This window comes from Punica granatum, chromosome 3, assembly GCF_007655135.1.
Source record: "Punica granatum isolate Tunisia-2019 chromosome 3, ASM765513v2, whole genome shotgun sequence".
Classification (NCBI taxonomy): Eukaryota; Viridiplantae; Streptophyta; class Magnoliopsida; order Myrtales; family Lythraceae; genus Punica; species Punica granatum.
In genome coordinates, this window is record NC_045129.1 from 31,133,640 (window position 1) to 31,204,865 (window position 71,226).

Consider the following 71,226-nt stretch of genomic DNA (forward strand, 5'->3'; position numbering starts at 1 on the left):
TTAGATTCATGCCCGTGGCATGGGCTGAAAAATTAATTTCGTGCCCGCAACACATATTAATGGAAACAACTGATCAATTGTTTTCCCACATAAACGAGCTATAGCTAGGAAATGGCAATCATCGAATCAAATTGTGTCTCATCCCACATGACCAATCAACCAAACTTATCAAATGTGGGGCCCCCACATTACCCTTTTGATCTGCAACACCAACTACAAATGCCAGGCAACTCCCCACCCTGCTCTCTGCAATCCTAGTTATTATCATAATATGAAGAGAATGTCTCTCCATTCCTATCTTCCTCTCCTCAAATCATCATTTCTTCTTCTAGTTGTTGTCATTCTGTTCCCATGCGTAGCGGCACAGGGTCCTCCTTCTCCAGGGTACTACCCCAGCTCCAAGTTCCATGCCATAGGATTCAACGAAGGGTTCAAGAACCGGTGGGGACCGCAGCACCAGACCGTTGACCAGGGCTCCTTGACCATCTGGCTTGATAGAACCTCAGGTCCTGCTTAACATAATGTGTACTTGCCAAGTAGGTTTTATGAATGGTGATCATTGTTTGTTAGTGCCTCAAATTCCGCTAATCGTTAGCTTTGCCTTTTAAAATCAAGCAGGCAGCGGGTTCAAGTCCTTGAAACCTTATCGGTCTGGATACTTCAGCACCACCATGAAACTTCAACGTGGCTATACTGCTGGAGTGAACACAAACTTCTATGTACTGACTGACATCTTGCTTTCTTTCTACTAGCTCCTACAATCGGTGGCGACTCGTATCGTACCGAGCTTCTCCGGGTCGTATTGGAAAAGAACATCTAAATAATTAAGCAGGCCCTGACTTGTCATCCGTTACTCAGTTTCATTATCATATCAAGTATATTGAAAACCCTAATTAACGTAACTACAACGAGCTTGCGACTCATTATGTAAAATGTGGAACACATTTATGATACGTACTATATATAAACATATCCTTTCATTGGCAGTTTCTTCTTTTATTCTAGATAATAGTATCATTATGTAAACCAGCAAAATTTTAATAAGCTAATTATGCAAAATCTAATTGATGGCTGTAATAATCTTTCCACTCTGCAGCTCTCGAACAATGAGGATTACCCGGGGAACCATGACGAGGTCGACATAGAATTCCTAGGAACGACCCCGGATAAGCCTTACACTGTGCAGACGAATGTGTACATTAGGGGAAGTGGTGATGGAACTATCATCGGACGGGAGATGAAATTCCACCTCTGGTTCGACCCGACCCAGGACTTTCACAACTATGCCATTCTCTGGGCCCCGGATGAGATCGTGTCAGTTGCTCTCTCCCCCTGACTTAGAAACATAAAATCGATCCAATAATCTGACGACCCAGTTTGTATTTAATCCTTGACATTGACGTTAATCTAGGCATTAATTTTCTTAATAACAGATTCTTGGTAGATGATGTGCCAATTCGGAGGTACCCGAGAAAGAGCAACAAGACGTTCCCCTCAAGGCCAATGTGGGTCTACGGATCAATATGGGACGCGTCGGATTGGGCCACAGAAAATGGAAAATACAAAGCCGATTACCAGTACCAACCTTTCATCGGCAGATACAAGAACTTCAAGCTAAAAGGGTGCAGTCCGGATGACTCTTCATGCAAAGCGCCTTCTGTGGCTCCACAAAGATCGGGTGGATTGACCGCACAGCAAAATGCAGCCATGGAATGGGTACAGAGCAGCTACCTGGTCTATGACTATTGCCAGGATCCGAGTAGAGACCATACACAGATTCCCGAATGTTAGAGAGGTCATTCGAGTGTCAGACCCGCACATGGGACCAGAAAACAACAGCGCTGGACCCGCATCTTTAAATTTAATTTGATCTCTCTAATATTTTCTTACATTTAATCACTACTTAATTATTATTTTTAAGGTATGGTGGATAGGGGTCTTTGTGACGAGAAAGTGCAAAAATTTGCTAGTTGAATGCGTCCAAAGTCCCTTTGCCATGTAGTAGAATGAAGCAAATGCTCTTTTCCAGAACGATGAAGTCCCCTCACGGGAAGTGAAGAGAATCGAAGAATATATATATTTATAGATAAGAAGGGAAAAGAGGAAACAGACATAAAGGTTACTTGTGAATCTTTTATTGTCTTTATTTGATGTCAGATTGTCAAATGTGCCCCCCCACCCGTGAGCCAATTCAGAGGATCATACTGTTATTTGCCCCCACCGAAAAGAAAAAACGAGAGGTTTGGGGCAATGTTATATCCATTTATACTCCTTCTTGATTTAAAATTGAGAAGTCCTAAATTCGATTCTCACAATTAGGAACTCTCGTGTCCTTATATTACACGCTCTTTTTTGTCTAATTGAAAAGTGCAACCGAGCTCTAATACATGAGATTGAGATCCCATGAATTTGCACTCCATATAATTCACTGCAGCTAAACTTAAGATCATAATCGAGCATTTGTATTTAATTAAAATTGATTTTTGTTTTTACTTTTCATTCTTGTCTGCATTGAGCTTTATCTAATCCTATTACATAAAAGTACCACCATTAGATATTAAGAAAGTCCAATCTAATCCTCGCGAGTGGGATTGTCGTGATCGCTTATTTCTCCTTCCTCTCTCCTTTAGTAAGTTAATGGGTCTCATTTGTAAACAAAAAAATGTCACAATTCCTTTTTTTTTTACAAAGTTCATGACCTTGTACAATAAAATAAAAATCTTAATAACTAATAAAGAGGTATGGGTAACCCTATAACCAATATCGAACATGAAATCTCTTAGTTAACAAGCGTTCATGCACTACATCTTTTTTTTTCACAAATCTATTTTATGTATAGGAATTTGATTAATAAGTCTATAAAGTATGCTTCAATATCTTGTAACACCGTGGGAAAAAGGATGTAGTGTAGTGACACACATCCTTGCATGGTTAACTAGAGGTTTCAGGTCAAATTCTTATAATAAAACTATTTATACCCTTTTATATTAAATTTAATATTTTCTTATATTAGACATATAGACCTCGCCTTTTTAATTGGAAAATCTTCTCATACCCTTATGCAAAATAATCGGACTTACTTTTGTTAACCGGAAAAAGAAAATCATTGGATTTGGTTGAAAATTACATCATACATATTTACATATACATATATATATATATATATATATTTTGGTGTGTGAAAGTCACTTCATCATAAAAATATATATATACACTTGGACATCATTCATATGTAAAAAAGAGAGGTCAAGACAATCGGACCGAGTAATGATTTTTCTTCTACCTGGCATCTAACTTTGGATCCTTAAAGGCACCGCGTTTGCATTGATTTTTGGATTCAAGTTCTTTAGTCACTTGTACCTATATTTGTATACATATTGTAGGTATATCAATATAGAAGACAGCCAAATCTCGCCCATTTGTGTTACGTATGTACGTTATGCATGTCTTTTTTTTCTTGTTTTATGGCGCCAATAAATGTGCAATCATTTGGTCATATATGTTATATGTACACACATGGATGATCCTTCGAGACCAAAAGAAGTACACACACATATATATATATATATTGTTATTTATTATAAATAAGGCAGGGGTCTCAAGCTGTTGATGACCAAAGGGCTCCGACATGTTTGATATATATCAACAGTGGCCGTCGTTATTATGAAAGGGGAAAGGAAGGTACGTCGACCGGGGGATGTTGCATGGCAGATTGATATTGGATGATCTAAAAGGTAGTTTTCTCAATCATCGAAAGCATACGCATAAATTTTCACCCAAAAAAGCATGCACATAAATATATAAAAGGACGATAAGCCAATAGTGAAATGGTGATAAGAAATTAGTGCATTATTATGTGATGTAACGTTCTTGTCATGATCCCTCACCCCCACCAATCGCATAGACGAGAGAGCATCTTACAACAGAATTTTTTGTCGTTTTCGATTACGAAAAAACTTGTAATTTTAGTAAGAAATATGAAAAAAAATATAAATAAATGGAAACGAAATGTCCTAACAACAAGAAAGACGAGTGCCATTACACATTCATATTTGGTATCTTTGAGAGAATCTTACAATAGACATTTTTGTCATTTTCGATAACGAAAAGATTTATAAATTTAGTAAGAAATACGAATATATATATATATATAAATAAATGGACATGATGTCCGTTTGGTTTTAGGATCGGTTTTTAAAATTTTAAGTCTAACTTTAACTCTACTCACTATACAACAAAAATTAACAATACAATTATTACTTTTTTCTTTTTCTTTAATTTTTTTAATCATTCAATTCAATTTTTAATACTAAATTCTCTCGATTATTCATTATTTTTTTACATTTTTTCTCATAATTCAACAACACAATCATTACAACCCAATTAAAATCAAAATTCAACTATACTTAACTCTAAAACCAAACACACAAAATATCCTAGTAACAAAAAAGACGAGTGCAATTACACATTTAGATTCGATATCTTTTAAATCAAGTTCCTTTTTTTCAGTAATTAAAATCAAGTTCCTTTTTTCCCCACACGAAAGACCAAAAGTCCTTTTTCTCCGCCAAGAAAAGAAAGAAGCAATATGTTACACCCAATGAGCATGACAAAGCTAGAATTAGTAAAACTACGAGTAAATGATCTTCCACGTACATGAAAACAAATATATGGGACAATATTTATATATATATATATATATATATGGGAGGGCAGGGGCTCATCGGATGATTATCTGTGCGCGAAATTATATAAAATGCGAGGCTTCCCTTAGGTCGGTTCCTGTAACCTGGTGTAACCTGACAAAGAAGCACCATAAACATTGAGTCGGGGGCGAGTTCCGACTGTCTTGCACTACCTAGAGCTGTTATACGTTGCATATATGCTTTGAATGAATCGCACAACAACGATATTGGATACTTCCAGAGCCATTCCTAGAGCAAGATCCTCTCAAGTCCCGCATCTGACTAGTGACAAGCATGTACGCATGGTGCTTCGGCATATTGTGTGTAGGAGGGCGCTTGTTACATTTTTCGACTAGGACGGCCAACCGATCAAGCAATCAATCCGACCGTCGGCCGGATCCATGGGCTTTTATATGGAGCCCGTATTAATGGGCCTCCGGTGCTGGCTGGCAGCCGTGGTGGACTGCAGGAGGAGATGAGTTCTCGGCCCATGCCAAAATGGACCATCTATATGTCAAATTGCAATTATATATTTATAGACACATTTCTTCGATTCAATTGGAAGCCAACTGAATCTTGTAATATGGCCGAAAAACTGAATTTTGTATACGAGTCCAAGCCCAAGCCTACCATTTTTTGCTGCTTCGAAGAGATCATATGAAGCATTGATATATATATCTCATCGGTCCAAGGGTCTTCTAGGAGCTTCGATGTTGCCATCAAGGTATCGTGCCATCCTACTTAACAATCATTATTAGATCATTGAAATGAGAGAGAAATCGAGAAAGAGGATGTTATCGAAGGGTTATTAAACTAGAGGTACAATTTTGATGGCACTTTTAAATTTTTCTTGAGTATAATTTTTTTGATATGCATCATAATACCATGAAACACAATGAGTTCCAACTATTTTAATTCGAGCGGAGTTAGTCCACTAAAAATTAAAGCTCACCCAACGTGGATAAGATGGAGTACAATTTAGATGAATCCTTAGTAGAGAAAATATGTGAAGAGATACTAGAAATCGCAGTACTAGATAGTGACGATAACAGTTGCATCAAAATATAAGATTTGAGTAAGGGAGATTTTAATATGACCGTGTGTCGGGATACACGGTCTTTCCGTGGTCGGATGTGTAATGCACATGAGACCTACACACATTTAACGTGTGGGATGCCGCGTCCCAATAACACACCGTCATAATAGCCCGACCGAGTTTGATTTAAGTAAATGTAAGTATTAAGAAAATCTAAAGAAGATGGGGGCTTGGGAATACTCAACAACGGGCAATTGTCGATGGAGAGTGTGAGGGCATGACCACAGTAACTCTAACGGCGGACGCATCCTGTTGTCCACTACATTGGCCAAGACTTAAGAGAGGTTGACGATTATTCATTTGATATCCTGAAATCTTGTGAACCATGAATAATTCAGGTTCAAATCAAATTGACCAATAACAGAGTGAAATTATTTTAATCGTTTTTTTTTATTGTTACTTACAAGACTTGAAATCGACACTTTTAATTAAAAAAAATAATTGTCGAGTTATTACTTATTTGAATCAATTCATTTGGTAAATATCCGTATTTAATTGAAGCTGTCTGACAACCCTTCCCTTCTTCCAACTATTGTCAGACCTTCTGGGGTCATTCAACTATGTGTTGTCAGTCCGCTGACACCATCCCTCTCTCTCTGTCTCTCTCTTTTTCTACAAAAAAAAAAATGAAACTTTTCATAAGCAAAAGAGCAGCTTTTGTTTTCAGGGACACCCTGATAGGCCTGAACTAACTTTTCCCATTGAGAAACTTCAAATTGATTATTTTTTATTAGAATAAACAGGCTGTTTGGTTCGATGCAATTAAGTCGGATTTGATATTACTGATAATCTAGATTGCTTCGAGATATATTGTCACCAATTAAATTACTGGTAATTCAACATTGCCATATTTGGTATTTCAATTAACATTACTGACACATCTTATCTTATCCGTATTTCATTTTATAATAATCATCAAATAAAATAGACTTTCAAAATACCCTCCATTCATTTCGTCTTTCTCATCAAATCCCTAAGTTGCACTGCATTTGGCTCCTCTATGGCCAACAACGACATATCTCCAGATTTTCTACTACTCTCCACCATTACTTGCACCTTCCTTTTCTATTTCTTTTTTTTTATTATTCAATGCAGAGACTCCTACTCAAAGTAGCACAGCTTAGATTAAAATCTCGAGTGCTTCGAATCGAAGAAGAGCTGCCCAACTGAAGAATTCCTTCTTCGATTCAAAGCACAGAGGCTTTGATCGAAGCCTTGCTGCTTTGATTGGAAGCTTAGAGGATTCGATCGGAAGCTTAGAGGCTTCAATTGAAGCTCTCATGCTTCGTTCTGAATATTGCTTTTAGGGTTCTCCGATCAAGAATGAAAGTGAGACTAATGGCCGCAGCGCTGGCTGCACTGCTGGTGGTCGGGCTAGCGACAGTGACGGTGGCTGGCAACGGGCCTAGGGGTAGTAACAGTGATGACGATGGTAGGTAGGGGGCGTGGAAGAGGAAGATAATAATGCTGAAAGAGGTAATTTTGGACATTAAAAAATTAGAGATTGCCACTAAGGTGGTAATGCACATAGACATCTTCCTCAGTGGGAATCTTCATTGCCATATTAGTGGGGATATGACAATTCACATTACCGGTAATATGGTGCAATCAAATATGTCAATGTAGTGAGCCCAGACAATTTAAACGAAGATTACTGGTAACGTGGATAGATTGTCTTGTAACAAACGCGTCTTTAGCATGAGATGGTTGTGAAAGAAAGTGCTAAGGGTAGTTATTTGATTAATTTCTTGAAATATAGGTCCAAATATGTAAAGGGCATGTTATTAAACAACAAAAAGGAAAAGGGAGACCAACCCAAGGGGGTCTTTTCAATAGAACGAAAGTACAATTTCTGTATTAAAAGGATAAGCTACTTGTCCTCGATTTTAAATCAAAAAATCGATTTCATTTTTCATCAGCAAATTTTTTCCCTATCATTTTCTCATTCGCCTGAAAACCAGACTCATGAGATGCACCGGATGTCACAACCCACAAGCTGTGCATAATGAATGCACATCATTTTTTTTTTCTGGTACGTGAATGCACATTATATTGGCTATAATATTTTAATGCACATACGTACTACCAATAACCGGAGCCAAAATCCGAGAACTTAGGTATTTCCCCGAGATAGTATTTTCCCGATCTAAACAAGAGCATATGCCATGCCCTAATTGTCACTGCCCAAGCCAAGCCAAAGACCACCCTTGATATTAAAGGAATTCCACTTCTGTTTCCTAAAGTCGTCCATATTTGTCAGTAAATTTAATAATATTCACCAAGCCAACGAAAAATAAAAAATAAAAAAAATAAAGTAAAGGAGAGGAGAGGTTAGATTTATTCATTAGGGTCACATTCTGTACATTGGGAGATGGAATTGGAGCCATACCTCCACATTTGCTTCAAAAATCGAATTTCCTCTGACATTACATGTTACATACAATAATAAATGAACCATGAATCCCCTTCTGTACAATGCAGAAAATTCATTCTTTTACGGACCCCAAAAAATTCCCCATCTTTCACTCGGGACATTAACATACCATCATATGCTTCCCGTCGTCTCCGCCACCTCTCCCTTATCCCGACCCCATCAATGCCAGAAACCTAATCCAACAATTATCGGACACTCCGGACATATCATCTAGAGCGCATACATTGTAAGATGTCTAGTTTCAGATCAATTTTGACACTCGACGACTTCGTCTCGATTGCATTGTCTTCCCGTTCCACCGTGCTGAACCGACCTTGTTAGAAGAACAAGGGCCAATGATTTTCCAAACCAAAAGAAGTGGCATGTGAGAGCGGTCCACGTTATATAAAATAAATCCAGCTGTCCGGCATTATCCTTCCATGCAAGCGCATCCACGTTAGGAAAAGGCCAATACCCCCCCGACCATCTGAGCTGGCACGCTCAATCCCCCTCCCTTACGTGTCACTCGCCCATTGGCTGGGAACCTTAGCCGTTCTCGGCGACCTGTCGAGCTTCCGGGAGAGCGCATCCAGCACCTGCCACGTGGCGTCACCGTACTGGACCCGATCGTTGAAGAGCAGGGCCCGCCTGACGTCCGGGTCCCACAGGTTCCTCTGTATGACCGTGAGGTTGGTCGCGGTCACGTGCTCGAGTATGGCGTCGAGCTTCCCCGCGTCCCTCTCCGCCACCGTAAGGGATATCTCCGGCCACGGCACGGCTTCCGGGAAGGGCAGCTGGATGCCGTCGGCGATGATCACCGGGACGCAGCCCAGCGCCACGGACTCGACCAGCCGCGGGCTCCACGGTGCCCACCCAAGCGGACAGAGGCAGAATACTGACCGTAAAATTTCCAACTGGTAGCCGGCGAACCGGTGCCTCTTGAGGTAGAATCTCCTGTCCCCATTGAACTTATGCCATATCAACGATCGCACTGCCCTGTAAAGAACAAGACGAGATTGACCGTAAATTAAACGAACACCGAAGCATACTAAAAGCACCTCCTGATCAAGGTCAACCCGATGTTCAAATGGGATTAATCGGTCTCAAATGTACACCATCTTGCCTGATTAAGTCGATTATTAATTTTCCAAAATCCAATGATTAGGGAGTTGATTAATTACTTGCTGTAGAAACGGCCGCTGATGTTCTTGGGATGGACCTCCATCTTCCCGCGGAAGAACACCCAGATGTCTCTAGGGCCGTCCATCGGAGCCTTCCCGAGGGTCCGCCGGACGCCCTCCGGCGGAATGTACGGCGGGATGACCACATTCTCCACCTCCTGACATGGGTGCTTGTAATTAACTCCGAATGTCTGCAACACGACCGAGTTCTTAAAAAACTCCGGTATCCCATCCGCAATGGCTCTGTCCTCCATGGCGTGGAAACAAGCGCCGTAATCGTGAGAGGCGACGAAGACGTGGTCGGAGCCCTGGCTGCGGTTCCAGAAAGGGTACTCCGATGAGATGAGGTCGATTGCGGAGGAAATGAGCGACCTTGCGTGGCCGATCGCAGGGAAGCCATTGACAGTGCTGAAGTTGCAGGAGACGTAGACAGGCACGAAGAAGAAGTCGGCCTCGTAGGGGTCGAACGTCCTCACGTCGCTGCTGAGCAGGGCCCGGTGGATGGCCACCTCGGCCCCGAACAGGTGGGTGCTGCACCGCTCGTTCGAGAGCCAATCGGAATTGTACCTCGGGGGCAGCTCGTAGACGAACACCTTCAAATCGGCCAACAGCCCTGCAAATGTTCCAAACACAACCAATTCAATCAATCAAAGTTCAAAGTTTCCTCCAAACTTCGAAACTTTAACTAATGTGGGTAGGCAAATGGATTTGGAAAGCTACCATCTTTGCTGGCAGAGGTGGAGTTGATGGACTCAATGAGAGCTCGGGAGGCGTGGGAGGATCCGGCGCTCGAGACGAGCCGGTGGCCTCGATGACCGTGGGGGCTGTGGCTGATGAGGTAAGAGCTAAGGAAGTAGAGGGAGAGGGAGACCCAGAGGAGCCATTTGTAATTCCTGAAGCAGAGGTTCTTGTCTTGGTGGTGTCTCTGGTGCTGCTTGGGATGATGATGCAGGAGCTTCATCCTGACATAGAAGCCCCTCCTAGCCCCTGCCGCGGGTCTCCTAAGCTGCTGCTGCTGCGTCTGCTGTATCTGCTCCATTTCATAACTGCGATTTAATCAATGGAGCGTGGGAGTAGGAAGAAGGTGGTGGGAGAGGGCTTTCGAGGTTCGATGAGAAGGAGCTTTCGGGTAATATTTTGGGAAGATGTGGAAGAAGAAGAAGAAGAAGAAGAAGAAGTAGAGATGAAGGGATTGATGATGGGGAATAATGTCTGTGGTGTATTGGTGTAGTTAATTGGTTGGCTCCTTCTCGTTTAGGGATAAAGAACCAAACCAAGCAGAAATATTTTGCGAAGACTCAAAGATCATTTCTTGCTCTTGGATTTGTTGCTGGTTTTGTCTGCTCCCATCACATCAGGAGGAGAATTTAATTATAAAAGGGTAAAACTGCAATTTTGGATTAAATATTTGCATTCTCAGGGAGCGAAGTGAAGGGAGACAGAGTAAATGTCAGAGAAAAAGAGAGAGAGTGGGGGGTCGTATTGTATTGTAGGCAGAACGTCACATGGTAAAGGAGCAGAAGGGACCGCACCTCATCGGTTTCGAATTTCCATGTTTTTTTTTTTAATCTCTTTTCTTAATTATTAATTATTATGTAATTTCATTTAATTAATTTGGAAAATTCCTTGAATTTAACGATCGACTAGGTAGATGTGCTTTGGCAAAATTATATTCATTTCATTTCACTCATGCCCCCCTCAGGCTTCTCTACTAATGAGGTCGTAGGTCACAAGCCATTAGCATAACCGGGAGGGGAAAATAAAAATAAAAAGAGGTGGTAGGTCACATGCCATTCTCATAACCTCATCTTCATGTCCCTTCTTACAATAACAAATTCGCGATCCCTACTGTGTATTCCTTTGGATAAACATTCGAGCATCTATCACTCTGTTTGGCTTTCACATCCTTCATCTAACACGATTGTAGTATTGCACTTCTTTTTTTGTAAAGAATATACAGATTTCAACAATGGTCCTAATGAGTTTGAGGGTATTGGATATCTTTAATAATTTTTTCATATTCGTTCTAGGGAAAGTTTCTCGCTTCCTCTTCGAAACGGTTTCTCTTGATCCTTCTTATCAGTTTGGGGATGAATTAGCATTTGGGTGAAGACCAGTGTAAGTGTAAACTATTCAAAGTAGGGGTGTGCACGGGTATCGGGTATACCCGGAATCGGTTGGAACCTACCCTAACAGGTAGGGTCCGGGTAGCTCGTATTGAAAATAGGGTAGGTTCCGGGTATTAAAATTAGGAACTTGTAAAAATCGGTTCCGGTTCCGGTTCCGGTTCCTGCCTACAGGATACCCGAAACCGGTTTTTTATTGAAAAAAAAGAGAGCAAAGAGCAAAGTTACTATCTTCTCTAATGAATCAGAACAGAGACACTTTGTTGTGTGAGATCGTATTATGGATGTTCAATTTTGTCGATGGATTGATGAGACATATTATTATTTCATTGTTGTTGATTAATCTAAATTTTATTGATATTATATTTGGTATGATTACTGATTATGTATGTGATATTTTCGATTTTATTTAGCGAGAGAAAAAAATTTACAGGTTTTAACAGAATATCCGGAATCTGTGGTATAATATAGGTTCCGGATAGGTTTCGGTTCCATGATTCAACAGAGTAGGGTCCGGTTTCAAAATCTTGGAACCTGTCCCTTACAGGGTAGGGTCCGGGTATTATGAAAAATATAGGGTACTCGGAACCGATCACTCCTAGTTCAAAGAGTTCAAAAGACGATAAAGAAATTGTAGAATTTTTTTTCTTCTTTTTCTGAATAAATTTTTACTCATTTAAGATGCTAATTACTTTTTTACTCCGAGGATAGCCTTCGAGTCCTACGTCATAAATTCAGTCTATTGACTTTATAATGTGGAATGAGCAAGGTGACTGTGATTGAACAAGTATCCATCTAGTCTAGGACTCCTTCAAATCAATGTTTACAGGTTGGCCAAATTAATTTATTTCTCTCCCTCACTCTGTCCCCTTCTTTCTTTTTTGTTCTTTCTCGGTAACATAATATGTAATGACGGACTGGTCCCAACCGTACAAATGCAGATGTCTATAATTATTACCGTATTGAAATGATGACCATTACTTAGGGCCATAAATTCTCTCACCGATTTCACAAGTACTTGTAATCAATAGAATGAATAGGTGGTTGGTTCAATCGATTTCACACATATTTTTTTTAAGTAAAAGTTTTAAATTTAAGTTTTATGGATAAAAAAAAATTTTAATTGTGAGAGTTTCATCATTAGTGAGCCGACCTAACTTGAAATGGATTACTCGAAATCTATTGGACTGTCAAATACCATGATACACATCAGAAGAGAAGGGGGTATAGGTGGCGTACACACACACCTGATAACTAAGAAATATCGAGTTCGATATCTAGTGAGATTATGTATGCATTTTTATTAGTTACTAAAATTTATTTTTAATTATATTATGTCAACGGGCATCCATTGTAACTCAATGGAAAAAATATATATATATATATATATTGAGTTCCACTTTCCATTAGTAATATATCATGCGCGAGGTTTAATTCTTTTCTTTTAATCTCTATTAGGACCATGAGTCTCATTTATAAATATAATTAATTAATAAAAAAATTCTCATCAGTCTTATTTCCTCCGACAACTGTTTTATTAAATTTAATCATAATACATATATACATATATATTTATATATATATATATATATTGAGATTATGAGATGTCATCAATCTATATTAAATAAGCATGAGATTCGGCTTGCCTTGAGAACGAATATGACACTAATCTTTTCTTTTCTTTTCGCTGAATATGAAAGTAATCTTTTCGAAAGCAAGGCCATTAAGTCTTAGTACAAAAGTTTGAGAAGAAGGGTATAGAGGAGAAAGTGGCCTTTAGAAGGGAATAAGAAGTTAATAATTGACAGAAAAAAGATAGGAGAAAAAGGTTAATTTAGCATCCACTGATGTTAGAAGGCATATTATATGGTCATTATTTCCCTATGTCCGTTATAAAATGGCTCCTTTAATTTTGTTCCATGGCTTTTCGAAGGAATCGACAAACACATGTGGCATGTTAATCGGACTTATAAACAAAATCAGGTGCACTTCTGTCTTGGATCTCTTAGGACTTGCCAAACATATATTCCTTAGCATCTCGCGTATTATATATAGCTATGAATAAATCTTATGTTTTGTTATTTGACTCGTTCGGGAGGGATTAGCTGGCATCGAGTTCAACATACCCCGATCATCACCAAAAGAAGAAAAACATTATATTCACTGCTAGGAACACTGTTCAAATGTTGCGATTTTCACAAACAGCAATTAATCCTTGTAATTAGAGCCCGCTAATGGTTCCTTACAATTATAATAAGGTTATGCTCTTTAATATGTAAATGTGGTGAGTGATTAACTCATTTTTTGGTGGATATGGAACTAAAACTTAATTTTGGGGCGATTTTGATTGTGAAGAAATTATCGTACTTTGGGGGAGCTAATTGCTAATAGAGGGACCATTGGGGTTGAATTGAAAGATTGGAGTTCCCGTTTCACTTGGCGGCAAAGCAAAGATCAATCCATAAAATAAGCTGCAAGTTGGTTGCCCTCACCTTGCCGTTGGCTCTAAGGCAGCGGTACTTGAGCATTTCCTTAGTATTTGCACAAGCCTCAATACCGACAAACTTATTTCTCGTGAAACTTCTATAACCAAGAAAGACGTACTTATACATCATTATTGATCCTCTACTTTCTTTCTACGCGCATATTATCAGTCACATTTCACGAAAAAGTCAGCTTATTTCTCTCTTGCATGGTATTCCTACATCCTTAGAATGCGTCCTCTTGATCCAAACTCCTAAGTCAGTTCCCTATTCAGCTAATTATGTACTTGACCCTACTCATAGAATTACCGGGGTGTTAAGTTGGCGAGCCATTTGTCCGATCCGATGCTTTAATGGTGGGGCTGATGGGCCTGAATCCGATGATATTATAGGGCTGCCACTGGCTCCACGAGGAGCATGGAGGACCATCGCCAATTGATTTTAATTATTTCTTATTATAATTTCCATTTTGGGTGATGAATGCTGTACAGAAGCATACCACCCTCATCCCTGCTAAGATATGCTGAAGTGTGGGGTACCCCGCATTTCCTAGGGATGATTGATGCCCTTGGAGGGACACATTGCCCTGCCCTAGGGGAAGAGAAAGAGTGTCCATAGATTTTTGAAAAAGCTCATGAAGTGTCCCGCAGTTGGAGAAGGGGCTTTGGACCTTGAAAGGCCCAACATTCTTTTTATGGGGACACTGACGTGATCCCACTCCTTTAAGAGTCTGAGCTGTCCGAGCACATGTGTTGAACCCTCTCAATTATTAGGTCATTAAGGGCACTTTGTACCACTTGGAATCTTGCTTGGGGACAAATGCATGCCCCTAAAGCATATTGCCATGTTTTCGTGTCCACATGAATCGACCGGAAACGGTCCACTTTATCAAGAACTGCTCATCAGTGGGGGAGCTCGAATAAAAATGGGTAGCATTCTCATTTTCTCGAGTAACTGGTTCCAAATGGTGTTTTATACTAACAAGAAAAAGAGCTTGGGTAATCAGCTTATCAGCTTGTACATGCGTCGTTAAGGGTTTCGACCTGTTGGTAACGAGTCGTCACCTTGCGTCAATGCATTAAGACCCCTTCCTCATGTTGTGTGGCTTTTTTTTCTTTTTCTTTTTGTTAGAGCGTCACCTGCACTACATGCAGATGTCAAACCTATGTTCCATTCATGTTGTTATAAGTATATAAATCACGACTGAGCAAGCTGTGGGTTTAACCTCACAAGGCCCGGCCCAGAAAAGAACTCTTTGACGAACATATATATATTTTCCTTCTTTTGAAAATTGCCACCTCCCTTCCCTTATAGAAATATTTCCTTGCATATTGGAGAATAGAAACTCGGTCGCAATTAATTGTAGTCATGACTTCTTGCCAGTACCAACAGAAGTCCATGAGCGTCACGATTAACGGCTGCGATTATTCATTTCATGAAGAAAGAGACCTGTTATATGATTTCTATGGTCAAGTGGGGAACTGGATACTAGGCTCAGTGCTAACATGGAGCAACAATTCCCCCAAGTGGGGTTTGTGCTAATGCATCACTTACTCCTTCAACAAGTGCTGTCAAATTAAGTAGGCCCATCCATCCCCTAGAAGGGAGTACACCGTCACTATTTCCCTTTCGTTGGCCCATTAGCCCTATACAAAAGCCCCCACAAACTTCTGCCGTTTGTAGCTTCTGAAATTGAAAATGTTTCCCAACAAAACGACCTGAACTGGCGGTCGTTTGACGAGAAATTCTCCGGTGATCTTATTTCGTCACGTGACATGAAAAATATCGATTGGACTGCAGTAAATGGATAAATAAGCGTGGCAATATGGTAGTAGAAGATCACAAAATTTTTGTGACAGAAGATATTAATCTATTCGTATAAACAGGACTATCTAAAGTCTTCTCCATTTTCACGTTAATTATAAGTAATGTGCGAAAGGACTGGCGACTGCGTCTGGTTTTTTAAATAATAATTCAACTTTGTCCAACTCGAGTATATTTTTTTGTAAATTCAACAATATAATCATTACTGTTTCCTCTTTTTTTCCGTTTAATAATAATTTTTCACACATATTTTTTTTCTAACAATTTCTATGATCACTTTTTTATAATAAATTTCATATTCGCTTATATATATATATATATATATATCTTCACACATCAATATCTTTATCAACACTTGCAATCATTGCATAAAATCAAGTTGAGTTAGATTATAATCAGTTCGAACAATAAACGCAAGTGCCTCATTGTGCGCTGGGCCCAAGCCGCTGGGTCGTAGGTATCAATGGTGAAGGTGCTCACCCCAACTTGAAATTCTCGTAAATTACTTTTACATCACGTGATTGCATGAAAAAATCACGTGATAATATCTTGTTTCGACATTGCCTTTCTTATTGAAGTAGCTGACGGTCGGGACCCGATGGTGTAGTTATTGCCTTCTCTCTAATTTGTTTCTAAATCCAAAGTTTTGCGACGGCAGAGAAAATCCATATAGAGTTGATGTTCTGATTCTTAGCAGTGTGAACAAAGACATTGGCTTTGATCGACAAAAAGCAGTCTTTCATCGGACTGTGGGCTGAGGTAGGCCCATATGATATTATCGTTTGTTTTTCAAACTTGTTTTCATTGCAAAATAAACAACCCTCGCCCTTTATTTTTGACTTTAATATTCGAAAGCTCAATTAAGCTGTGATTAATTCAATTCGAGCCCAATCAATTTATTAGGGGGCAAAATTTTCCCGACGTGAATTTTCCCCATTCATAATTTTCAAACCCGAAGGCTTATTCAAAGGAAATAAGCATATTAAATCACTTGAATTAACTCACGTTGATAAATAATCTCATCATTTTGTATTTGGTATTTGAGTTGAGTTTTGATTTTAATTGATTTATAATGATTGTATTGTTAAATTATGAGAAAAAGTGTGAAAAAATAATGAATAGTTGAGAGAAAATAATGATTAAGTAATGAGTGTGTTGTTGAATTGTGAAAAAAAATAATGAATATTAAAAATTAAATTAAATGGTTAAAAAATTAAATAAAAATGAAAAAGTAATAATTATGTTGTTGAATTGAAGGTAAGTAGAGTTGAGTTTAAAAAAAAAAATTTTAAGTCAAACATGGCCAGGCACAATCATACATTAAATAGACTCATAATTTTTTATTGTCCTTGTCTTTTCGCAAGATATTTTTCTTCTATTTAGTATATGGGGGATTATTTGCTAACCAAATTGCCAATATCATATTCAATTTTAACAAGTTGTGGATACAAGGACAATAAAAAATTATGACGCCTAATCAGCCCCCGTACTATTTGACGGGTCGCCCCTTGTGCGATAGTGAAGCTTTTGAACATATTAGATGGTACTCAACTCAACCACAATGATGCAACTTCTCAACCAATCAAGAACATACCTATTCGGTGACTAATTGGCTATAATTGGGTCCGGGCGCTCTATCAAGTGGTATTCTATTGACTCAAAGCGGTTGATCAATTTATCTATAAACTATACGACATCAAACTAGATTCATAATTGTCTGGTACTCCATTTTTCACCTGTCGATCGGAATTAATGCTGCTAAGTCCTTATGTCTATATATGTGATGACGTAGAGCTTGATATTGGAATATACATATTGAGTCGTATAGTTTCACTTCCGGTGTTTGAAGCCTATACAAGTCCCTCTTATCGATCATATATATGGAGTCCAACACCACCAAACTACTATGTAATAGCACATTCTTTTGTCAAATTTGTTAGGTAATTATAATTATAAAGGACTACAAAGTCATATATATTGTTTAACTGCTTTTGACCGTGGGAAGACTAAAACCCTGATATTTTTCTAAAGTCAGATTAATTAAATATGCTACTTAATTCTATAAAATTTCTTAATCCTTTCTTTTTTGGCGGGATCGGGCATGTGTATGTACATGTGCTCCCGGGTCTCCCGCAGTTTTGTTCAATGCAATTAAAATAAAGATAGTTGAGAAAGTAAAAATTATGTTTTTTTTATGCATCATAAATTTTCATATAATTAAATAATTAAAAAAAAAATGTCTGGTCGACTTGATCAGGAATTGGCTGAGGGTGAGGAGACAATCCTCCTCCCATCTTAAAATTTTGATGCTTTAATAAAATTTACGTATTATTTTTCTTTTTTTTTATTTATAAAATTACTGTTATTGATTCTTTTTAATTCAGACGACTTATATTTTTATTTGTTCCCAAGGTCCCATCTGGATCCAAGTCATGTGTCCATCCTTGTACTTGACTCCATTGAAAAACGATACTTTGCAATTGATTTGCGTGTAAACATCAATTAATTAATGGAATTGATTAGTCTTTCCTTTCTATAACCTATAGAGCTGGAAAACAAATCTCAAGCTATAGATATATAATCGGAGCATGCACACGCGCGTAAACCTGATGTCTATACAATAATTGGCAGGAGGGAATAAAAAAAGAAAAAATATATAGAATTTATCTTTATGAAAAATCCGATCATAGGTTCTCCTCTGTTTAAAATCCTATTTAAAAATTTATTATGCAAAACCATACTATATACAAAATCAGAACAAGCCCTAACATTACGGTCTTATCTGATCATTTGAAGAAACATCACCACCTTTAGACCGATTGATCAACTTTAATAGGCAGAAGAAGTGATTCTTAACAAAAGCGGATTGGATAATATTCTCTAACGGTCTAAAATTGCTGGAAAGCAATCCACAGTCTTGGAAAATTATTAGGTGATCACGTGATGTAAGAAAATACCATTTAAATTGTATAAAATAAAAAAATTTATGTTAATTATTCGAATAATTATCATAATTATTTTTTATTAAATAATTCTTATTAAATCTTCATTGTTACATTAGTGTGAGATAATATCATTTAAAATTTTCTCTACAATATTTTAACTTACGGTTTCTGTTTTATTTATTTTTTATTAAAAATTTATTTTTCTTTTGTTTGTTTCCTATAATTATTAATTGCAAAGGTCATCCCCTAGTCTTTGATTATTATTCTTATTATTATTATTATTATATATTATTATCAATTTATATACGAGGAGAAGAGACAGGACCTCTGGCACTGCAGACTGCTTTTTCCTGTTAGGCAGGTTTATATCTATCTATCTATCTAATAGTTGACTCCCATGCCACCGCCGGCTATTATTAAACACTACATAAATACCACGAGCTTACATTTGAAATTTAATTAATTAATCTGTGGAACTGACCAGATCAATATAAAGATAATTTCTTTAACTAACAAAAATAGATTCAATTCATTCGGCGATTATTCTTCTTAAATAAAATATTGAATTCAAATATTATAAATAGAGAAAATCTTTAATTGAGCGATTTTATCATTTAGTGTGCTGACCGATTCGAACGAGATTAATCGTAATTTATTGGGCTTTCGAATATTATGATACATAAAAAAAATAATTTTTTAAGGAAAAGAAAGAGAAATAGAAAAAAGGAAAATCCCTATTTTGAGCATTTCCCTTTTTCTTCTTCCTCCATAATAATATATAAACCTTTATTTTGACCCAAAAATAAATAAATATAACACATACACCTTTTCCTCCTTTGCTCAGGGGTCCGATAAAGTCAGGATATTTTCCTTTCATAGGAGATTTTCGTGGAGAATTTGAATGATGCACATAAATGGCAAACATCTCTTGTCCATGGAGGGTCCATGTGCTATGCCTCATTTCAATGACTACTTTCGCATGCATGACATATGAGGGTCATTTTCCTTTCATTTTCACTACTCCAGTTAAAAGAGGTTGTCCCATCGGAACAATTAAAAAGAAATTTAAGGATTTATAAGAAATTGAATATCATAATTTACTGGTTCGAGTTTTTAGATTTGAAATGGGTCTAGTCGCTTATATGCTCAATGAAATTTTATATGGTATCAGAACGGGTCAGGCTATCGCGAGCCCGTGTAGAGACTCACACCACGCCAGGCCTGATTGTGAAACTCGTGACTAATGAAGTCCGAATTCGGAAATGGAGGTCCGACTCCGAGTGTGGAAGATGAAGCCTATCTCGAGATAGTTAAGGCCCGAATCCAAAGGAGAGGAGAGTCTTGCTCGAGATAAGTTGTTAATGGCAGATGTTTAAGGCTGCGTTTGGATTGAGAGTTTAATTTTAGAAACATGATTTTGATTTTAACTCTACCCACTACACAACAAAAATACACTTTTCCCAAAATCAAATTTATAATACCATCTCATTTGTCCTTTTTTACGATCAAAATCAAAATCAAAATCAAAGTTACTTTTAACTCTGAAATTAAACGCACGTTAAATGTTCAAGTGACACGTGTATGTAAAGGGAATCCACGGGTTTATAAGAGATTATGTATCACAACCTACTGGCTCGAGTTTTTGAATTTGAAATGAGTCAAATCGCTTATAGACCCAATGAAATTTTATAACCCTTTCACTTTACTCCATATCGGTCATGTTCCCATACGAAAAATACGTGTCAATAATGATTTTTTTATGAAAAATGATTCTGTCATGAACATAATAACGATGAGAAAATTATGCATCCGGAAACTCAAGATTGAGCACAAAGGACGACCTTCGATTCCTGCTATTGTCCATAAAATGTGATAGTTCGAAATTAAGAACTTTTTCCTACATTATAGGTTAGAAAAGGCGAGTTTCATGGAACTTACGAATTTATTTTGGAAGATGAGATTTTTTAATTGTTGGGCCCGAACAGTTGCATATGTATATTTTGAACTGGAAGTAAATAGTCACTGTCGCATTTGAATAAGAAAATGACTATTTAAAGAGCGGAAAACGAACATCGGCCTATCTCGTAATGTATTTATGTCATGTCATACTATTCAAAAGGAGGACTAGTAATTACTGCCTACCCAAAAAAAAAAAGAAGAAGAGAAAGAACTAGTAATTACTACATGTTTGGTATTTGTTTGTTTATTTATTTATTTATATTTACAAGGAAATGTGCCTTGGATCACAATGATCCAAAATCATGATAAAAAAATCCATTTATCGAAAAATATATTCAATAGATATTACTCTTTCATTGTGAATGAGTAAAAACCAATCATAATATCTAAAAATTTAAAATTATGAAATCACTGGCGGCCAATTTCTTACTTTTAAACATTCTATTTATACGTAATTCGATGAATATTTTCATACTCAGCAAATATCTTCCCTATTTATTAAAACCTAATTAAATGGAAAAAAGGAAAAAGATTTTTCATGTGAGCGGAGCTCAGCAGTCAGCAAGCAGCCAAGGACACTATAGTGATGTACAGTATAACAATTCATTAAAGTATATGTATGTGTGTGTGTATATATATATATATATGTATGTATGTAGAGTATAACAAGGTCCCGTGATTTTCCATTTCCAGAAACATTTCTCCACTTTCCCAAGTTTTCCATGCCACTTGCTTACTTCTCCCTCTCTCCCCACTTCACTACAAAACTCACTTATTTGCCTCTTCCTCTTCAATCCTATTAATCCCTCCCAAATGCTGTTCCCTTAACCTTCCCTTACCAAGAGAAAGGAAAATGGACAAGCCCGATGGCCTCGACGCGGTCCGCTTCACCGTCTACCTCCTCCAGGGCCGGTGGTTCACGGTCTTCGCGTCCTTCCTGGTAATGTTCGGTGCCGGGGCTACCTACCTGTTCGGAATCTATTCCAAGCAGATCAAGGCAACCCTGGGCTACGACCAGACAACCTTAAACCTCATAGGATTCTTCAAGGACCTTGGCGCAAACGTCGGTGTCCTATCGGGCCTCATCGCCGAAGTCATCCCTACGTGGGCGGTGCTCCTCATCGGGTCCGCCATGAACTTTGCGGGCTACTTCATGATCTGGATGGCTGTCACGGGTAAAATCCCGAAGCCCCGGGTCTGGCACATGTGCGCGTACATCTGCATCGGGGCGAACTCCCAGAACTTCGCCAATACCGGGGCGCTCGTCACCTGCGTTAAGAACTTCCCGGAAGGCCGGGGCGTGTTGCTGGGCCTGCTGAAGGGCTTCGTGGGCCTCAGCGGGGCGGTGATGACCCAGATGTACCTCGCCATCTACGGGAACGACTCGAAGTCACTTATCTTATTGATCGCGTGGCTTCCTGCAGCGATCTCGGTCGTGTTCGTGTATACGGTCCGGACCCTGGAGCCTGGCCGGAGGCCTAACGAGAGGAGGGTCTTTTACAGATTCTTGTACGTGTCGATCGTGCTCGCGCTTTTTCTGATGGTCGTAACGATTCTGCAGAAGCAATTCGTTTTTCCCAAATGGGCCTATGCTACGACCGCCACTATGGTCTGTGCATTACTCTTTGTCCCTCTAATGATCATCATAAGGGAAGAATTGATCCTTTGGAGCTCACGTAAACAGCCTAACAGTAATATAATTGCTGCTGATTCTAATCCCGCTATCAAAGTAATTTCCCGGAATCCCGAATCGGTCGGTACAGACTCTGCTTTGATCCCGACAACGACACCAAACCTGGAGCAGAGCACGCCGTGGTATGCTGACATATTTAAACCACCTGCTCGGGGCGAAGACTACAAGATTCTGCAGGCGCTTCTCAGCATTGACATGCTGGTTCTGTTTATTGCGACATTTTGCGGGTTGGGCTCGAGCTTGACTGCAGTAGACAATCTGGGTCAGATCGGGGAGTCCCTCGGGTACCCAGCGAGGATTACGAGCACCTTTCTGTCACTAGTGAGCATATGGAATTACTTCGGCCGGGTTTTTTCGGGCTTCGTCTCCGAAGGCCTACTCGAGAGGTACCGTATATTTATGCTCATTCATCAGTAGTATATAATGTTTGCTGCATCTTCATTGATGGTCTTTTAGATCAATCGACAGTGGGTCAGTGGTCACTAATATTTTTCGATATGGACGTCAATAATTGTTGACAGGTACAAGGTCCCGCGGCCTCTTATGATGACGTTTGTACTTCTGCTTTCGTGCATCGGGCACATCCTCATTGCGTTCCACACCCCCGGGTCCCTCTACGTGGCATCCATCATAATCGGATTCTCATTCGGGGCCCAACTCCCCCTGCTGTTCGCGATAATCTCGGAGCTATTCGGGCTAAAGTACTACTCGACACTGTTCAACTGCGGCCAGCTGGCGAGCCCGCTCGGGTCATACATCCTGAACGTGAAGGTGACGGGGAAACTATACGACAGTGAGGCGGTGAAGGACCTGAGGAGGAAGGGGCTGGAGCGGTCCGACGTGAAGGAGCTGACGTGCATTGGGGCGCATTGCTACCGGCTAAGCTTCATCGTGCTGACTCTCGTGACGCTGTTCGGGGCGATCGTGTCGCTGGTTTTGGTCGCCCGGACCCGGGAGTTCTACAAAGGTGACATTTACAAGAAGTTCAGGGACGAGGTTGAAATGCCCCAGAAAATGGATAATAAGGATAAAGACGTGTCAACAGTAAAGGGGCAGGCGTGAAGTAGGTTATTAGATTTATGGAATAATTAAATTTTAAAAAATAGGGTAAATTTCTTTGTACAACAGGAAAAAAAGGTCAATTATTTGGATGATTAATATGGTATATGGGTGTTTTATTCAGACAAAACATTGGGAATTGGGATGGGTTGTTGTGTACTTGCAACAAGGTGGGATGGCGAATGAGAAAATATCCTCTTTTTCAGGAGTGATTTGCTGATTTTGTCTTGCAATTTTCTTTGCTGACCCTTACCAGTGTTATCAGAACCGGACCGGATGATGAACCGAAAGGGGTATGAGGTCATGGATTTATGGGTCCAACCGGGGGTTCGATGGGTCGGACCGCTCGTTTATTTAAAATAAAATAAATATTCATATTATTAAAAAAATTATGATAATTAAGATAAAAGTATGATGATTTTAAAGAAATATAACAATAGTATAAGAAAGTATCTATATTTAATATTTCTTACTTCAAAATAAATATTTTATTTTAATAAGTACTTAAAAGTAGAGTTAAAAGAACAAAAAAGTGGTGGTGGCTTGGTTGGTAGTATGCTAATATGAAAAGCAAGAGGTCATGAGTTCAAATCCTTACACAACCAACCAATTTTTACATTAAATAGGAAACCCATAAAAACCCATAGAACCGGCCGGTTTAATGAAATTTTACTTAAAACCGGCCGGTTCAATGGGTCCGGAGGTTCAAAGCTGCCATTTCGATTTTTAGGCTCCCGGTCCGGTCCGGTTCTGATAACAATGACCCTTACTATATCCTGCTTAAATATCTTTTTAGTTCAAAATCTAATTCTCGAGTCATAATAGCATGCGTATAATTACACAATATCCAAAAAATATGTAATAGACATGAGTGAAAATTTAAGGATCTATTTGGATTCCCAAACACTAAATTTTAATTTTAACTTTAACTCAACACACTACACAACAAAAATACATATTTCCCAAATAAAAAATTTTAACTTTAACTTTAACTCAACACATTACACAACAAAAACACACGTTTTTCAAGTCAAATTTATAATCACATCTCATTTGTCATTTTGCACAATCAAAATCAAAATCAAAATTAAAATTACTTTAACTCTGAATCCAAACGCACCATAAATTACGAGGATCTTTAAGCACATCAATTAAGAGGATTTATTATTTTCGTCATTTTTCTAGTCGCAAGTCTTAATAATCCACATGTGTTATTTCAGGTGGAACTATAACTTCACGATCTCCATTAAGGTCGAATCTTTACTTTTTATTTTTCGGTGGTTCCATTACATCGAATTTCATAAACAGCCAAACGTGAACTATGTCTTAATGAGAAAAGAAAAACAACGACGAAAATATTTTTTATTTTATTTTTTTCTGTCGTTTTAGGAGAATTTGGATTTTGGAAGCAAGAAAGTTATATCCAACTTAAAGGGGAAAAAAAGGATCTTCTTTTTCTGGGTATGGATATTGATACTTTTATTTTATTTATTTATTTATGGCACTTTTGTTTCTATACGGCGAGTTACGACTCGCGAGTCACGGGCTCAGTTTTGCCAGCTCACCCGCAGATCTATCATGGGAAAAACTGAATAAAAATTATATTCACATTATATACGAGTATTGTATTTATTGTGTTTGCATCTCATTTGGAATTCATAAGCAATACTCGCTTTTGAAGATATTTTATACCATCATTATGATTAAATTTTGCTGGACGAAATTTTCTACAGTGGTTCTAGAATTCAGATTGAACTCATTTTGTATTTACTTCATTGGCAAGTAAAATTTACTTCATGATTAAGTAAAGACTTCCGCACGAAAGGGAGCCCCACCACCCGGTGATCCATCGGTCCCCTCCTTCGCCCATGACCTAGAGTCGAGATACTTGGCATAGCTATCAACCTGTGCACATAAAGATAAACCCCCTGTATGACACTGGAACTCGGGTTTTTCATAGCGGATCCGGAAACTTATAGTAGTTATACTAGCTTGTAGCGTTAAACCTTTGGCTGTGAAAAACCCGGTCCATTCAATTTTCCACAGCAAGTGTCTATGAGTAACTTAGAGCCTAAAGATCAGGTTGAGGCGGCAAAGACCTTTATCCTTGGACAGACACCAGAGTCTGGACTTGCTCGGTATTGCAACCGCTGCTCCAATTATTTTCAGTTGGAGTGGCACAACCAAATGGGACACTACTCAGCTACTAGCACGAGATTATGATCGAAACCCGAGACGGCCTGCAGGACTTCAATACCTTCCAGGGACTCTATTGGAATTGGTTCGCTCTCATCGTTTGAGCTTCCCAGACCGAGCCGCCCATTTCGGCCACAGCCCCAAATCCACACCTCTCCTTTTGAAGTGAGAACAACAGAATGCACCCGCCCGCCCGAGACTGACACTGGAGTTTCTTCCTCGAGTCCTTGGACTACTGATGGAACGTCCTCTGGGCCAGTCCTACCGAGTTGAGAGCTCTGACTCCATCCCCAAGAGAAGATGTCTCTTGACTCTTCTGAAACATCTGGTGACCCTTTACTGCAAATTGCCAGAGAATGTCCAAGCCCCGATGCAATACATATGGGATGTGAACTTAACTCGACCGGAAATAATCCCAAATCCGCATTCCTTCTCCCAAGCTGACCATAAAAGTTGCTCCCACAGCTTAGTAGACTGCCATTTCCTGATATTTGAACCATCAACAAAGCCATTCTCGAACCATTACACAAAGATAATCAAGTATATAATGCATTACTTACTGCAAACAACAAGAGAATGGTCCAGGCCACACGAGATATCAATGACTTCGAAACCTCGGGTCTCTTCCACGAGATGAGGTTCCCATACAATTGGCAAGTCTTTCTCCTTCTCCATCCCGTCCAAAACCCTCTTCTCTGCAATTTCTTGCACAGACGAACTCGATAACTGTGAACCTGACATATCAGCATTCGATTCTAACAAAGAAGTCTCAAGAGTTTTCCCAACCTTGCCTATCCTACCATCTGCTGAATAACCCCAACCATACAGTTTCCCATCCTCGGTCCTTGCAAGAGCATGTCCCCAGCCGAATGAAACCTGTCAAAGTAAAACGACCCCTCACAAAATGCATCATGTCCGCAAACGATGTAAGAACGTTCTCAGTTATGTTCCTACCTTATCGAGAACCAACCTTTGCTATCTTTTCTCCAGAAAGTGGTTTGACACGGGAAGGTACGATAGCCTCGGTGACGTCCTTCCCGAGACCAAGCTGCCCGCGTTTGGACTTCCCCCACACCCAAAGGGACCCATCATCTCCAATGGCTGTAGAAACAACCCCGGAAGCAAATGAGGCTCGGACATTCACTCGGTCCAGTCCCAATACCATCTTCGGCTGATTCCACGAATCCCTGCCCAATTCCGAGGACCGGTAATCATGGATCATCGCTAGGTAGTTTATCATGAACTCATACAAAATCTCTCCTCATTGGTAGAAATCCATCAGCAACTGCAAAGTTGAAACTATTCCAGAAAAACAAGCGAAGGTCTTGACAACAAAGATATCTCATGGATCATCAACAAAGTTCCTTCAGCTGAATGGTTTACGAACATGCAACAATTTTGAAATACGGAAAGGGACTGACCGAGGGGAAGAAGGGCCGCGGCCGAGCTGGGACTCGTGGTTTCGGCCCCAAGCCCAGAGCTGGCCCTGAGAGGTGACGGCGAGGGAGTGGTAGTGGCCGGCGCTAACACTGGTCACATCTGAGGGTAGGCCTGGGATCTTGGTCGGCTCGTACGCATCCTCGCCGCCGATACCCGGCCCCACCAGTGACGACGGCAACCCCAAAGCCCCGTGGGTCCCGTCCCCGAAGCTCATCACCACTGTCCTGGTGCTCATACGTCTCCATTGCTTGTTCCTTGTACTACTGAAGAACGCTCTCCTCCACGATCGGAACCGCAACATTGCGCCGTCACGCCGGTCTTCACAGCTGTCGGTGAAGCTCTTCCGTTCGTAGCAATTTCGATACAAGAAGACGACAAACTACGCTGTCGTTTCACCTAACTGCTGGGCTGGGCCGGATGGGCCGGGCCCAGTATCTTCGATTCATTTGAACCGGGCCGGTTGACTGCTAGACGGGCTAATTGATCCGGACCCAACTTTCCCACCCTGTCCGGTCCAGACCAGAGAAACAGGCCCTCTCCTTCTGGCTCTTTCAGATTTGGCGCTCTCTTTGAGACTGAGCGGGAACACTGGGAGAATTCTCCATCGCCAATTTTCTACCGGAAACTTCTCGCCGACGAGTTCTCTCCGGCGCAGGAAGACCTCGATGAGCTCTCGGCTCGACTTCGAGCTCGATGACCCTCTGGTCAATACTCACGTTCCCGCCAAGCGAAGGTTCTACCCCCAGACTCTCCCCGTTCGCGTCGTTAACATCCTTATTTACTCGAGAATCGGTTAATCATTAGAGATGTCTCAGTTGCAATATGTAATCCGAGTTGCTGCGCTGTTGAATATATTGCAATCTGATTCTCTTTCATTTTTTGTCTGGTTTTTGATCAGGAAGAAGGTTATCGGTTTGGATGACTTGCTGGCTGATCACTACAAGGAGGAGGGCAAGCGCATCGAGGTGAAATCGAAGAGGAAGAAGCCCCAAAACAATGACAGTTCAGACGATGAAGACAACACCAAGGAAGCACACCTGTCGACTGCTCTCGATCGGTACCATAAACAGGTCGTCTACATTTTCCATTATGATTCAATTCCTTTTCAATTAACCTAAAATAACAAACCTTTTTTTCCACAGATGCAGGACATGGGCAGTGACGATGAGGTAACCAATTGGGGTTTGCGTGTTTTTGGAACTCAGGTTAGCATTCCAATTTGAGCTTTGGGATCCATTTTTGGTGTTGATCTATAGGGTTCTTATTGCTGGAGAATTTATTTTCTTATTTACCATTTGTATCTGCAGAAAAATCCACCAGATTCAGATTTCTCCGAGCTCCGAAGCTGCGAGCTTTTGCAGTCTTTTTATGATAATAATCTTGATTCGTTGGTCGGGCTCAACAGAGAAGAAGGTATTTCCTTTCTAAACCAATTTGTGTCTATTCCAGGTGAACTATCAGAATTACTTGTCAGCTTGCTCTCCATGGGATAATATGATGGCTCCATGTTGGTGAAGGAAATACACTCTGTGACATTTTGTGATCATGCAATGGATTACTTGTTCTTAGCCTGGGGTAAGATTGATATCTTTAATACTTGCACAGGGGATGCATTTCTGGAAGGACTATTAGTAAATGGATGGTTGTTGAAGTTGGTAACCACTCAAAATCATGTTGAAGCGGTTGTTGCAAAATGGACCTTCAATTTGAGTGAGTGAATAGCTTTATCATCGCACAATTTCTGAGAATCATTAGATGTTCTAAGACTTTGCTTTGGCAGTGATGTTTTCATCAAGAGGACAACTAAGAACACGTGCTTGTAGCTTTTGGTGTGACATATTCTCACTGGAAAATGAGGTATATTTTGGTTTTGTCGTTTTTCATGTATCAGATTCCAATGATCTTATAGGATCATGCGCATGCTCCTAGGAGATAGATAATATGTTTAGTTTTAAATTTTTAGGATGACACATCATACTTTAAGATCGACTGGGTCCCTAATTATTCAGAACTAAGGAGAGCCCTTGATATCTATGGGTACACACACGACCTTTCATCAAATTCAACTTTTTCCTGCGCAGGTAAAATCCTCTGTCTATTGTCGTTCATCTTATGTAATGCAAGTCGCTGTCATAGGATTTCGTCTATGAAAGATGCTTACATAATAGTTCTCTTTTCGGTTATTGTTTAGGCACTCTGAGTCCTTACCAAGAGTTTTAGCCTTTTAGTGCATTATATAAGGGTAAATATTGCTAATAAATGGTGAAACTGAATTATTGTTTCTACATAAATGGCATATGTTGCATTTCATCAATTGTGTCCAACATGGAAATGAAACGACCATTGTATTAGCAAGTTCCTTGGTTCTATAACATGTAAATGCACCAGAACATATTTATCTTTGGATTAAAACATGCTTATGAGCAACCTCACAAGCAGAAAAGAGGCCCCAATTATCTTGGCTAGAGCTTTTGACTGAAGAATGGATAATGCTTACTGCTAAAATAGGAAAGTCCTTCAATTAGGGGAATTGTCAGGCTTCTAGGTCAGAATGATATTGCTCCTCATGTTATGTTTTGGTATGCTCTCTCTGCTTGCCCAATCTAGATTCATCAAGCTAATGCCTTTTCCCTGAGCATGTGAAGAAAGTATTTTCTAGTGCTTTATTTTTGTGGTCCATACTCCTCACAATATGAGATGGCTATCCAGATTCGCAGCATGTTGGACCATCTCAAAACATTCGGACTTGGATTAAGTTTGTGACTGCTTCTTGTCAAGTAAGGTATGTTACTGGTTAAGGAGAGCTAGTGCTTAGGAGCAGCGACAAGCAATATGCCTGGTGCTTGTTCTTGATCGAAAAATGGTATTAAGGCATTTATACATAAACCTGAGGGGTCGCCAACCCATGTCCTTATGTCAAATGTATCTTTGCTAATTTATAGTTACAATTAAGCATCAGTGCATTAGTGTGATAGAGATTCTATCATCTTGAGAAACATAATTATTGGACATTGTCAGCCATATGCAATCTATGCAAGGATGCAGGCCCTTGGGATTTTAACCCTTGAGAGGTTCTTTTGTATCTTTTCCCACGATTTAGAGCAGAAGAATTGAGATGGAAACTCTGTTGAGCGCTGTCCGGATGTATTTGGTGTTCGAAGGCTATATGCATCGTGGAGTAGCCATGTTAATGCTGGGTGGATCCATATGGTCGATTCTTGCTCAACATTACGGTCTCTTTCCTCGTATTTAATAGATAGTAATGCATTTTTTGTGCAGGAGCAAAAGGCCCATGTTCTCCTCTGCAGAAGCAGAAGAACTTATCGAAGTAATAGTATCTCTCTTCTTAGATCGCCAACTTGAAGGTCTCTCTGCTTCATTGTATAAATGCATGTTGGCCACGATAAGTTACTTCACAGATGAGGAGTGGAACATCAGCTGTGAGAAAGTAGCAAAATCTATTGCTAACAGGTTATCTCCTAATACTTTAAATTGGTTCGTATGCCTATTTTCTTTTTACTTTTGATATGATTTTTTGTAATGCACAGAGTACCTCGGGACTTAAATTGCTTGAGAGCTGTGGAGTGCATCTCTGGTGTTGATCCTCGTAGCAAGAGCCTCAGGAGCAAAGTAGCCTATCAGATTCTCACTGCTTATCTCGATTTTCAGGCAGGGGGACCCTCTTCATTTTCCGAGTTTAGATATAACTTACATCAATTGGTACCTGCTGCTATTTAACCGTGATCATTCTGTATCTGGGCTCTTCCTCAGATTGCTAGTGACGAGGAAATCTTGAATACACTCATCTCGATTAAGGTGGACGAGAGGAGTTGTGATCTGTTCAAGGTCTACATCTATCTAATTCTGACGGAGAACTGGCTCTTGTGGGGTTCGAAGCTTGATGATAAGCCTGTGATATGCGAGATGTGGAGGGTCCTCCTTCGAAACTGTTCTTGCCTCATTCCTAGCACCGATCTAAGATCATATGCATTAAAGGTGCACAGAATTTCTGACTATTTATCTCTGGGGGATTAATGCGAGTTCTCTGAGATTAGATTTGTTTGCCTTGCAGATTCGAGATAGAGCTTCATATCTTCTTCACTGTTCCTCTATTAACTAATGAGTCCACGGAAGAGTCCGGTTTATTTCCTGCAAAGTACTAGCACGGTCACTTCCTCGGCGTGCAAAAGTGATGTGAATATGGATTCTGCAATATGTAGTAGATGAGTGTAATCTGACGGGTGCATATATTGCTTGCTCATACTTACGTGCTGTTTTATGGGAATGATAGGGAGCAGAACTAACTCGGTAGGTAGCAAGGCTACCATTATTCTCGAGACATCGTATCATCATGTCTCGGATAGAACATTAGACATGATTTTTTTTTTTTAATCATAGGATATATTCGACACGTATGTTGGTCATGGAATAGGGTAATTCAAGTAAAGATGAGAATTTTGCAGATCGCGGAATCTGTCATCGGGTCCGTCCAAACTTGAAACAATGAACGAATCCGTAACTTGGGAAAGGCGAGAAATCTTCTAGCACCTCCAACGCCGACGTTGAATTAGCCATCGCATGTGACTCGAGCCTAGTAGTCAAGACCCGGGACTTGAATTCTTCTTCCCATCTAGACATCGAGGAATTTTTGTTCGATCTTTTTTTCCAAATTGAAAAATATATAGTAAGCCGTGTGGGCCCTAACGTCACTCCATCTTTCTTATTTTCCTTTTATTATACAATAGATGCAATGATGATGATCATCATCTCCCCACAAGCCACAATCAATCATAGCCCTCGAAAACCCCATCTCCCGAGTGGCTGATTTCTCCCATTTCTTCCACAGGTCAGGAAGATTTCACCCCACCCCCACTCATAATAATATCAACATCTTTACGGAGTCGCTTTCACGGTAACTGGCCCGATCTTTATGATCTACATCTTGAAAAATCGAAAGGCACATGTTCATCTTAAGTCGTTAGTCATCCGATTATAATTAAAGAACGGTCAGATATACCTGAAATGAGAGAAGAAATCGCATTGGGCTCGAGAGATTAGATCGGATATTTCGGGGTATGGTTTTGCTAAAAATATTGGCAGTATCCATGCCGGATTTCGCTGCATCCAACCGAATCGAGCAATACATCCCTTTCAAGTAAAAAGAGGGGGAGACCATAATACAATGGGAACAAATGGAGGCATGCATGTTTCAACTGCCTATAACTACTAATCATTCTCTCTCTTTCACTCTCACTCTCTCTCTCTCTCTCTCCCCGTTAAATGACAAAGGGAGCCGTCGTTTTCTATTTAATCAAAGACTTCGCGACCCCGAAGCCGCGTGAATTCACGAAACTGCTTAGGTATTTGCTCCTCTTAGGTTTTTTTTCTCGGGGTAAAACTAGAAAGGTACTTGAGCATAGCACGACTTATAATAATATTTCAAAATAGAAATAAACATAATTGATATAATTTAAAGCTAATTTTTATTAGGAAATAAATATGAATGAAATGGTGAGACATGGTTTCTTTTTTTTTTTTTACCCTATTTTTTTTTAAAAAATAGAAAGATATTGAAAAAATTGTGTTTGTGATAATGTTAGACTTCAGAAAATAGATGGGTAGCAACAATATGAGAAATTATTTAAAATAATACTATGAAATAAGATACACTAATATGCTTTGAGATTTTGCTCCATCTCATTCTTGTCAAAAAATGACACTCCACAAATGAATCGTATTAATTAAATTAATAAGGAAAAATTTCTTCTGATCCTTACTGTTTAAATACTTTCCTCTTACATCCTAACTCTTTTTTCTTGTTCTATTCTTGTTCTTATTCTTATTCTTATTCTGTGAATAAAGGATTTTAAAGTACATAAAAATTAGAACGGAGGTAAGAGAACAACTAAATGATGAGGACCAAAATAATTTCTTTTTATTAGGTTCACATTTTCAATTTTTTTAATCTAGAATGGGATGGAGTATCATCGAGCAATATCTTAAGGATGAAAGTGAAATTTATTCTTTTTCTTATAATTATTAATTTGATTTCCTAGTGGTGTTACTATTCCACAATCAGTTTACCGGGCCACGAGTTCCACACTCAGGCTGGACAAATATAAGGCACATTTTGGCTACTTTGGACCTTGGGCGTGGCTTGGGTATCCGATAGAGGCATGTAAAACTTATACTGATACCATATAAAATTCTCATTAGAGTGATTGATTTCACGTCTAATTTAAAAATTTAAGTCGATAGATGGTGATATTTAAGATTCCTTATAAACTCAAATTTTTCTTTCTACTTATTGACGACATAAAACAATCAATTCTCACCATTTTGATTATATTTATCCGATGTAAAATTCGGATAAATTTTCTGCACCGATAACACAATTTGGCAATTCTGTCACATCTTGAAATTTTTTCTTCTTTTATTAACCTGCACAAATAAGAAGAAACGCATTCTACTTAGGAAAGAAGATGTTTTAAGAGTTCGCTCACTGAGTTAAATCAACTACATTTATTTATTTTTTTTTGTTATAAGGGAGTTCGTGAGTTTAGTTCCATGAAATTTAAATCCTAATAGCTATAAACGGATACGGATAATCTCACTGAGTATTGAACCTGAAACTTTCTCGTTATTAGGCGTGAGTGTGCGCCAAACAACTACTACTTTCATTTGGCGCTTCTTCGTTCTTGCTCAATACCAATTTCTATTCCCGTGAGAAAGTACCATATACAGAATACAAATTCACGGAGAAACTTAAGGAGACATTCGCGATATTTAGTAGAAATTCGGGAAGCACTTTGATTAATCGGGGTATTTACGTCCGAAAATCTCTGTGGAAATATTGAGAATGGGCAAATACGGATGTATCGAACTTGGGTAGACGAAAGCTTGGGATTCCAAAAAGATGCGGAAGATTATATCTATCAATTGATTTGAGAGGGAATTGACGAGCCAACTAAAGACTAAAGAGAGTAATGACCCAATCGAATGATTCTCTTTAATTTTCCTTTTCTTTCCCTCCTCTCTCTCTCTCTCTCTCAATGTGCGCCAATGGACCCACACGGAATTAAAAGGAAGTTGGCACATCCATGATTCGAGACGGGTACTTGCCGTTATGACCCCGTTAAAACGCCGAGACCGTAGTCGATATCGTGAGGCTCAGGTCTACAGGGCCATGTGAGTTGTATGTTTCTGGATAAAAGGTACCTAATTTTATGTAATTAAGTTATGGGGTCACTTTTATGTATGTAAATCAATAATTCTATTTTTTACAGTTTTGATGCACTTAGACGTACTTTAATTCATGTTCCACCCTTTTTGATGTATTTGTAACATCATTGCACTTTCCATGTATTTAGATTAACTTCAATTCTTTTGCAACGAAGCTGCATTATTAATAACGTACATGTAGACTAATTATGATTATACTCCCATCCTTTTGATATATTTAGATAAATTTTAATTATAATCTTCGTAACATTATTACTATCTTTTTTTGTAAGTCTTTATTGTTCACTTCTAAGAAGTAAAATAATATATATATATATATACACATATAGTACAGAATTTATAATAGTTATTTAAGTATAAAAAACTACTTTCACCACCGAAAAAAAAATTCAAATTCTACGGTGCATAATTTTGATTTTTTCACTTCGTACGAAATCAATATGAGCCATTAGATTCACCTCATTTAATATGGACGGTCTATTTCACATAATTTTTTAAAAATATTTTCATTCTTTACTTTCCTATTTTCATCCTACAAACCTTTAATAGTGTTACAAATCAGCCTTCATGCGTGGACCGATGAGGAAGTGCCACGTTATCGATCATAAATCACTCGTCGAACCGACTACATTAATTGAACTGTATCTCTAAATAAACCGGTTCACAAATTTGATTTAACTAAATTTTAATAAAGTCAGTAATTTTATGTACTCTCAAAGTCTCCAACTGACCTATGCATTGTAGAAAAGTGCCAACAAAACTAGGTACAGATAAACTTGCATTACTGCACCATCGTTTCCATTCTTATGGAAATCAAGGACCTTTGTCCGATTTCGTTTACCAAGAACATGTTCCTTCGTTAACACACAATCCATCAAACTGCAAAGCAACCTTTTGGCCTTGCCCACGGATAATTCACTGCCAGTACCCAATACAAATACATCTCGACCTCAAAGAGACTAAACCAACAGCAGGCACGCCATGCTACAAGAGCATTGCCATTACATCAAAAGCTCTAAGTGCGATGTAGTTAGAACCATCAGTTCCCTTGTACTCATTTCCATCATACTTAGAATACATCACAGTGTTCCCTGGACAGATTGACAACGCCTTCCTCTTCCCTTCCTCATTGAGGGGGCCTGGCCCGACTGCAATTACTTGCTAAAAACATGCAAATGTGTCGCCATCCCATCGATGAGAGAACGCATGAAACTTCTGCAAACATGATCTATAACCACCAGTTATTGGATTGTCGAATTCGTATCTTCTACTGACTTATTGATTTCATACGTCGTTTACAGAATTCGCCCTGTCAAATCATCCTTTGCCCTCTAGCTAGAAACTGCTCCAAGACTAAAAGCACCATTACATGCAATAGGTAAGGGCAACATGATAAATTCCTCGGTATAGATTTGGAGTGATCAAATGATTTTGGGTGAAGTTGAACTACATCAAGACTTCTACAGATACTTTCAGAAACCGCAGGTTGCCAATAATATGGTCAATACAATTATACAAACAATTTCCTGATGATATAATATAAATTGTACAAACGTATATGGTGCCGACCAAAGGTTTCTCCTTGGTCGCTTCTGTCAACAAGAAGCCTCCCGCAGTCTTCTCCTCCGCTCCCACCACCTACGGCCAAAGTTTCCAATGTCAAAATCAAATCTTTAAACGACCATAGTACAACATCGCAGCAATTTACTATGTTTAAGGCCACGGTTTCATGGAGCTCTAGCATCTTGGAATGCATGTCTTAGTCAGAACTCTATCATTTAGGGGCTTCATATCCTTGACATTGTTAGTCTCGAGAATGCCAACCATGTCATCCTTCTTATAATAAAGGGATCAGATCGTGATTTTTAGGGGTGTTTTCGAAATTTTAAAACTTATAAAAATGGACGGTCCAGATTAAATTGATGGGAATTTAAGGGCCCAAATTAATTATGTATGATGTGGAAAAACAATAAATATGCACTGAAAAACAGCAAAAAAAATTACTTTCACCAAAAAAAGTCTAAAAATCCGTAAATGTATGAATGTATATTTTATGCAAATAAACACATATTTCCAATTTATTTTTTATTTGATTCGGCTCTTTTATATTTTCATATCTAGCACTAAGTTCGCTCCAATTTTGTAATTCCTACCTTCTTGTAATTAATGAACTTTTGAGAACATACATATACCATATTCTTATTATTATCTATTTATGAAACACGTAATTTTTTTTTAGGAAAAGTACACCTTTGGGCCGTTAAATTTGGTGATAATAAAGAAAATAATGATTTCAAATCTTAGTTTTCCTTGTATAAGTGTTGTATTATAATCATGTAATATTTCTTTCCACAAACATGTCATGTACATATCTATATAATTCAATACAATATACCTCAAACAATTAGTTGAGATTTCAGCCAAAATCTACTAAACTTTGATGGTATCAAGCGTACGGTGGAGTAATCTACATAGTCGACCTTGATAAGGCTAATCTATCTCTTCTCTTCTTTTCCTGGCCCTCTTAGTTCTCATTCTCCTCTCTCCTTTTCCTGAACTTCTTAATCCTCATGGCTGACTCTACTTCAACTCTCAACCTTCCCTCCTCTATTCTTACTGCTCAAGTGAAATTGAATGGTCGAAACTACATGTTCTGGAAGGGCATCATGAGCCCCTTACTCGAGACTTATGGCCTCTTTCCCTATGCTGAGGGTCGAGTACCATAATTTAGCAAGACAGTTAAAAGACCAGATGGTAGTATTTTACAAAATCCAGAGTATCTGCAGTGGGTATCCAGAGACAAATTTGTACTCACCTGCATAATGCTTGCAGTGACCGAAGAAATTGGCTTCACCATTCTCTCTGCCAAGACGTCTTATGAGGCTTGGCACTCTCTGGAAACCGCATTCCTTAGCCAGGCAGCAACCCAAGAAGATCTCTTGGACCAACAATGGTGCGACCTCCGTAAGGACTCACAATCAATGCTGGGATTCATCAATGATGTTAAGACGAAAGCCCTTAGTTTTATACGAATTGGGAAACTTAAGACTCCAACAAAGGTAAATCATTGTATTTACACTAGATTAAGACCTAAATAGGAGCCTCTTATCCTAGCTAAATCAGATACAATGATAACGATGAGCTCACCTCACTCCTCATGGGACACGATGAACGTTGATCCTATACTGCTGTCCACGAGCAATCACGGTAGCAACAATCGGCTTCTTCTCCTCTCTTTGGAATCCTTAGATCATCTCCCATCGAAGTGCATTAGGCTGATAGTCGATGAAAGAACGAAGATCGTGGCGAAGGGAAGAACAAAGGGAATAACAAAGGAAATGGAGGGAACGGCAGTGGCAATGGTTACGGCAGCCATGGTAGTGACTTCTACGGTGTCTATGGGTATGGTCAAGGCAGTAACAACTCTCGGAGCTCTGGCTATGGCAGTAGGAAAGGGATGAGCAATCTGTTTAACCTTAATTTTGGAGGATAAGGACGAGAAATTGGGTGGAGCAGTCCGGGTCATAATTTCAACCTGACTTGAGACTCGCGCACTCTTCAACCCAGTCCCTTTCCTCGACCCGGTACCTTCTCTCCCTTTGGATCCTCTTAGCCCAGCCTATTCCATACATGGCCCAACCCAACATCTACCTACAGCCCAATTTCAACGTCAGTTTTGTGTCAGAACTGCAACGGACCCAGTTACATTGCCCCGTTTTATCAGTTCAGTTATTTTTCTGGTGGTCAGGCTAATATTACTGAAACTTCTTCTCAGGGACTTCATGACCTTGACTAGTACATGGACTTGAGTGCTACAAATTACATCACTTCCAACCTTTTCAACCTAAACATTCATGATGAGACACATAATTGTGATCACATCTATGTTGGAGATGGTAAATCTATTCCCGTACTTGCCTCTAGTTCTTCCACTATCAACATGTTCTTTCGTACTATAAACTTAACTATATTCTATATGCTCCTAATATCTCAAAAAACCTCATATCTATAACTAAATTTGCTCGAGATAATATTTGTTTTTTCGAACTTCATCCTGACTGTTTTATTGTTAAGGATCAACGAACATGTCAGGAGCTTTTGTGAGGCCCAGTTAAAGATAGACTTTATTGTTTCCACTTGAGAGGCAAGCCCGCTAGTTATCCTCAGGCTCATCTATCTACATCTGCCTCAAGTACCCTGTGGCATCAGCGTCTCAGTCATACGTCGTTTCCAATTGTTTGTCGTGCTCTAAGTCTTTCTTTTCCATTAAATACTGATCATGTTGGACTGGTTTGTTTTGCGTGTCAACAAGGCGAATTAATAAATTATTCTTTTCCTCTTACTATGCATAAGAACACTTTCTTGTTTGAACTTGTTCACACTGATATCTGGGGACCAGCATTAATCCACTCGCATTACTGGGTATGTCTACTGTATTCACTTCCACGACGATTATAGTAAATTTTCCTGGTTTTATGTCATGAAAGCTCAATCTGAAGACTTACAAATCTTTCGTGCTTTTCTTTTTCTAGTAGAAAATCTCTATGGGCATAAAATCAAGTATTTTTAATCGGATGGTGCCAAAGAATTCCTCCCTACTATTTTTCAATCTGAATTTGCAAAGTAATGGAATCTTTCATTGCATTCCGTGTCCTCATGTTCCTTAGCAGAATGGCTCAGCTGAACTTAAGCATCGTCACATAGTTGACATGTGGCTTTCTCTTCTTTCTCACTCTTCTCTTCCTTCTAAGTATTGGGACTGTGCTTTTGAAACAAATGTCTATCTTATTAACAGGTTGCCCACCAAGTCCTTACAGTTCAAATCTCCTTATGAGATTCTATTTGGTCACCTTCTCGATTATAGTCATCTACGGGTATTTGGATGTCTTTGCTTTCCATATTTGCATCCTTATACTCGCCACAAGTTGGAATCGCTCTCACAGCCATGTGTTTTTCTTAGCTATCCTTCACATTATCATGGTTATTGGTGTTTTAATCCTATCAGTGGTTGCTTCTTCATATCTCTTCAAATACTTTTCGATGAGCGTTCTTTCCCACTTAGAAATGGCGTGCCTATCTCATTGGAACTTGAAAGGTCATCCTCGGGCTCTGCTTTTGCTACTAGTACTATCCCCTCTGATCCCAGTACCCCCTCTCACTGTATCTTCGGACACCACACATATTCCTATTCCACCTGATGTCCTGCATAGCCCTTTACCCACAACCACTACTTTGACGGATATTGTACCTGAAGTTATTGATCAGTTTGATGGTCCTGTTGCTTTTGTTGAGGATGCTTCAGTCCCTACTGACCTAGATGAGACTATCCAGGCTCCTTTTGTTCCACCTGTTCCTTAGAACACACACTAAATGGTGACAAGGGCTAAAGATGGCTCTCTTCCTCTCCACGCTTTGTTATCTCATGCTATCCTGCATCATTTTCTGTCTCTACTGCTTTGCATGAACCACTTTCCTTTGCTCAAGCTCGCAAACATTCTCAATGGCGAGTTGCCATGCAAGAGGAATATCAGGCCTTAGTTCAGAATAACACCTGGGATCTAATTCCACCGTCTCCCACTCAGAATGTTGTTGGCTGTAAGTAGGTGTATCGGATTAAACAGAAGGCAAGTGGAATGATCGACCGCTACAAGGTAAGTTTGGTAGCTAAGGGCTTTAATCAGAGAGAATGTCTCGATTACGAGGAGACCTTCAGCTCAGTCATCAAACCTGTCACCATCCGCACTATCCTCCCCTTTGCCGTATGCTTGTAGTGGCCCATTAGACAACTTGATGTGAAGAATGCATTTCTTCATGGGTATCTTTCTAAAGAAGTTTACATGTCTTAACCTCTGTGATTCTTTGACCCCTATCGACCTAATCATGTATGTCGCATCCGACGCTCTCTCTATGGCCTTAAGCAAGCACCTCGTGTATGGTTTCAACGCCTGAGCACCTTCCTTTTTCAGCTCGGGTTCCATGTCTCGAAGGCTGATTCTTCCCTCTTCATACTCCGGCATTCGACCTACATTATATTTCTCTTGGTTTATGTTGAGGGTGTCATCTTGACTGGGACTCAGGGAGCTCCATTTCGGTCCATCCTAGAGGCGTTGCACAAAGAATTTGCTATGAAGGTTCTTGGTCCACTTCATTTATTCTTGGGCATGGAAGCTAACTCAGACTCTCCTGGACTCCACCTTACGCAGTCCAAGTATATTCATGACATTCTTGTTCGGACATCCATGCTCGATTGCAAGCCCATCAGTTCACCTGTTACCGCTGGCTCTCGACTGTTTCTTCCCGAAGGTCATCCATATGAAGATCCATCCCTCTATCGCAATATGGTTGGAAGCATTCAATATTTGTCTCTTACTAGACCAAGCATTACTTATGCTATTAACCAGGTCTGCCAATTCATGCATAAGCCCTCCATGATTCACTAGTTTGTGGTCAAGAGAATTATGTGATATCTTAAAGGTACTATTACCTACGGGCTTCACCTCCGACAAGGCTCCATTTCAACACTTCATGGTTTTTCTGATGCTAATTGGGCCGGGAATCCTGATGATGGGCGGTCTATTAGTGTCTTCATTTTTTTCTTTGGCTCTAATATGATCTTTTGGAGCTCAAAGAAACAATGACGGTAGCATGGAATCCTAATACAAAAGTTTTGCTAATGCCACCACAGAGATAATTTGGCTCCAGTCGCTACTTCAAGAGTTAGGCTTTTTGCAGCACCGAGCTCCTACACTTTGTTGTGATAACATCTCTGCGATTTATTTCACTGTGAATCCTGTCTTTCATGCTCGAACAAAGCACATTAAGATATATTATCACTTTGTTCGAGAGAGTTTTATGCGAGGCCAGCTAAGTGTTCAGTTTACTAGTTCTGATGATCAACTTCTGATGGTCTTACCAAGGGTCAGTCTTCTACACGCTTCTCTACACTTCAATCCAAGCTACACATGGAGGACTCCTCGTTAAGTTTGCGGGGGAGTAATAGAGAAAATAATGATTTCAAATCCTAGTTTTCATTGTATAGATGTTGCATTATAATCATGTAATTATTTATTTCCACAAACATGTCATGTACAGATATATATAATTCAATAAAATATACCTCAAACAATAAATTGAGGTTTAAGCCAAAATCCACTGTACTTTGAGGTGGGATGTGCAATATCATCCTTTTCATTTTCTTGTTCATCCTTTTTGTTACGCTAAATGAATTATTAAATTCTTTGGTCTATCCAACTATTTAATATTGCCGATGTGGCAGGTAATTTGATGTGCCATGTATGTACATATTTGCCAACTTGAAAAGTCAAGGTGGTCGAAATAGAATAATTTCAAGAAAAAAGTGATAAATTCAACAAAATTTAATAGAAATTTTGTAATTTTTTCCGTATTCAAGGGGGTGACCCCTCACCCCCAAATCCATCCCTTCGTCGTATCAGTCGTTCCCCCTACCGCTTCTCCCATAAGGTGCAGATCCAGCTTCGGTGGCCTGCCCTCATGCCACCACCATTGTTGGCTAGAGACTACCGAAGACCAAACCTAGGGTGGTGGTGGCCGTTTGGGGCATCACTGCTCGCACTTCTCCTCTCAATTAGATTATTATTTTATTTTTAATCTTTTAGAATTTTTTATTGATATGAAAATTAAAAATTAATAAAATTTTAACTTGCCATGTAAGCAAAACGAAAAAGAAAATGTAGATGTGGCACTAAGTTAGTTGCCACATCATATTATTTATTTATTTATTATAAATAACACATCATATTATTGAATGGTTCATTCACTGATGAATCAACTAAAACATTTATCTTAAAGAAAAAGGACAAATTCGAAGGACGAATTTAAACATATTGATAAACATACAGGTCCATAGCTAATATTTTTCTTTCTTTGTTTTTTTTTTTAACCAGGCCTTTTAAGTTCTATCCGTTTAAAAATTATCATTTGGTCCATATATACTCTCCATAGTTTTCCAGTGTTAATTAGAATATATAAAGGATACATTAATAGAAAAAAAAATTTCACAAGTCATGTAAGGTGCCAATAAATAGACTTGCAGAGGGATATACAATCTTGTAAACAACCAAAGAATCTGAAATTTGTGTGGATCTTGGTCTTCAAGATTCAAAAATCTATATACAACATATAAAAGTTGGAAAGTGCCAGACAGAATAAACACGCTTTTCGAATTTGAGTCATAGTCAATAAAAGTTAGACACTTGACGTAGAACCATGGTACCACGTCAGATGTGGAAGTTCTTAAGTTCGCCACTTCAATATCACTTGTATCGGTTATATTCGAAATTTGAAAAAGCATGTGGGAACTATAAAAAAGAGTATCCAATTCACTCTTCTTATTCCTCATGTTCTCTATCCTCTCTAGAACTAACCAAGAAAGATGGATAAGATGTAGGACAAAAGGACGATCTTTGAGCAACATATGCAAAGGCACTCTTAATTAGTGCTACCTCGACTGTTTATGCCTAAGAAAATCAGAGGCGAAATCAAGGGATGATTACTATAGTTTTGCTGGCAATTATAATAGCTATTGGAATTTAATCTTTGGTCTTACATTTTAATAGCACCTTTAACAATCTTTTGTGATGCGCTTGAAGCATGAATGATGATAGAGGATGTTGTGGCACATAGAATATTACCATCTCATATGAAGCGAGCTTTAGCATTCCCTCCAATTGGTAAATGCCTCATGGTAGTATGTTATGTTGATATGTTGTGGAAATTATAAGGTTAAAAGCTATCCTATGAGAGCTTATTGTATTCCCACCATAATTGATTTTTTATTTTCAATGAGATAAGAAATTCCTATATTAAATTTGCATAGATGAAGTAGTTCAGTATATTTTTAACTATAAATATTAAATAGAAAAAATTGTGATAAAATATTTATTATTGATTATATTAAAAAGGATCTTAAAAATATTCATTAAGAACAATAGCTTGCATATTGTAGGAACAATATATATATATATATATATATAGAGTAATTTAGAGGCAAGAGCCTCTGATTCCGTAAGCGTTCTCGGCAAACCTTTACCTCCTTGTTTATCGTCCTTTCGTGTTTCCTGCATTCAAGCATATACATAAACGCGATGACTTTTCAAATTTTTATCCCAATCTCTTCCTTTCTCTAGAAGGCACTCTTGAGTAATATCATGTAATGAATTTTGGATTTTCCAAAAAAAATTCTCCAATATCATTAAGAGAAAAAAAATCCCATTTCAAGGAAGATTTTCCAGGAAAATAGGAATTCAATGTTACCCCATGCACCCTTAAATGCAAATTATCAATATATATATCCGTCCTTTGTGAATAATGAAATTCTTTTCTAAAATGGTTTATAAGGTATGTCGATAGATATGATATATTATTTGTAATTTTATTCTCCAAGAAATTTTACAGAAGCACGACTGCTTGGAGGTTGCTAATTAGACAATCATCAATGAAAAAAGGTTCTATCTATCTAAAAGAGAGACTGAGATTCTTTGTTCTTTCGTCATAGAAATAATTCTACCAATAATTTTCATTGTTTAGTCAAATTCGAACATTGAACTAAAATTTAGTGGAAGGACGTTAGTATATGTTTAGCGAATTCTATTTATATATAAAATAGGAGTTTTCTCCTTGAGTAGATACCAATAGCCTATAAAGAATATGGAACTTAAGAGTCCAAAAAAGAAAGAGATTATAGAAAGCAGAAAAAAAAATCGAGAATATTGTGTACAAGATTAAAGTTGAGGACCTTTTTAGTATGACTCGGAGTCAATGTAACATGTATTAGTACTTTCAGTTTAAGTGTTTAGTACTTCAGTTCAAATGTCTAATATTATTAGTATTTGTGATTAATACAAGTGTTTGTTACTTTTACTTTCGATTTAAGTATTTAGCATTTGATATAACTCATTACAAATAATAAATATAATAAATACTTAAACTAAAATACTAAACACTTGAATTGATATACCAAGTGTGTCACCATAACTTAATGACATGTTAAAATTTCCTAAAGTTGACTGGTCTTTTCACGTAACGGATATAAATAAATGCATATCATATTAATTTTTTTTGGTTTCAATTTAAAAAATATTAATTTAACATAAAAAAAACTCAAGTGGGATGGGCTGGAGGACTTCTTCAACTAGTAAATAAGAAATTCTAGCTCATGCATTGCGTGGGGTCTTCGACTTGTAATGTATAATTGTTGGAGAAATCGCCGTCAAATAAGTTAAACGCTGAAACCCTCAGCTCCATATGGTCCAACCCTTCACATTCCTTCTTGACAATTATCAAGTTTTTAACTTTATTACATGGTTTATCTTGCATTTATTTTTATTCATTTTAACCCATCTTTCTCAACCTCTTTTTTTTTTTTTTTGCTCTTATTTAGGTCATATTGTGCTTTCAAGTTGTACACATACATAAAGAAGTTATATAAACTAGACGCATAACCACGCATATGCGTGGACTAAAATTATTAAACAAGTCGAAAAGAATGGTCACCACCTGTAGATTATAAGTATATAAAATGTCCATGACTATTATTGCAGAGGTGCTTGCACAGATAGCTTTCCCTTAGAAAATTAATTCTTTTAACTTTTTTATTTTGTGACAATATATTCGATTAAAGTTTATCTCTTATTAATCATATTTTTGTTGAAACTTTTTAGTTATTTTCATATTTGTTAATAATGCTTTGTAAAATTTATACTTTTGTATTTTCAACAAAAATTGGAATTCTCCACGACTTTTAGGAAAGGAGCCTTTTTTTGGTCTGTGAAGATGATGAGGGTGCACAATTGGTGAGATTTTTTTCGGTTACAATTGATGAGACTTTTACCTCTTAAAGACTGTTTGTAGATGACTCTTCAATTTTTGCTACTGAATGACCTTTGGACTCATAGCATGATATAATAAGATGACATTTGTCGCGTTGTGATTCGGAAGAGTTTCAAAAGTTACTCAATAATGGACTACCTATGTCCTACGATCCCTCGTCCGAGACTTTACTTCAGCTTTGATAATGTATATAGATATTATAACTTTACAAATTTCCATTTTAAAGAAAAAAGAAAAATATATAATACTTTGTATTTGGAGAATAAATATAATAATATTATTTTTTGGTCACATAAAGTTAATATTTGTAAAACATTATTATTATAGTTAATATATTAATTCAATTAACAACTATGAAAATGAATACTGCAATGAATTCCATTTGAAAAAATTGTTAAGATATTTACAAATTATCATATGTCACTTCCCAGATTAAGGATTTTCAATCATTTTATATTTTATAATGTTAAAAATGAAATTTTAATGTCTAAACTGAATACATGTAATATTTGGTCATATTACATTAGTGGTCAAATATATATGCAATGCATATTAAATAAAGTAATTTTTTGTAAAATTATCATTGAACAACATAATTTTTTATTTTAAAATAATTATTTGAGTCTATACACATGAGTTCCAAAAAATCATTAGATCAAGTATAACTAATTTTATAAAATTATGATCACATAGACAATGAAAATTTAATATTTGAAAGTAAGCATTACATAAAATATTATTTGAAAAATATACGAAATCAAATTAACATTAATTATCATGAACATTTCATAATTAATAATGTATTTTATTTTTTTATAGTTCATTGTAATGGTGCATGTCGTCTTTGCGCCTGACAGCAAATTCATTGTTTTTTGTTTATTGACGTACTTTCAAGGAGAAATTTAATGAAGATCACCATCAGTTAAATTTCATAATATAACCAGACTGAATATTTTGAGAATATATATGTGATATACATCCCTATACCATAAACCCCTACCTTCATATGTTCTCAGATGGTTGAGGTTTGCTTTTAATTTTGTAAAATCAAAGAAATATATATAATTTGAAGTTCAACGGATGTGGTGTTACAGATTTTCCAAGTACTTTATGCTTGGGGAAAGGAATTCAGATTCTTATTTGATGTGGAGAAATCGTTTGATATTTGGTTTGAAATAGATATTGGGTGTATAACCTATTGCCATGGATGAATGAATGCATGTCATCTGTATATATATACACTCACACTCTCTAATCTATTACGCATGTAGTGGTGGAAAGTAATACAAAGAATCTTATTATTAAATTCCATTTTAATTGTGTAGATCAAGGAGAGGCAAAGTAAGAATCAGCAAGTAGATTAATGAATTATCATTCAAGAAATTTGTTGAGATTGACTAAGGACAAATTTTGTGCAACGCGTGACTTACATGTCAGTTAGTATTAACAACTGTAGAAATATGTATAATGTGTTATAAATGAGATTATCTTCACGTATATCCCGCGCGATTGATGTACTAGTATAAAGAAAAGTACTATTCTATTGAGTTTGCAAAATTATCTATCTTGGTCTCGTAATTGGATTTTATTGATCAACTCAACCATCTAGCAGCAAAGAGAGAGAACAAATGTAAGCCATTGGCCTTGATACGCATGAAAAATGAGCTAATCAATTGTTTGGGATTAAGTCTTCTTACCTTCATCATCAATTTTCTATTTATTTATATCTACGGTTGTGGATATATGAATCTTCCAAATACCACAAACAATACTGATTACTTGGATTGGCTCAACTGATTCGAACGTTTATTCCCCTTAAATAAGGTTTTGGATTCGAGTCTTATGAATATAAAAAATTTATTATTGGGAGAGTTTTACCCTTTAATGAGCCGTTTTGGCTCGAACTGTATAAGTCAAGACCTATTAGACTTTTGGATATTAGAGTACAGACCGAAAAATCACAATCTTGATTTAACTTATAATTAATGGAGAAGTCGGTCTAAATTACCAAGGTTTGTCAAAGAAGCAAGGAATTAAATCAACACAATCTTTTTGCCCTAAAGAGAGGAATCAGAGGAATAAGTTAATTGTACTAGGTATCACATAGATTTAGTAGATAACCTTAACTGGGACAGATTCCCCCAAACTTTAACTGCCTCCCAAGGAGTTAGTTAACATCCCTTTCAAGATTCCTATGATTTTGTTTTACCTTTTGTATGTGCAATATGTTACTGCTTTGGAGGCAATTGGCATCATGAAAGTGCCCCCCTCAAAGCACCATTTTTACTTGTGCTTCAAGACATCACCTTTTCTCCCCATATTACATGCTCGAAACGCTCGACCAGACATGGCATGACGATCATGTTCTATAATATCCTTTCAATTCCTTAGCAAGCCTAAACTTCTCGGCAATAATAACAGTTTTTCAAGAATCAAAAGTTATCGACTGTCTTGAAATTTTCGAAATAGATTTGATCAGTTCTAATATCATATGAAAGAAAACGCAAAACGTCGGCGCGGGCTCCGGACATAAGCAAGACATAAGACATGCATCTGTTTGCTTCCCCCACGTCCCATTGTTGCCCACATTGCGAACGGGATCATCTCAGTTCTCATTAATTAGCTAGACAAAGTAATGTGTCTAATCAAAGAGTTTAGCCACTCCCCAAATGCTAATTTACGTGTGGGGCCTATTCCTCCCAATGAGAGGGGCCCGGGTCCCACAAATAATAAATCATAATTTATATATATCGATCCGGTGCTCGGATCCCCATTATGCGTTAATCTTTGTATTTAAATATCCCTTAATCATATTATAAAAGATGATAATGCTGGGAAAAGCTATAGTGTAATCATATAACCTGTCCACCAATTAAAATTGCTTTTCCATCGTGGGGAGTGAAATTTCTACCCTATCTGAAAAGCAACTCTCTTTGGATCTCTTTTCGTGTATGGGTTTTACTTAGTCATGTTGAGGTTTCTTTCTTAATTATTCGTTTTTATTGTAAATGATGATGAAGTGTGTAATCTTTCGTATAATGACATTTTTATTGTTGTTTTGGGATTAATTATTGTTTTTTTGTGTTATTTTTTTATTTCCAATCTTTGTACTGTGCTCGAGACAATAAGACATGGACAAATGAAACGGCCACCCCAATATGATACTCCTCAAATTGCTGTGGATAAGACGACAATGATGACCCTATTGATGCATGTTCATAATATGAATTATATAAACATGCTCTTTTTTTCCCTCTCTTTTAAAAAGAAAGATATAGAATTTCCACTAAAAAGGCAAAAAAAAAAAAGAGAAAAAGGTTATGGATAATACGAGAAAACCTAAAATCATTCTATTCTGCGCCAAAATTTTGCGCAAAATATTACTCCAAATCTTGGTTCGGTTAAAATCCGATTATCTAGGAACTGGTGATATTTAGGGAAATTACTTATTTTGGTACATTGGTTATGGTATAGAGAAGTTACTTAAGAATGGTTAGTAATTGCACTTATCGTGTTGGCTAATTAAAAGGAGGAAAATAAGATATCTATTTGGGGCTTCGTATTGTATATAACGATCCGGGCTCATTTAAGGAAAAAAAAATGAGTAAAGCAAACTCTATTATCCTCGTACAATTATCGAGAATATAGAGAATGAGGGGGCCTAGGCTCAGTGTAATACTACTACTGGACGAAATATCATGCAATTTTGCTTAAATTTCACATAAGTAATTGAACAACTTCCAAGCTGAAAACGCACATGCAAACATATATATTACAATGGGGGTATAAAAAGGCTGAAAACACACATGTAAATATATATAATTATATAACCTAAACATGCTAGGTGAACCTTAAACCCCATAAAACTTACATATTGTTCTGAGTATGGAGAATTGTAAGATGACACGAGGTCTCCACGACCTCGTGTCCACAGCCGTTTGATACGCGAGGCTCACGTGTATCACATGGTTGGGACGCGGAGTCATGGGGACCTTGTCTCATTGTACTCCCTCTGTTGAGTATAAATAATAAGAAAAACTTTAACATGACATAGTAGTGCGATTACACATTTGGATTTTCAAGCGAATCGGACCGGACATGGTGTCGATTTCCAGTCCGATCGGTCGAACTAGCCGATTTGATCCGGTTTTAATAACAATGATTAAAATATCAAATATTTGAAGTGAAAGAATAATGGTTTGTTTAGTTTGCAAATGTGATTTTAAAATTACAACTTTAACCTAATTCTACCAATAACAAAACAAAATAACTCATATAAATATAAAGAGTGAGTCTCATTTATATCATTTATTTTCACAACAAAACAAAATAGCTCATATAAAGTTAAATGGTGAGTCGCATTTATATTACTTTTTTTAAAATTAAAATTTAATTTTAAAATTATATTTTAAAATCAAACGCAAGATAAATATGGTACGAACTCATTGTTATATTAAACGGTCTCAATAAAAATAAAAAACATCATAAAAAAACAAAGATAGCACCTTGGATGGGACATAAAGGCGCGGCGCCCATTTTAATTCTTTCTCGTTTGGATTCATTAATTTGGGATTTTTCTCTCCACCCCCTTTCACTTTTTCGCATTTCGAAAAATAATAATAATACGAATATTAATAAAGAAGAGTTTACTCCTATTATTTTCATGATGTACATATTTCATGGACCACTGCTCATCATAACAAAACCACCACCAAAAGTACTAAACTAAACGTTGCGGCCATGATTTGTTGAACGGTTCCTAAGCATGATATTTCATGAAATCACAGCCCTACACCTGGGTCGGTCCTTGTCATGAGACAAAGAATGATACTTTATATTATTACAATATAAATATTACAATGATCAGTTTGTTTTTGACACTTCAAAAATGCTTTGCATTACATACTATAATAGTATATTACATGTAACATATCAGTTCGCTCGGTAAATTACTTTTACTCGACTGTCGACGTTACGATCCCATGTAGTACGTTTAACATTAATTTAGAGTGGAGATCGAAGTATATTATATGGGTAGAGTTCGATGGTCTAGAATAAGTCAACATAGAAGCCTCCCCTTGTTCCCCTCATGGATGACTTTTAATTTCTTTTTCCCCTCTCTTCCCTCTCCAAAAGTTGGGTCCATTGCCTTTCTTTGGCCAAAGTATTGGTGGGAAAGTTTGGTTACCGGCTCCCTTTTCTGACCAATGAAATTAGATTTCATTGACCTTCCATTTGTGTGTATCTTGTATCAATCAATAGGGACAGTCTTAATACTCAAAATTAAATAATAACAATTTCAACAAGGGCGATTCCAAGAGATTACGTGGGGATTTTATTTCATATAAAGATGTGTCATGGTAGCCCGTCATTAAAAGCTATAGAGTGTGAAATACTGGGATGGTTGGATCGATTTTAAGAGTGGTATCGATATGTGCAAAGTTCAAGGTTAAACCCAAACGTGATTTAGTACGCTTAGGTGAAAATAAAATTTCTTAATTCACTTGATTTTAGGGTCGGTTTTTAAAATTTTAATTCTAACTTTAACTCTACTCACTACATAACAAAAGTTAACAACATAATTATTACTTTTTCCATTTTCTTCAATTTTTTTAACCATTCAATTCAATTTTTAATACTAAATTCTTTCAACTATTCATTATTTTTTTATATTTTTTTCTCATAATTTAACAACACAATCATTACAATCCAATTAAAATTAAAACTCAACTTTACTTAACTCTAAAACTAAACACACTCTTGTGAAAGGAAATCATACTTATGAACCTTTTACTCTACACCATGTTAGATTTTCAATCATTTGCAATTTATTACCCAAGTTAAATCTTCTCAATTAAGAAAAGTCCTCGTATTTGAAGTTTTGAGGAGAGAAAAATCCGAATAGTTATTGGAAAATGCTCTTCCATGACACTATATGAAAATTAATATAAAGCTTATTTTTGTGCATCCACATAATCTATTTTAACGAACACAATAATTGTTTGGAATTAAATAAATTGGAAAAGGAAAATGACTTGGTAGTGAACCATTAGTTCGTAGGGCACTATATATTTTACATAAAAGAAAACAAAAATTCTCTCGAATTTCAAAGAGAAAGTTAAAAGAATCCTACCTAATGCTATCATTCAAATGTTTTAGAATGAATTCTTAATATTATATTAGTGCCAATAGTTTTGGTTACTATTAAACTATTATCACTTTGGGCTATGAGGCAGAGACTGTTCAGACTCGTGACCTTCTATATCATTTATGTCCTTTTAATCATATGCTGAGTGAAGTGAAAGTCAAAAGATTAAATTACCAAATAATCTAATAAATATCTTCTCAATTTTCCTACTTAAAATTAGTTTAATTATAGATATTTTGCCTTTTTTTTCTGAACTTTGAAAATGATAATTTGAATTTGATTATATCTTATTATATGTAAATTTTTTTATTATACTTAGAAACTGATCAATCAACAACGTGAAACTTTGCGCAACCGAATTCATGTCGTAGTAGATTGGGACATTTTTCTCAGAAATGTTGAATTATACGTTAAGCACTAGGACTTAGTTTACAAGTAAAAAATCAAAAAGAAATTTGACTTTTTTCTTATGTCTTTTATTTTTCCTGGAAATTATAAAAGAAGGGTTAAAATGAGAAAATGAGAAAACTGCTTGGACTTGGGGTTTACTAGGTGGGCCAGCCCACGTGAGAGAAATTTCCACCCCTTATTTTCCAATGGCAAAGCTGAAAATTACAAGAACATACTCCTTGGAAAAAATTTCCGACGTGATATCAACTCTCCTACTATGGAAATGTATACAACTATAATAAAAAAAAATTAATTTCCATTTGTCCTTTGTAGGAAAAAAATGGTTATTTTGTCTGGGAAATTGTCTGTGTTGGGAGGAAAGTGTTAGGAAAAGGGGTCAAACGGTTAACTTTGTCGTTGGGAGGTGCTGAAAAGTAAACATAATCCTAAAATTAACCATACATACTATGTCGTTATCACATGGCTTTTTAAGGTAAAAACTTCCTAGCTCTTTGGAAACGTAATTTTTTTCTTTGAACTTGGGGTTGAAGCCCTAAGAAGCGTCATTAAATGATGGGATGATCTCCGGGCCATGAATTAGACCGGTCATGTATCCCTTGGGGGCATCAGATTATGGGTTCCATATTGATTCAAAGGTCTCAAGGGATCCATGAATCAGTTCATGGAAGATCAAACTTAATGATGTGTACATGAGATCATAATTTATAGATCAAAATGCATTTTTCTAGAGAGAGACAATCGAAGTTATGACGACATCCGTTGAATGATATATTTGTGATTATACTAGACACATACTGCTGGATACAACTTGCTAACGCTAAACAAACGCCACGTACCACAAACATGAACAACTTCCATTTAGCAATATATGGTTCCTACATTATTTTGTCCTTCGAAATGAAGGATGCTCAACCCATGGATTATCCAATTTGTTGGTCGCTATCTCTACATAGCGGGACCTCATCTTGTATTAAGCACACATATAAATCAAGGGCACAATTATCAAAACCATCGAATAGCATCATCAACGGTCAATCTAAAGTCTTCCTTGAACTTGGAAATGAAATGCAATAGTTCTACCGTGGAAAGATAACTGGATATCCTCGCATGAAGAGCGAGGGTCACGGTGGCCGGTCTCTATTTGTTGCAGGGACAGATACCACGTGAAAAGCCAAATGATCAAAAACTATCAAATAGCATCACCGCGATAGTACTATCATTGAGGTTGGAAGTGAAATGCAATAGTACTATCGTGGAAAGATTACAAATTACCCAGCTAGAGTAAGGTCAAAATACTCTCTATTTGTTGGATTCACGGATATCATGTAGAATGTCGAGGTCAGAAGCACCGAGACACTAGTTTGGCTTCCATTTTGTCATCATATGGTGAAATGTTTCAAAACATGGGTGCTCGACCTAACCTCTTCTTCGCCAAAGGGGCTTAATATTTTCTTCCGCTTTTGTCGCTGAACTTTCTGATCTCGTGGCGCCACTTCAGCCCGGTGAATAGAGCCATTTGGATTTTGTACATGACAACAACACTTGCCCACACATAGAATTCTTATCGTACAGTCAAAAAATGAACTGGAGTTCCTCCTCGAGCTTCAACTTTAGCCCAATTTGCTTGGCCTTTTGTGGATTTTCCCACTCCACACCAACCCCAGTGGGAAATAGAGGTGTGCATAGATACCTGATATATTCGAAACCGATCGAAACTACCCATTAGGATAGGGTCTGGGTAGCTTATATTGAAAATGGGGGTAAGGTTTGAGTATTAAAATAAGAAATCGATAAAAATCGATTTCAACTTTTGCATGTAGAGTACCTAGAATCGGAACCGAAATTGATACCCGAACCCGAATAATAAGTTCCCATTATATATATATAGTTATATTTAGATATTCTTATATTTAAAAAATATAGTTACTAATTTAAAAAATCTAAATTTATGTCGACATTCTGTTTTTCGTGATTACTGATTATGGATGATATATTTTCGATTTTATTTAGCGAGATAAAAAAATTTTCAAGTTTCAGTAGGTTACCCGCAACTTGTAGTATAATACAGGTTCCAGGTAAGTTTAGGTTTCAGGACTTAACAAGAAAGGGTCTGGATGCCGTGAAAAAAATAGAATACCTGGACCCGCACATCCCTAGTGTGACAGTAGAAAAAGAAAAATAAGAAAAAAAAAGAGAAAACAGGAGAAAAAGGAAAAAAGAAAAAACTTAGAAATAGAAGAAAAGCAGCAAATAGTAAAAGGCAAGTTGGGGTTGGGGCCTTATAAGACAATTGCTTCCCTCTCAAAACTCTCCCCCTTCCTTACTCAACAACTCTCTTGTCTTTCCCCTCCCCCATTTCTCTGTCTATCACTAAAACTTTCCAGTCTTTCAAATTCCTCCACTCTCCATTGACAAGAAGCAGTAGAAGTAGAAGAAACAGCAAAGCATGGAGAATCAACGCGTCCCTCTTCTCAGCTGGGCTTACTTCTGCCACGGAAAGGTAATGCGCTCTCCCCGACCGCACGACAGTTGATTCGTCAAAACTCGTGTTTTCTTGATCGGCATTGCTTTCGGTTACGGTTCTTTTAGTGACGGATGATTAAAAGTTCGTGTGTTTTCTGTTACCAGACCATGGAAGAGCTGAGGCACACCCTGTTTTACACCACACTCGAGCTCGAGAGCACGAGGCTCGCCGCCCAGGAGGAGCTGAGGAAGCGGGACGACCAATTGATCCAACTCAAGGAGCTCCTCAACCGGGCCATGAGAGAGCGCGAAGAAGCCCAAGAGAAGTACCAGAAGCTCCTCCTCGATAAGCTCCTTCTCCAACAGCAGCAACAACAGAACTTGACTCCGACTGCTGCGACCACTCCGCCTCCCCTTTCGGGGGTGTCGAGCGTCGAGGACGATGCTCGGAGAGGGATTGACTCTGCCAACAACGGCTTCTCCTCCTCTGACTGTGAGGAAAGCATTGTGTCCTCCCCCGCTGCAGGGGCTCTGCCCCGGCTCCCTGAGCTCGACGCCATCCTGCCCGAGAAACCCGTCCTTCCCGAGAAGGGCAAGCTCCTGCAGGCTGTGATGAAGGCCGGTCCCCTGCTGCAGACTCTGCTACTTGCAGGGCCCCTACCCCAGTGGCGACACCCCCCTCCTCCGCTCGAGTCCTTCGAGATCCCGCCCGTCACTATCCTTTCTCCCCCGCCTCCACCACTCCTCCTCCCGGACTCCATCGTAGCCAACTGCGGCCGACTGTGCCGGAAAAAGGGAATATCCGAGGGAACCGATTCGCCTACCGAGACTAAGTTCCAGAGGGTCGCCCTCAATTGACTTCTTAAATTTTAACTTTACTAGATACTCCATATATATGCATATATTTATTTATATATATTCTCTAAATACACAATTAGGGAGTGAACTGATCTTAGCATTCTGTACATAGGCTTGATCTTTAGAAATCTAAGGAAAAAAAAATCTTTAGGAACGGTGTTAGCGAACTATAATGTAGGTGGAGAGAGATTAAATATGACGACGGTAGTGAAACTGTCGCTACTAATCTCTGGGCTTGTGAAGATTTTTGTGGCGCCTTTGCCTTCACATTTTGCTGATGATCCATGTAGTGATCAACGAATTGTACTATAACTCTCACATTCCTGCGAGACCGTCCCAGACTGATGAAGAGCGCGGTCGGTCCCGTTCCATGAGGAATCTGTTTTAGTCCGGGTTCGGGTCGGGAAGCTCCTCCTGTAGAGTGTGGGGAGAGTGTGTGTTGTTGTTGTATGTGTTTTTGAGTGTGAGCGAGAGGGATCACATCAAAGACATTAAAGATGATGGGTGTGGAGTTGTTAGGGAGTAGGGAGGGATTTGGGTGAGAAAAGGACCCAACCACCAAGTAAAGGGTCTAAGAGGGGAGCGAGGCCTTTGCTTTGTCGGGGTTTCGAGTGGATCCCACAAATCGGAATCAGGATCTACTAAGCAAGTGTGATTTGTAATGAATTATTATTATCATTATCATCATTATTTAGGTTTAATCATGTCTTTTTTATTTTTTTTGGGTCCCCGTTGTTGATTTACAAGCTCCCTCTCTTTTTCATCCTAAAGTTTCTGCATATATTAATCTCCCCCCACCACCGCTCACATCCGTTACTAATGCTTGCGCTTTAGCATCAGATCAGAACTTTCCCCGCCAAGTGGAACAGATAATGTTGCGGCTGATGCATAGAAATATATCAACCCCAATGGCGGGAAATCCGGCGTCGATCTTATCGGTCGGAAGCCATTTTCAGATCTCACTTATCCTAAAAGTTGAAAATTCCAGCAGAACTGGGTCTACGTTATGTTTTGGATGGCACTTTTCTGTCCGGAAATCACAGCTATAGCAAGAAATGTGGTTCATCAGACAAAAAGCAGAACCGAGACGTGTGGACGGTCCTTAATGCGTTTTGCTTCACTGTAAATTGGCAAAGAATGCGAGATTTCTCAATTGGGTTCACACGAGGAGCTAGAAAAATAACAAGGGGAAGACACAGATGACTTTGAATCCTTCAAGTTTTGCTGGGAATGTCGGGCTTATGTCAAATGGAAAACGTAAAATGGGAAGGGAAGACTTTGATACGAATCATACGACCTTCTTGATCTAATTCAGACTGGTTCATACACATGGGCTTCATCATAGATCCTCTTCTTCTGTGTAGAGAGTCCGAGCCACAGGTTCATGCTTAAGTTCACTAGACTTATCAAATGTCTCGAGTCTAACAAAATTTAATTGCCATGATGCCGTCTAGTAACTCGTTGGGCAAAGAAAATGCTGCTCACCGAATATACGATCGATGAGCAACACTCATATATACCATGATATATACAATGAAAATAATACTTATATGCATTTTTTCGGTGTGAACCATGATATTCGGAAGTCCAATTGGGCCCCAACTAATCCAGTCGAACCGGGTTTACCCCTTAGTGAGTCAACTCACGTTGGGAGTTACTTATATGCATTTTCATTGGTAGTTACTCATCCGCAAAGCATCAGTAACACTCATTCAATATTTTTGGATATACAATTGACAAATCTATCATAGATCCGATCTTTTCCAGTTTGGATGGTTTTTCGAATAGGCAGTCGGAATCTGTTGATAGGGATCCATCAAGCCCAATGCTAGGCCCGTCCTTTAGCAACAGTTTTCCTTCAAACCAGGCCTATAACGTGATATTGAGGCCAACGTAAAATATGTCCATTTGACAAAAAGCTCATATTGAGGCCCAAAAGGGCTAATAATTATTCTGTCCTTTCTTATTTAAATAAATAATAATTATAATTAAGGTTTTTTTTGTTTTACATATTAGGAAACTTTTTATTAATAAAAAAGGAAAAAGAAAGAACGTCATTGCATTTAATTGTTTTATTTTATCAGGTAGTTTTAAATTAGAAAAAGTTATTAACTAATTAATTGATAAATTTAAAAGAAATGAAAGAATTCCCTTGCATTTTATTGTTTTACTTTACAAGACAACATTATATTAAAATAAATAAATATAAAGAAGGAAGCAAAGGTGGCGGTGAGACACAAGTGCGAAGGGAGCGAGTTGAGGGTTTTTTTTTTTTGGCTCTTCTCCTTTTTCGTTTTTATGGCTATGTAAAGAATTTCCCTCCCTATGTTGGTTAATTTTTTGGGATCATGATCCCTACTCTTTATGTGATTTTTTTTTTCTGATCATAAGAGAAATTGTCTTTTCGTTCCTTTCTAACTTTTCATTCTTGATTTGGGTTTTACCGTTACCTTCGAACCAGTTTTGTGTTTATTTTAGGGAAAATTTTTAATAATCAAGACAATTCATCAAATAGTAGTTTTCCTATTGGGACAACATAAATTTTTCTTTGTATCATTTCCCATAAATTTTATCTCTTTTATGTGATATAATCAAGAGTAGTAACCGATTTCATAAATCTATAAAGTTCAAAAAATATATATAATGAATTTCATAGATAGCTACACCGACCCTCCCACAAATTGCGATTACTAATTTTTTTTTTTTTAAGATTTGATCTGATTGAAGCTATAGCGTAATCATCATTTGCTGGAATCAAAATATCTGCAAGATCTATAGGTATCGGTTTGTATTAGTTAAAACAATTGGTCCTCAACTCTTCTTGCCAAAAATCACAACTTTGAGATCTCGGCCAGTTAGGGAATAAGTCAATTCCGGGGGAAGTGGTCGCCTATGAACGACACCTCCAGCACCCTCCCATCCTCTCTAGCTCTTCCCTTCCCTTCCCTTCCCAGTCCTCAATTTTCCTTTCCTTTTTTTTTATCCCCCTAATTCTTAAAAAAGCCAATTCATTTATCTGACAAACAAGTGCTGCATACTTACTCTTATTGGCTTCAATATCCATGTCAGTCTTCTTGGAAGAAAAACATTAACTTCCAGACTAAAGTAGTTAAAATGTTAAAGATTGAAGATAAAAGTGACAACTAAAAATTTTAAAATGAAGGTTGAGTATCAAAAGTTTTTTTTTCCCCCTCTTCATGTTACTAGTATTTATTCTTTCTCTCTATATCATATCTTCTATCATAAAAAGGAGAAAAGAGCAAATTTTTATCTAGTTGCAATATTTAATTTCTGAAATTCCCAAAAGAAAAAAAGAAGAAGCTTGTATCTTAGGGAGATGGAAATCCATATTGGTACACACATATGGGTAGAATGGCCTGACTAGTAACAAAGGGATATAGTGCGCCGGTACACGCTTTTATCTAGTCCTTAGAGTTTCAATTCTTTTTTATTTCCTTCCTTCTAACTGGAATGGGATGCTAAATTAAATCCCATTATCTATACTCTTTTTTTTTTTTGTGCTCGGTACATTATCCATACTATTATATAAAGCAAAAGGTGGAAGCTTCGTCCCCATCCTCCCCACAAAAAAAAACACCCCTTACCAAGATAATTCTAATTAATAGATACCACAAGATTAAGGTTAAAATTGTAAAAGTAATAAATAACACCCCTTTCCCATCCTGGCCTCATCCACGATATTTTCCTCATTTCCCCTCGAGTTTCATAATTTTCTCTCGGGTCAGTTAATTTTCCCAAAAGAAATGGGATTTAAAATAATTGTATTATCTTTTAAAATTGATGAGATTAAAATAATTGGATTTTGTAAATGAATTTTTTATAATAAATTAAATAAAGAATAATAATTGATATGCATTTATAACTTATATTTATGTACAATAATTTTAATACTATAAACGTTAATACAATAAGCTCAAACCTATAATAGGATATTTATCAATAGTTTATAAGGCATAATTCCTTAAACACTAGGCTTTTTATGCGTTGCATGGGTTCGTTTTTATATAGGGTTTTTACCTAAAATGATCTATGGTATGTCCGTTTTGTCAAATCTATCATATGTTTTTTTTGTCAAATCTATCTCATGGTTTACTTTTTGCATCAAATCTATCACGGCGTTATCTTTTCCGTCAACATCTAACGGTCGTGTTGACGTGGCACGTGGAGAGATAGCGGGCCACACTTGCCACGTGGGCGTCACGTCAGCACGGCCGTTAGATGTCGACGGAAAAGATAACGCCGTGATAGATTTGATGCAAAAAGTAAACCATGTGATAGATTTGACAAAAAAAAGCATAAGATAGATTTGACAAAACGGGCAAACCATGGGCCATTTTAGGTAAATACCCCTTTTATATATAACTTTATATCATTTATTTTTGTAATTATTTTTATTTTGAAACTCCAATTTTCTTATTAGAAATAACTTTTAATTATAACTCTCATATAATAATCAACAATTTTGGTTGTAAATTAGAGTAAGTTAATTATTATTATAATTTGAAACTAATTACTTCAATTAATATGTGTCATATTTTTAAGTTAATTGCTAATATATATTTGTCGCATATATTAAGTTTGCATTTAGGTTAAAAATTTGTGTCGTCCTTTTTTAAGTTTTATTTTTACTTAATTTATGAGCTTAAATTAATAGCACTGTGTCATAATTGTTTCTTTTATATGATTATGTTAATTTCTTTGTAGTGTTTATATCATTTGCATTATATATATATATGTATGTATACACATGTTCGTTTACATTATATACACATATATATATTTTCTTATAACAATTAGTCTGATCTTCGGAAAATATATTTGCTTCTTAACTAAATAAAATGACTAAAATGTTAATTTTAAATTTCATATGATAACCAATTAATAAAATTAGATTAATTTGGAATGGTTTGATAAATATTTTTAACTAACGGTCTCAATTAATGTGCATCATATATGGATTTAATCATTGTATATTACATATTTACACGAATTTGATTACACATTTTCTAAATTGAAATTTTATGACATCACTTATTTCAAATATTTTATTTTTATTTTTTTATATTACATTACAATAAGTTCATATATTATAATAAGAAATGATACGAGATATATGAATTATTATTTTTGGGTGATAAAAGGGGTCGAAGCCTAGATATATGAATATTTTGGATCATCTCTCTTAATCTTTTGAATAAATTATGTTAATCTTGTTTCATTAATGAAAAGTCTTTATTATTATAAGAGTAATTTTTTCCTAATAATTAAAATTGTGAGAGACATTGCTCTCGCAATTTCAGGAGATCAAGTATTAAATGTTATTCTCACTCCCAATAAGTGTGTTTCCCGGGGATCAAACTTGTGTTCTCCTCCTTAGAAGAGTTGAAATTACTTACCAGTTAACCCATACTTTGTTGGGAGGGGAAATAAACTCTAACATTTGATTTCTCATAATTGCAAGAGTAATGTCTCTCACAATCTTTTATATGAGTCAATTCCCCATATATATGGATATGGATTCGATTGCCTAAATTATTTATTATAGATAGATATTGATTATAGGTCCCTATGGGACTCTTGGTGACGAGCGAGGCCATTTTTCGCACTCGCCAAATTCTTATTTTTTAAATAATTCATTTTTTAAAATTTTCTTATTTAAATATAAAAATTTCATAAAAAATCTAATTTATCACCAGTCTGAGTACTCTTTTCCTACTTGTCCCATGCTCAACGCATCTAGCGAGTAGGGTGGGTTTTCCCACATGCGGGGAGCCACTCCACTTTCTTTTCTTTTTATTTTTATAATTCCAATTTCATATAGCTTTTTCCCGATAAGCACAACCTAATATCCGTAATCCCATGGGTTCCAACTAACCTAAGTTCGAGTTGGATCGGCCACTAATTAGTAAAACTTTGTAATTGTGGATTTTCTCTATTTGCGATAATCAAACTCAATCGTCTCATTCAAACTTGATCATCCAATGCTAAACGCATGGGGTGAGTGGGGATTCACCCAATTTTTTTAGAATTTCAATTTTCTATTGTTTCTTTTTTTATGTGCACCACCTAATATCTCGGATTAAAGTGGATCCTAAACAATCTAGGTTCGAGCCCGGTTGACCAATTAAGGAGTAAAACTCTCCCAATAGTGGATTTTCTCCATTCTAAACAGCGAAACCCAATACTTTACTTTTGACAAAGAATACACTTACAAAGTGAATGTGGCAAGCATGTGTTGCCAAGTATAACCTTTTGTTTTTTTTGTTTTTTTTTTAAAGTCTAACTTGATTTTTAATTATCCTTAAGAAAATGCCGCTCTTATCTTCAATTATATTTTTCGCTAATTTCTTCCTATTTTATGCATGTCATCCGAAACAATAACGAACTATATATGTTATACATAGGATCCTAGAGTGTAATCATTGAATTTGTATTCTAATATTTTTTTTTCAAATATTTGTAGTGACATGTTTTAACTACTAGATATATTTTTAGTATCATTTTAAATTATAACATGTAATTCGTTTTAAATATTTATAATTCACGTATTATTTCTATGTTATTGTAATCCAACATATGCTTCTTATATTAAAATATAGTTTTATGAGCTTAATTAGCATGTAAATTTATTAAATTATGAAATATGATGCAAGTACCATCAATAAAATTTGGCGAAAAATTTTACGCTATGTGCAGGAAATATAGCATATATATATATATATATATAAATTAAGAGGTTAATACTTTCACACATTGTAAAATTCCACTTGAAGACGATTGGGCCTTTCTCCAACTTAAAAGCTCCAACTGGTAGGTTGCTAAACCCAATATCTTATAAACTCATATTTTTCTATTCAAATTTTCCACCGTTTTCACTTGGCAATCTATGACTTTGACATTTGACCTATACATTCCATGTGGATCTGAAGAACTTGCCCTTAAGAACTAACTACAAGTCGGGCATTTACAAAGAAACAATTGAAGAGGCCACAAGCTTCCACATTGGGGCCAACACGGGCGCACTTTGACTGCCCTTGATAAAGATAAAATTAAAGAGACCTAGCATGGTGTGAGCCTACACGGGGGCGCGAAAGCCTAACCTGCTCTGATACCATGTAAAATTCCATTTGGCCCTATAAGTGATCGAATCTATTTTCAACCCAAAAGCTAACATATTCTATATAATAATAGTTATGACAATTTATACCACATTGGGGCCAATACGGGCGCACTTTGACTGCCCTTGATAAAGATAAAATTAAAGAGACCCGGCATGGTATGAGCCTACACGGAGGCGCGAAAGCCTAACATGCTCTGATACCATGTAAAATTCCATTTGGCCCTATAAGTGATCGAATCTATTTTCAACCCAAAAGCTAACATATTCTATATAATAATAGTTATGACAATTTATATATATGTCATTTCAAATTTCAATTGATGATGGAAATTTGCACTTAATATTATCGAGGAAAGGCAACTTTATAACCATCTATAGAAATCTTTGACTTATGATTTTCTAATAAAGTTATATTTTGGAATATATTACCCGATGAACAAACTCGAGATTGTATATAATATATTTTCATTTTTATAAAATTAAATAAAAATAAGTTAATTTATAATAAAAATTAATGAAATTTAAAAGTGATTATAAATGAAACTATTTTGAAAGAACGGGCTTAAATTTCTGACATATTATGATTTTAACTATAATTAGTATGTGAGTAAAACTATAACTTCTTTTTTGAAATTAACTTTCAATAAAAATAAGAAATAATAACTTTTAATTTGTATTTTCTAGCATATTATTAAATATAATTTTGACCCCGCGGCATTGTGTAGGATCGAAGTATAGAATAACATCTCTTACAATTTACATGATTGTATATTAGCTCTAGTTTGTTTCTCTTTTATTAAACCTCATATTACTTTGATAAGTTTACGCTGTATAATTTGGATTTAGGTGATGTTAAATATATTTAAATATTTTTTATATTTAATTATTACTATGTGAGAAGAAAATTAGAATGGTATAAAATGAGAAATACTTGTGATCTGAAATCTTGAATTCACTAGATATTTAAAGGGAAAAAAAGAATTCAATAAGACAAGAATATAATACATTAAATTTTTGACAATTCAATTAAGGAATGCAACTTGACAAAAATAAAATAAAGAGAGAGGGAATAGAGTAAAAATATAGACACGACGAATATAGTTTTACAAAAAATTCAGAAAAATTCGAAAAAAGAAAAAATGAAAAGAAGAAAGAAAAGGAGGTGAGCATGCATGATGATGACCATATGAGATGCCAGAATGGAATTAAACATAACTTTTCAACTCTTTAACATATTTTTAAGATAATTTTAGGTCTTGCCCACTTCATGATGCATGTTAAAATATAATTGGAGTTGAACACTGAAATCTGTCGGCGAACGATACGATAGGGTCATCTCTTCCATCATTTGATGGAACTGCGGGCTGTGTATTTTTAATGGCCAAAGAAGAAACTGTGGGCTCCCATCCCTCTGAACATAAGGCCAAATATATATATATATATATATTAAAATTGCCCTTGGAAAGGGCACGAGGAAGACCCGTGGAGGCCTGAGGCTGAGGACATCCCTAAATTATATTTCAAGAAAGGGAGATTTGTTTAGTTCAAGCTTAGGCACATGTCCGCGTTTTGTCATGGGAGTCCAGCCTCCATGGACCGTGTGCTTTATTTATTTGATTGCTGCTTATATGATAAGGACATGAGAAATCAACTAATCAATCAATTAAGCTGATTTAATTAATTAGTTTTAGTTGTTCAATTGATAAGGACTGCTAAGAACTAACTAAGCTTATATAAATTATAAGTTGAATACCTGAAGCATATTACGGGATCCAATCTACATCACAAATTATAAGAGGACTACAGCTATGTTATCATTATATAAGGATATGATCGATCGATGCCCTCATCCCTTACGCCCTCCCGCCTCGGCCTTTTATTATATGTTTGGATGCCCATAAATCACCTCAAAGACCAACAGACGACACGGATAGTAAACCAAATAATAGAATTTAATATGCGGTCGCGAGCTGTTATCTTCTATACATTCCCTGTGGTAAACTTGCTAAATTAACCCATGATGGATTAGATACATCCTTGCTTAAACTTGCGTATGCTTGTAACATTCGAGATTAATATCATTATTCCAATAGCTAGGTAAAGCTGAAATCCCAATCTTTTGTTCGGATCTGCGAAATGTCCGTATTGATAAACTTGCACAGCTCAATTACAATCCGAATATGTTACTTCCTTAACAAGAGGGAGCGGTAGATGAGTTTCGTGGATGTTACAAGGTAATTCCTAATAATCAATTAACTACGTCGTCATCAGGTATGAATTTTTGTGTGTGTGAACAATCCAGTCAGAAGCATCCTGGTGGTTAAGAAAGCGACATTATTCCGTTCACGATCCTTATACTATTTGTCCTACAATTGATAAAACAGAAAGATTCTCCCATCGTGATATATAATATACATGTATACATATATGCATATGAGAATGATTATGTATGGCGACGAATCTCTTTTCAGATTAGACAATGTAAGGAGCAAAATTACAAGAAATAATGCAAACAAATTAGTATGCGAGCTCAGCGTTTTTTAGATTATATAGGGGCTCTATATCCACTTTGTTTCGTCGAACTTCCTTTGCATTTTAACCACCACATGTGAAAAGGTAAAGTGCAAGAGCAATTTCATAAAATAATTTTGTAAGTTTTGTTGAGATAAAATTCTAAATAATTGTAATTAATTTAGGAAGACAATATTATATGCTAGGTAAATTTTAAAAATTTCAATTACAAAGACAAAAGACATTAATAACTAAATGGGTGTACTATTTGCCACCAAGGATTTACCGAGGGATCGAATCCCTCGCGAATACGCAAGTAATCCATTGAAAATAACAAATTTTCGATAGATTACCCATGAATTATTCCCTCTCTAATACTCGATTTTATAGTAGTGAAGGTTGCAGGGACCTTAGCCCCCACCTCTCTACTTTCGTATTTCTATGATTTTCCTTCGATATATTTTTTAACTTTCTGAAAGTTTACAAAAATATTTAAATTTTTTTTGAATGACATGGCATCTATTCGGCGCATGTAGTGCCAAACAAGCTAAAAGGAACTAACTAAAAATGCCAAATCATGCGTGGAGTCTCGAGGTTCAACAAGTGACCCTTGAGGTCGATTCCGAACTGGTCCCCAAGCTCATTACGAGGAATGATCACACTGCTCCACACATTGCTTCGTCGTTAGAGGCGATTAGAGGACTACTTGATCGAGAGTAGACTGTCAAGGTTGTTCACACATATTGGCATGAAATTCAAGTAGTAACTGATTAATTAGTGAGGAGCTCTTACATTTACCATTGGAGACGCATTTTTACTGGCTTACTATCTGGTTTAAGAGCGTTATTATTTAGCAACATTACTAAAGTGTTCATACCCCGCCTTTATATATATATATTCTTTTCTGTGGGCTCAGGCCCTGTCATCTTGTTCTCAAAAAAAAAAAAAAAGGCCAAATCACAATAAGGAAAGAAGGATTAGTGTCTAACTTTGAACTGAGAGTACCGCTTTACTGTTCTTTCCACAAACATTTTCTTTTTCATGTAAGGGAAACTTATCCGTGCACAGCACTGCCTACCCTGCGTATATCACGTTTTTATTATAATGACATTTTTCTAATATGCTCGTGGATAGATTTATTTGCAAGAAGAAAAAAATTAAGGGTAAGGAAAATAAAGAGTAAGAATTGAAGATAAAATTTGAAAAGATTCAAAAATAATGTCATAGAACGTGAGATTAGGAATTTGAGAGGAGAGAGCAAATTAAAAGAGGAAAAGTTCTCACATGAGAGGTAAGAGAGAGAGGAGAATGATATTAAGTGGACAACATTGTTATTCAATTGTACCATTTTATTTTAAATTGTAAAATAGTTAAACAAAGAATAACATGTATTTTCAACTTTTCAACCACATTATAAAGAGGTAGTTACAAAATTGAACTCTTACTTAAATAATAGTGTAAACTAGCGACGACGTTGCACGGGAGATTTGGTGCTAATATAAAATCCAATTATATCTTAAAATGCAAAGTTAATATATTATTATACCTTATAATTAGAATACACATATTTAACTTGAAAAGAACTACTTATTTTTAAAATAAATGGATAATAAAAGATGATTACATTTAATATATATAAACTAAAAAAATTACTTGATTAAATATAAATAAACTTGAAGATATAAATTATATTCCATCTGATAGCACATATAAAAACAATGGTATTTGTATATATAACTAAATATTTAACACACTGAGAGAAATGAGCAGGTTAGATGGGGGTGTGAATGTGAAAATTTTCTAGGGGAGAAAAGATGGTTGATAAAATTAATTTTATTCTATTTGTCCTGTGAATGATAGATATATTTGTAGGATTTTTAGTACATAAATAATTGAATTATCTATAAAAAATTATATCTCGAGATGCTCTTCACATTATCGAGTAAAAGTTTCATTTCTTAAGAAAGAACTTTTAATTATTAATTAATATATGTACGGACAGTGATGACTAACTATAAAAATTCATGGAATTTGATCCAACTAAGAATATGGCAAAGTTCAATTAAAGGAATTGTATAGACACACAATGTGGAGCTAACGGTTTGCCAACAGAGCTTAGATAGAGTGTTCACATCGCACTTTTCGGCTTTTTACATATTATGATTGATTGATTATGGGAACTGGATGAAATGGACTAAAATTATCGTAAGGCAATAAAATAATTGGTAATAACTGTCATTGGGTTCGACAAATAAGTACCGCACACATTGTGACCCTAATTTATAGGCCCCATATGGCAGGCCGAATAAAAAATTGGACAGAATTTTTGAAATTCAAAACCCATATTTGTTAACGACAGGATATGAGTTAGGTCAAGGAATCATCAGAATATAATTATTAAGGAGCTAATCCCAGTTAAGAAGTAAGTTAAAAAGGTGGATTAGGATTATATTTTATTCACAAAGATAGAAATGCCCTTACTATTATTTTGATTTACAAACAATACATAGGAGAATTATTATTATTATTATTATTATTAGAAGGCAACGAAGAAATTGAAGAGGGAATAGGGGCAATAGGTGCCCGACCTGCCTCCGTCAAAGATCCACCGGTGATCTTGCTTTTGCTTGTGCGGTTGTGGCTTCATTTTCTTAAATGACATGTGGTCACATTCTTAGGATAAACTGATAATCTCCTCTATTTGACTATGTTAACTCACACAATTAGAATATTTCATGAAATTCCATTAATTTTTCATATAATAATAATAATAATCTCTGGGCCTGGCCAAGGAGGGTGTGGCTGCGGCGAGCCCTCCCCTGACCAACGATCTAGTCGAGGGGATCATGACTGCAATAATTTATCTTTCTTTATTTGTTATTCTTATTCTTTTTTTTTTCATTTTACAAATTATTTAAATATCTAATCAAAATATTATATGGGATTTTCTAACAGTGTTTTGGGTTCTTAATTGAGGGGTGGTGCTGCCGACCTCTCATAACCGACATGCATTCTCTGTCTTTAGTTTATTTTTTATTTTTATTTTTTAAATTTGGAATTAGTTAAAATGGATGACCAAAATATTTCGAGAATATTCTAACTCTGGTCAGTGGCCACTAAGGGCTTGTTGGCAGTCACCACCCGCTCAGCGAGGTGCACAACATCTCTATCTTTATTCGTTTTATTGTTAATATTATTATTATATCTCTTATTTAATTTTTCAATAAAATTGAAACATTTGTAAAAGATTATGAGATAATTTACGGAATGTTTTAAATTGTTAGTCAATATAGTCAAATGGAGAGAAGTATCAATTTTCTATCAGGATGAGGCTAAGTGTCATTTCATAAAATGTCAAGGGAGGTTGTAATTTACCCACTTTTTTTTAACTTTTTATGTATTTTTTAACTGAAACTTATTTCTGTTTTTAGAAAATTATAAAAAATATTTATTTTAAAGGTATCTTGGTCATTTTAATCTCATATCCTTATCCTCATCCTTATTCCTAACCCAACAACCAAACATAACGATAGACACTATAGGAAAAAGACCCTAGGGCGATGGATAATGGTCGACGTTTGGGTAAACGTGGGGCAAGGTAAAGCAGGTAGGAGTCTGGGACGACTCTAGGTAAGTGTCTTCTCCTGACACTTGCGAAAATGTCGAAACACATGGGTTGGGAGAGGTTACCTTACCCAATGCTTTGACCAATAGTGGCCAAAAAAGCGTCCTTTGCCAACGTTATACTGACGTCAGGGAAGAAAGGTCATCGAATGCCCCCTTGTCCCGACATCTACAAGTAATGTCGCCCAAGTGGGACTCTTGACGATGTTTATAAACGTCGGGAAAGAGGCAAATAAAGTTTCTCTCCTTGAATATATATGCATACTATCAACGTGCTGCAGGTTGCACAGAAAATTTTCCCCCAATTGCTAGCCAAAAATTTGAAACTCAAATTAAAACTTTGTGGTCAGGAATCAAATGCGTACTAACAATAAGCTGTCAACGTGCTGTCAGTACATGTTCACAATGTTAACTCATCAATGCTAATTCACACACGAAAGCTTGCATCTTATGATCCATTTATATTTACTTCACAAATATAACAAGTTTTCTATAAGAAAGATGCAAAGAATACGGGATGACATCATGTTATAGTGAAAAAGCCAAGGGATTGTATATGAACGGATTTGAAGCTGTTTCGAAGAACATCACGATGATGACATATATACAGTGTACTAAATTTAGTGCGGAAAATATGTTTTCTAATATGCGTCGTTAATCTATCAACTTGTTAAAAGCTAGCCGACATTGTGCATATTGATCAAAAATTGGTGTAATTACCAATCCGATAACTTGTTAATATATTTTATCATAAAACAAAAGGTCCGATAACTTCCTAAATTATAACCAGGAATTCGATCCCGATATATTGAACCAATTAAGGTTGAGTTTGGGTTTCAGAAATTGAAAATCACACACGAGCTATCTCACTTGATTAATCCCCTTGATATAAATTTGACCGTGTTTATTAAGGAGATAAATGAGCCCCATGATTTCTTACACATATATTTCATGCTCGCTAACTTTGAAATTTTCAACCCCGACATATCGAACCAATTAAAACCTCATTTGGATTCGAAACAATGAAAATCACACACGAGTGGTCTTACCCGATTACTCCCTTAATATGAATTCGATCGTGCTTATTAAGGAGGGAATCATGCCCTTTGATTAACTAAACATTTCATGCTCATTAACTTTGAAATTTTTTACTCCAATATATTGAACCAAGTAAAACCAAGTTTAAATTATAGACATTGAAACTCACACACGAGTAAACTCACCCAATTAATCCCCTTGACACGAGTTATATCATGTTTATTATGGAGTTGATCGAGCCTATGATCTTACACATTTCATGCTAGTTAACTTTTAGATTTTCGGTCTTGACATATTGAACCAATTAAAACTAACTTTGGGTTCAAGACATTGAAAATCACACACGTGCGAACTCACCCAATTAATCCCCTCGATATGAAATTCAACCATGTTTATTTAGGAGTGGATTGAGCCCTCCGATCTCATACACATTTCATGCTCGTTAGCTTGTTGCTAGCTAGATAATAGTGTGCGAATTAATCAAAATTTTCAGCAATCACCATTCTATCAATTTGTTAGGAGTTTGTTGCGAGAAAGCAATTGTTGTAATGAAACGACGAGTAGCAAAGTTCTCGCCCATCACCAACAAAAATTTCAAAAATCAAATTGCGCGAGAATTTCAAAAACCAAGTTAAATCTTAACATTCTACATATCCTTTATATATCTCATTTTCCCTTTCCTTTTTATTTGCTTTCTCTTTTTATTTGCTCTACTTCTAATCGGGAAAGGGAAGCTTCGTCGACACTGCCGTTCATCGAAGTTACAATTGTCCTACATCACCATCAATACCTAGAATGAGAAGAGCTGGGGTTCATCCTTCTCTAATGCCCCATATGTCATGACTAGCTTTGACGCCAAGGGGTCGGACATTGGGGGAGTTTCGGGTTGCTAGGTCATGAAATGGGAACAGAAATCGACGACATGCGATAATATGGTGTAATCGAGGTCTCTCGCAGCTGGTGGCTCCTTCTCCTAAAGCTTGTCCCAATGGCTTCTTCCTACAGCCTCGATCTTGCCTTGGTCGCTCCGATCTCTCTCTCAAACTTCAAGCACGCCATGGTAGCTCCTCTCTCTAAGGTTTTTCTCCAGCAGTTAAGTGGCCCTTCCCTTTTCTATTTCACTTGGTATATATGTGTCTTTGTCTCTTTGAGGGGGGGCGGGGGAGGGGGGGGATGGAAGAGTAGTGATCGTGGGTTGATAGTCTTCATCTTCATCTTTGTCTTTGTCTTTTTTTTTTCCATCTTCATCTTCGTTTTTGCCTTTGTCTTCATCTTCGTTTTCGCCTTCGTCTTCATCTTCGTTTTCGCCTTCTTCTTCTTCGTCTTTGTCATTCCAGTCAACAAGTTGTCAACATGTTGTCTGTGATAAAATGTTTTTTGGATTTTTTGGTTTTAGGATTGGAAAAAAAAACCTAAAATTTCACATAGTTTTCCTAAATTTCTCAATCTACCAACTTTTCAAATTTTGACATGGAAAATCAAAACGTTTCCATCCATTTTCCCCATCTATCAACCCATTACTTGTGCCGTTAAAAATGTTGATGTGGCAGTTAAGAGTGCACACGTGGCTAACAGATGCTTATGCGTAAACAACTTTCCCATTTTGCCCTTGCATTTCTTCATCACAAGCATATGCTTCGGGGAAAAACAGGTCATTTCACAGAGGGGTTGAAGGAGGCGAACACTCTCTGCTCCATCCGCCACTTCCTCTTTCGCCCTCTTTTTCACCAGCCACTACCTCCTCCTTCGCCCTCCTCATCGTCAGCCACCTCTTCCTCCTCTTCTCCCCTTGACCCTAAGTTGCTTATGTCTTTGCTTGCT

The 71,226-nt window shown here is 37.0% G+C and overlaps 7 protein-coding genes across 8 annotated transcripts; 4 read left to right on the top strand and 3 right to left on the bottom strand.

Moving 5' to 3' along the window:
* Positions 1-241: 241 nt before the first annotated feature.
* LOC116198948 (xyloglucan endotransglucosylase/hydrolase protein 31-like) lies at positions 242-2,151 on the top strand. The gene is made up of 4 exons (XM_031529225.1): positions 242-506; positions 619-719; positions 1,097-1,314; positions 1,434-2,151. Exons 1-4 carry the CDS (start codon positions 272-274, stop codon positions 1,789-1,791), a joined length of 912 nt encoding a protein of 303 aa, XP_031385085.1. The 5' UTR covers positions 242-271; the 3' UTR covers positions 1,792-2,151.
* Positions 2,152-8,091: 5,940 nt separating this feature from the next.
* Positions 8,092-10,701, bottom strand: LOC116201400 (probable glucuronoxylan glucuronosyltransferase IRX7). The gene is made up of 3 exons (XM_031532626.1): positions 10,096-10,701; positions 9,376-9,988; positions 8,092-9,190 (listed from the first exon to the last, which is right to left on the bottom strand). The coding sequence occupies exons 1-3, from the start codon at positions 10,412-10,414 to the stop codon at positions 8,710-8,712; spliced, it is 1,413 nt and encodes a 470-aa protein (XP_031388486.1). The 5' UTR covers positions 10,415-10,701; the 3' UTR covers positions 8,092-8,709.
* A 10,685-nt stretch (positions 10,702-21,386) lies between these two features.
* LOC116201115 (protein NUCLEAR FUSION DEFECTIVE 4) lies at positions 21,387-23,684 on the top strand. Its single transcript, XM_031532224.1, has 2 exons — positions 21,387-22,791; positions 22,927-23,684. Exons 1-2 carry the CDS (start codon positions 21,566-21,568, stop codon positions 23,465-23,467), a joined length of 1,767 nt encoding a protein of 588 aa, XP_031388084.1. The 5' UTR covers positions 21,387-21,565; the 3' UTR covers positions 23,468-23,684.
* Positions 23,685-25,203: 1,519 nt separating this feature from the next.
* On the bottom strand, positions 25,204-27,438 carry LOC116200854 (RCC1 and BTB domain-containing protein 2). 2 transcript variants are annotated; one of them, XM_031531788.1, is made up of 4 exons: positions 27,082-27,438; positions 26,631-26,847; positions 26,221-26,536; positions 25,204-26,144 (listed from the first exon to the last, which is right to left on the bottom strand). In XM_031531788.1, the coding sequence occupies exons 1-4, from the start codon at positions 27,399-27,401 to the stop codon at positions 25,660-25,662; spliced, it is 1,338 nt and encodes a 445-aa protein (XP_031387648.1). In that variant the 5' UTR covers positions 27,402-27,438; the 3' UTR covers positions 25,204-25,659. The 2 variants fall into 2 exon arrangements, with proteins under 2 accessions (XP_031387648.1, XP_031387649.1); XM_031531789.1 differs by having other exon boundaries at positions 26,631-26,945; positions 27,082-27,222.
* Positions 27,438-31,562, top strand: LOC116200852. The gene is made up of 12 exons (XM_031531787.1): positions 27,438-27,833; positions 27,999-28,170; positions 28,243-28,305; positions 28,408-28,513; positions 28,706-28,810; positions 28,881-28,957; positions 29,064-29,181; positions 29,810-29,882; positions 30,380-30,571; positions 30,649-30,769; positions 30,872-31,096; positions 31,173-31,562. The coding sequence occupies exons 1-12, from the start codon at positions 27,766-27,768 to the stop codon at positions 31,218-31,220; spliced, it is 1,368 nt and encodes a 455-aa protein (XP_031387647.1). The 5' UTR covers positions 27,438-27,765; the 3' UTR covers positions 31,221-31,562.
* A 3,764-nt stretch (positions 31,563-35,326) lies between these two features.
* Positions 35,327-37,199, bottom strand: LOC116200525 (20 kDa chaperonin, chloroplastic-like). The gene is made up of 4 exons (XM_031531372.1): positions 37,158-37,199; positions 36,103-36,175; positions 35,897-35,982; positions 35,327-35,503 (listed from the first exon to the last, which is right to left on the bottom strand). The coding sequence occupies exons 1-4, from the start codon at positions 37,197-37,199 to the stop codon at positions 35,327-35,329; spliced, it is 378 nt and encodes a 125-aa protein (XP_031387232.1).
* Positions 37,200-54,070: 16,871 nt separating this feature from the next.
* LOC116198582 lies at positions 54,071-55,792 on the top strand. The gene is made up of 2 exons (XM_031528769.1): positions 54,071-54,270; positions 54,399-55,792. The coding sequence occupies exons 1-2, from the start codon at positions 54,217-54,219 to the stop codon at positions 55,089-55,091; spliced, it is 747 nt and encodes a 248-aa protein (XP_031384629.1). The 5' UTR covers positions 54,071-54,216; the 3' UTR covers positions 55,092-55,792.
* Positions 55,793-71,226: the final 15,434 nt, after the last annotated feature.

What these genes read in the sequence shown, in the direction of transcription:
- LOC116198948 (XM_031529225.1), top strand. Translation starts at nt 272, where the DNA reads ATGAAGAGAATGTCTCTCCATTCCTATCTTCCTCTCCTCAAATCATCA. An exon ending in CTGGCTTGATAGAACCTCAG is followed by an intron (nt 507 to 618) that starts GTCCTGCTTAAC and finishes AAAATCAAGCAG; the next exon opens with GCAGCGGGTTCAAGTCCTTG. An exon ending in GAGTGAACACAAACTTCTAT is followed by an intron (nt 720 to 1,096) that starts GTACTGACTGAC and finishes TCCACTCTGCAG; the next exon opens with CTCTCGAACAATGAGGATTA.
- LOC116201400 (XM_031532626.1), bottom strand. Translation starts at nt 10,414, where the DNA reads ATGGAGCAGATACAGCAGACGCAGCAGCAGCAGCTTAGGAGACCCGCG. An exon ending in CACCTCTGCCAGCAAAGATG is followed by an intron (nt 9,989 to 10,095) that starts GTAGCTTTCCAA and finishes GAACATTTGCAG; the next exon opens with GGCTGTTGGCCGATTTGAAG. An exon ending in AGCGGCCGTTTCTACAGCAA is followed by an intron (nt 9,191 to 9,375) that starts GTAATTAATCAA and finishes TGTTCTTTACAG; the next exon opens with GGCAGTGCGATCGTTGATAT.
- LOC116201115 (XM_031532224.1), top strand. Translation starts at nt 21,566, where the DNA reads ATGGACAAGCCCGATGGCCTCGACGCGGTCCGCTTCACCGTCTACCTC. An exon ending in TCCGAAGGCCTACTCGAGAG is followed by an intron (nt 22,792 to 22,926) that starts GTACCGTATATT and finishes AATTGTTGACAG; the next exon opens with GTACAAGGTCCCGCGGCCTC.
- LOC116200854 (XM_031531788.1), bottom strand. Translation starts at nt 27,401, where the DNA reads ATGTTGCGGTTCCGATCGTGGAGGAGAGCGTTCTTCAGTAGTACAAGG. An exon ending in CGCGGCCCTTCTTCCCCTCG is followed by an intron (nt 26,848 to 27,081) that starts GTCAGTCCCTTT and finishes GGAATTGGGCAG; the next exon opens with GGATTCGTGGAATCAGCCGA. An exon ending in CCATTCTCTTGTTGTTTGCA is followed by an intron (nt 26,145 to 26,220) that starts GTAAGTAATGCA and finishes TTCAAATATCAG; the next exon opens with GAAATGGCAGTCTACTAAGC.
- LOC116200852 (XM_031531787.1), top strand. Translation starts at nt 27,766, where the DNA reads ATGAGCTCTCGGCTCGACTTCGAGCTCGATGACCCTCTGGTCAATACT. An exon ending in TATTCTCACTGGAAAATGAG is followed by an intron (nt 28,958 to 29,063) that starts GTATATTTTGGT and finishes TTAAATTTTTAG; the next exon opens with GATGACACATCATACTTTAA. An exon ending in TAAGATCATATGCATTAAAG is followed by an intron (nt 31,097 to 31,172) that starts GTGCACAGAATT and finishes TTTGCCTTGCAG; the next exon opens with ATTCGAGATAGAGCTTCATA.
- LOC116200525 (XM_031531372.1), bottom strand. Translation starts at nt 37,199, where the DNA reads ATGGTGAAGCCAATTTCTTCGGTCACTGCAAGCATTATGCAG. An exon ending in AAATGATAGAGTTCTGACTA is followed by an intron (nt 35,983 to 36,102) that starts AGACATGCATTC and finishes AACTTTGGCCGT; the next exon opens with AGGTGGTGGGAGCGGAGGAG. An exon ending in CTTTGGTCGGCACCATATAC is followed by an intron (nt 35,504 to 35,896) that starts GTTTGTACAATT and finishes GCATGTTTTTAG; the next exon opens with CAAGTAATTGCAGTCGGGCC.
- LOC116198582 (XM_031528769.1), top strand. Translation starts at nt 54,217, where the DNA reads ATGGAGAATCAACGCGTCCCTCTTCTCAGCTGGGCTTACTTCTGCCAC. An exon ending in CTTACTTCTGCCACGGAAAG is followed by an intron (nt 54,271 to 54,398) that starts GTAATGCGCTCT and finishes TTCTGTTACCAG; the next exon opens with ACCATGGAAGAGCTGAGGCA.